Genomic DNA, 72,089 nt, shown 5'->3' with positions numbered 1-72,089 from the left:
TCCCCACTTTCTAGGCGTTGGTGTATCCCACTGTGCCTGAAAATGTAAGAGTCATGTGTACTCCCTGGAAATGTGGCTACCATGTCAGTGATGACATAATGGGCGTCACATACCACCTGAATGTTCAGTGAGTGGGTACACTTCCGGTTGCGGAACAGATGTTCCAGATTTTCAGGAGGGCATATTTGTATATGGGAAGTTGGCAATTCTGTAGAATTCCAACTTGGTGCTGTTGATTTCTGCCTTATTCCTGGGTAGGTATATGTATCTGGAAACGTGTGTGAGTATGGCATCTAAGAAACATCTAAAGAACCGTGAGAGTGCACTTTGAGATACCCCACCTCCACAGCAATGACCCCCTGATAGCTACCCGAGGGTAAGAGGTGCAGTGAGCATAGCACTTGCACATGTGTGGGGATGGCGCTGCTGCGCACAGTCTGTCGTTGAAGCTGCGGATTGAGTAGATTAATTAATTCTAATATTGCTGCACTGCTGAGTCTGTATTTATCATAAATCTCCTCCTCAGTTTGTTGGAATAGTGTCTGGCTGGTTCTGTATATCCTCTCCTGTCTCTGGCTCCTCCTCCTCCTCTGCTGTGCGGCGTGGACTCTCCTCCTTTTTGCTATCACATATATTTCAGCCATTTTGAGTAACCCAGATGCCTTCTGGGTCTCCTTTTATACTTTGGTTCTGGTTACCACCTGCTCTCAGTTAGTGGTAATTTGGGTGTGCAAAATGGGCTTTTTGGAAGTGGCTTTTTCATATGGTTTGCGACTCGCAAATTGCGTCTACCTGTTTGCGAGTCGCACAATGGGCTCGCAAAATTTGCAAGTCGGTAATGGCTCACGTCGCAATTTGCGATTCGGAAATGGGGTTTTTGCATCCCATTTCCGATTTTGCGGGTCGCAAATTGCGATTCGGGCCATTTGCGAGTCGCACATTTTTGCTACATCTGGCCCTATGTTACTCAATGTAGTGGTAATCTCAGTTGTGGTAATCTCAACAGTAGTAATCACATCAGTGATAATCTCAGCAGTGGTAATCTCAGAGGAAGTCATCACAGTAGTGGTAATCTTAGCAGTGGTAATCCCTGCAGTGATAATTTCAACAGTGATAATCTCAGCAGAGGTAATCCCTGCACTGGTAATCTCTGAGGTAGTAATCACAGTAATGGTAACCTCAGCAGTGGTAACCCCTGCAAGGGTAATCTCAGAGGTAGTAATCACAGTAGTGGTAATCTCAACAGTGATAAACACTGCTGTGGTACTCTTAAAGGTAGTAATCCCTTCAGTGGTAATCCCTGCAGTGGTAATCTCAGTGGTAGTAATCACAGTACTGGTAATCTCAGCAGTGGTAATCTCAGAGGTAGTACTCAAAGTAGTGGTAATTCAGCAGCCTGCAGTGGTAATCCCTGCAGTGGTAATCTCAGCGGTAGCAATCACAGTAGTGATAATCACAGTATTGGTAATCTCAGCGGTGGTAATCCCTGAAGTGGTAATCTCAGAAGTAGTAATCACAGTATTGGTAATATCAGCAGTGGTAGTCTCAGTGGTAGTAATCACATCAGTGGTAATCTTAGAGGTAGTAATCCCAGTAGTGGTAATCTCAGCAGTGGTAATCCCTGCAGTGATAATTTCAACTGTGGTAATCCCAGTAGAGATAATCCTGGCACTGGTAATCTCAGAGGTAGTAATCACTGTAGTGGTAATTTCAGCAGTGGTAACCCCTGCAGGGGTAATTTCAGAGGTAGTAAGCACAGTAGTTGTAATAGCAGTGGTAATCTCAGTTAGTAATCACAGTAGTGGTAATCCCTGCAGTGGAAATCCCTGCAGAGGAAATCTCAGCAGTAGTAAGCGTAGTAATGATAATCACAGTAGTGGTAATCTCAGCAGTGGTAATCTCCGCAGTGGTGACCGCAGAGGTAGTAATCACAGTAGTGGTAAAATCAGCAGTGGCAACCCTGCAGGGGTAATCTCAGAGGTAGCAATCCCAGTAGTGGTAATATTAGCAGTAATAATCTCAGAAAAAGTAATCTCAGTAGTGATAATTTTAGCAGTGGTAATCCCTGCAGTGATAATTTCAACTGTGGTAATCTCAGTAGAGATAATCCTGCCACTGGTAATCTCGGAGGTGGTAATCACAGTAGTGGTAACCCCTGAAGGGGTAATCTCAGTGGTAGCAAGCACAGTAGTGGTAATCTCAGCAGTGGTAATCACTGCAGTGATAATTTCAATGGTGGTAATCTCAACAGAGGTAATCCCTGCACTGGTATTCTCAGAGGTAGTAATCACAGTAGTGGTAACCTCAGCAGTGGTAACCCCTGCAGGGGTAATCTCAGAGGTACTAATCACAGTAGTGATAATCTCAACAGTGGTAATCCCTGCAGTGATAATTTCAACTGTGGTGATCTCAGTAGAGGTAATCCTGGCAGTGATAATTTCAATGGTGGTAATCTCAACAGAGGTAATCCCTGCACTGGTATTCTCAGAGGTAGTAATCACAGAACTGGTAACCTTAGCAGTGGTAACCCGTGCAGGGGTAATCTCAGAGGTACTAATCACAGTAGTGATAACCCCAACAGTGGTAATCCCTGCAGTGATAATTTCAACTGTGGTGATCTCAGTAGAGGTAATCCCGGCACTGGTAATCTCGAAGGTAGTAATCACAGTAGTGGTAATCTCAGCAGTGGTAACCCCTGCAGGGGTAATTCCAGAGGTAGTAAGCACAGTAGTTGTAATAGCAGTGGTGATTTCAGAGGTAGTAATCACAGTAGTGGTAACCTCAGCAGGGGTAATCTCAGAGGTAGTAATCCCAGTAGTGGTAATCTCAGCAGCGGTAATCCCTGCAGTGATAATTTCAACAGTGTTAATCCCAGCAGAGGTAATCCCTGCACTGGTATTCTCTGAGCTAGTAATCACAGTAGTGGTAACCTCAGCAGTGGTAACCCCTGCAGGGGTAATCTCAGAGGTAGTAAACACAGTAGTGTTAATCTCAACAGTGGTAATCTCTGCAGTGGTGATCTCAGAGGTAGTAATCACAGTAGTGGTAATCTCAGCAGTAGGAACCCCTGCAGGGGTAATTTCAGAGGTAATAAGCACAGTAGATGTAATAGCAGTGGTAATCTCAGTTAGCAATCACAGTAGTGGTAAACTCAGCAGTGGTAACCCTGCAGGGGTAATCTCAGGGGTAGTAATCACAGTAGTGGTAATATAAACAGTGATAATCTCAGAGGAAGTAATCCCAGTAGTGGTAATCTCAGCAGTGGTAATCCCTGCAGTGATAATTTCAACGGTGGTAATCTCAACAGAGGTAATCCCTGCACTAGTATTCTCAGAGGTACTAATCACAGTAGTGGTAACCTCAGCAGTGGTAACCTCTGCAGGGGTAATCTCAGAGGTACTAATCACAGTAGTGATAAACTCAGCAGTGGTAATCCCTGCAGTGAAAATTTCAACTGTGGTGATCTCAGTAGAGGTAATCCCGGCACTGGGAATCTCGAAGGTAGTAATCACAGTAATGGTAAAATCAGCAGTGGCAACCCTGCAGGGGTAATCTCAGAGGTAGCAATCGCAGTAGTGGTAATATTAGCAGTAATTATCTCAGAAAAAGTAATCCCAGTAGTGATAATTTTAGCAGTGGTAATCCCTGCAGTGATAATTTCAACTGTGGTAATCTCAGTAGAGCTAATCCCAGTAGAGGTAATCCCGGTAATCTCAGAGGTAGTAATCACAGTGATGGTAATCTCAGCAGTGGTAACCCCTGCAGCGGTAATCGCAGCGGTAGTAAACACAGTAGTGGTAATCTCCCCAGCGGTAATCCCTGCAGTGCTAATTTCAACGGTGGTAATCCCTGCAGTGATAATTTCAACTGTTGTGATCTCAGTAAAGGTAATCCCGGCACTGGTAATCTCGAAGGTAGTAATCACAGTAGTGGTAATCTCAACAGTGGTAATCTCTGCAGTGGTGATCTCAGAGGTAGTAATCACAGTAGTGGTAATATCAGCAGTAGGAACCCCTGCAGGGGTAATTTCAGAGGTAATAAGCACAGTAGTTGTAATAGCAGTGGTAATCTCAGTTAGTAATCACAGTAGTGGTAAACTCAGCAGTGGTAACCCTGCACTGGTATTCTCAGAGGTAGTAATCACAGTAGTGGTAACCTCAGCAGTGGTAACCTCTGCAGGGGTAATCTCAGAGGTACTAATCACAGTAGTGATAATCTCAGCAGTGGTAATCCCTGCAGTGAAAATTTCAACTGTGGTCATCTCAGTAGAGGTAATCCCGGCACTGTTAATCTCAAAGGTAGTAAGCGTAGTAGTGGTAACCTCAGCAGTGGTAATCCCTGCAGTGATAATTTCAACTGTGGTAATCTCAGTAGAGCTAATCCCAGTAGAGGTAATCCCGGTAATCTCAGAGGTAGTAATCACAGTAATAGTAATCTCAGCAGTGGTAAACCCTGCAGCGGTAACCGCAGAGGTAGTAAACACGGTAGTGGTAATCTCAGCAGCGGTAATCCCTGCAGTGATAATTTCAATGGTGGTAATCCCAGCAGAGGTAATCCCTGCACTGGTATTCTCGGAGGTGGTAATCGTGGGAGTGGTAACCTCAGCAGTGGTAACCCCTACAGGGATAATCGCAGAGGTAGTAAACACGGTAGTGGTAATCTCAGCAGTGGTAATCCCTGCAGTGATAATTTCAACGGTGTTAATCTCAACAGAGGTAATCCCTGCACTGGTATTCTCAGAGGTAGTAATCACAGTAATGGTAACCTCAGCAGTGGTAACCTCCGCAGGGGTAATCTCAGAGGTACTAATCACAGTAGTGATAATCTCAGCAGTGGTAATCCCTGCAGTGATAATTTCAACGGTGGTAATCTCAACAGAGGTAATCCCTGCACTGGTATTCTCGGAGGTAGTAAGCGTAGTAGTGGTAACCTCAGCAGTGGTAATCCCTGCAGTGATAATTTCAACTGTGGTAATCTCAGTAGAGCTAATCCCAGTAGAGGTAATCCCGGTAATCTCAGAGGTAGTAATCACAGTAATAGTAATCTCAGCAGTGGTAAACCCTGCAGCGGTAATCGCAGAGGTAGTAAACACGGTAGTGGTAATCTCAGCAGCGGTAATCCCTGCAGTGATAATTTCAATGGTGGTAATCCCAGCAGAGGTAATCCCTGCACTGGTATTCTCGGAGGTGGTAATCGTGGGAGTGGTAACCTCAGCAGTGGTAACCCCTACAGGGGTAATCGCAGAGGTAGTAAACACGGTAGTGGTAATCTCAGCAGTGGTAATCCCTGCAGTGATAATTTCAACGGTGTTAATCTCAACAGAGGTAATCCCTGCACTGGTATTCTCAGAGGTAGTAATCACAGTAATGGTAACCTCAGCAGTGGTAACCTCCGCAGGGGTAATCTCAGAGGTACTAATCACAGTAGTGATAATCTCAGCAGTGGTAATCCCTGCAGTGAAAATTTCAACTGTGGTCATCCCAGCAGAGGTAATCCCTGCACTGGTATTCTCGGAAGTAGTAATCGTAGTAGTGGTAACCTCAGCAGTGGTAACCCCTGCAGGGGTAATCGCAGAGGTAGTAAACATGGTAGTGGTAATCTCAGCAGCGGCAATCCCTGCAGTGATAATTTCAACAGTGGTAATCCCAGCAGAGGTAATCCCTTCACTGGTATTCTCGGAGGTAGTAATCGTAGTAGTGGTAAACTCAGCAGTGGTAACCCCTGCAGGGGTAATTGCAGAGGTAGTAAACACGGTAGTGGTAATCTCGGCAGCGGTAATCCATGCAGTGATAATTTCAACGGTGGTAATCCCAGCAGAGGTAATCCCTGCACTGGTATTCTCGGAGGTAGTAATCGTAGTAGTGGTAACCTCAGCAGTGGTAATCCCTGCAGTGATAATTTTAACGGTGGTAATCTCAACAGAGGTAATCCCTGCACTGGTATTCTCAGAGGTAGTAATCACAGTAGTGGTAACCTCAGCAGTGGTAACCTCTGCAGGGGTAATCTCAGAGGTACTAATCACAGTAGTGATAATCTCAGCAGTGGTAATCCCTGCAGTGCAAATTTCAACTGTGATCATCTCAGTAGAGGTAATCCCGGCACTGTTAATCTCAAAGGTAGTAATCACAGTAGTGGTAATCTCAGCAGTGGTAACCCCTGCAGGGCTAATCTCAGTGGTAGTAAATACAGTAGTGGTAATCTCAGCAGTGGTGATCTCAGAGGTAGTAATCACAGTAGTGGTAACCTCAGCAGTGGTAACCCCACAGGGGTAATCTCAGAGATAGTAATCCCAGTAGTAGTAATCTCAGCAGCGGTAATCCCTGCAGTGCTAATTTCAACGGTGGTAATCCCAGCAGAGGTAATCCCTGCACTGGTATTCTCGGAGGTAGTAATCACAGTAGTGGTATCCTCAGCAGTGGTAACCCCTGCAGGGGTAATCTCAGAGGTACTAATCACAGTAGTGATAATCTCAGCAGTGGTAATCCCTGCAGTGAAAATGTCAACTGTGGTCATCCCAGCAGAGGTAATCCCTGCACTGGTATTCTCGGAGGTAGTAATCGTAGTAGTGATAACCTCAGCAGTGGTAACCCCTGCAGGGGTAATCGCAGAGGTAGTAAACACGGTAGTGGTAATCTCAGCAGCGGTAATCCCTGCAGTGATAATTTCAATGATGGTAATCCCAGCTGAGGTAATCCCTGCACTGGTATTCTCGGAGGTAGTAAGCGTAGTAGTGGTAACCTCAGCAGCGGTAATCCCTGCAGTGATAATTTCAACGGTGGTAATCCCAGCAGAGGTAATCCCTGCACTGGTATTCTTGGAGGTAGTAATCGTAGTAGTGGTAACCTCAGCAGTGGTAACCCCTGCAGGGGTAATCGCAGAGGTAGTAAACACAGTGGTGGTAATCTCAGCAGCGGTAATCCCTGCAGTGATAATTTCAACGGTGGTAATCCCAGCAGAGGTAATCCCTGCACTGGTATTCTCAGAGGTAGTAAGCGTAGTAGTGGTAACCTCAGCAGTGGTAATCCCTGCAGTGATAATTTCAACTGTGGTAATCTCAACAGAGGTAATCCCTGCACTGGTATTCTCAGAGGTAGTAATCACAGTAGTGGTAACCTCAGCAGTGGTAACCTCTGCAGGGGTAATCTCAGAGGTACTAATCACAGTAGTGATAATCTCAGCAGTGGTAATCCCTGCAGTGAAAATTTCAACTGTGGTCATCCCAGCAGAGGTAATCCCTGCACTGGTATTCTCGGAGGTAGTAATCGTAGTAGTGGTAACCTCAGCAGTGGTAACCCCTGCAGGGGTAATCGCAGAGGTAGTAAACACGGTAGTGGTAATCTCAGCAGCGGCAATCCCTGCAGTGATAATTTCAACGGTGGTAATCCCAGCAGAGGTAATCCCTGCACTGGTATTCTTGGAGGTAGTAATCGTAGTAGTGGTAACCTCAGCAGTGGTAACCCCTGCAGGGGTAATCGCAGAGGTAGTAAACACGGTAGTGGGAATCTCAGCAGCGGTAATCCATGCAGTGATAATTTCAACGGTGGTAATCCCAGCAGAGGTAATCCATGCACTGGTATTCTCGGAGGTAGTAATCCCAGTAGTGGTAACCTCAGCAGTGGTAATCCCTGCAGTGATAATTTCAACGGTGGGAATCTCAACAGAGGTAATCCCTGCACTGGTATTCTCAGAGGTAGTAATCACAGTAGTGGTAACCTCAGCAGTGGTAACCTCTGCAGGGGTAATCTCAGAGGTACTAATCACAGTAGTGATAATGTCAGCAGTGGTAATCCCTGCAGTGAAAATTTCAACTGTGGTAATCTCAGTAGAGGTAATCCCGACACTGTTAATCTCAAAGGTAGTAATCACAGTAGTGGTAATCTCAGCAGTGGTAACCCCTGCAGGGCTAATCTCAGTGGTAGTAAGCACAGTAGTGGTAATCTCAGCAGTGGTGATCTCAGAGGTAGTAATCACAGTAGTGGTAATCTCAGCAGTGGTAACCCCTGCAGGGCTAATCTCAGTGGTAGTAAACACAGTAGTGGTAATCTCAGCAGTGGTGATCTCAGAGGTAGTAATCACAGTAGTGGTAACCTCAGCAGTGGTAACCCCACAGGGGTAATCTCAGAGATAGTAATCCCAGTAGTAGTAATCTCAGCAGCGGTAATCCCTGCAGTGCTAATTTCAACTGTGGTAATCCCAGCAGAGGTAATCCCTGCACTGGTATTCTCGGAGGTAATAATCACAGTAGTGGTATCCTCAGCAGTGGTAACCCCTGCAGGGGTAATCTCAGAGGTACTAATTACAGTAGTGATAATTTTAGCAGTGGTAATCCCTGCAGTGATAGTTTCAACTGTGGTAATCTCAGTAGAGGTAATCCCAGTAGAGGTAATCCTGGTAATCTCAGAGGTAGTAATCACAGTAGTGGTAATCTCAGCAGTGGTAACCCCTGCAGGGGTAATCTCAGAGGTAGTAAACACGGTAGTGGTAATCTCAGCAGTGGTGATCTCAGTGGTAGTAATCACAGTAGTGGTAACCTCAGCAGTGGTAACCCTGCAGGGGTAATCTCAGAGGTAGTAATCCTAGTAGTGGTAATCTAGGAGCGGTAATCTCTGCAGTGATAATTTCAATGGTGGTAATCCCAACAGAGGTAATCCCTGCACTGGTATTCTCTGATGTATTAATCACAGTAGTGGTAATCGCAGCAGTGATAACCCCTGCAGGGGTAATCTCAGAGGTAGTAAACACAGTAGTGGTAATATCAGCAGTGGTAATCTCTGAGTTAGTAATCACAGCAGTGGTAATCTCAGCCGTGGTAATCCATGCAGTGCTACTTTTAGAGGTAGCAATCACAGTAGTGGTAATTCAACAGTGGTAATCCTTGCAGAGGTAATTTCATATGTAGTAAACACAGTAGTGGCAATCTCAGCAGTGGTAATCCCTTCAGTGGTAATCTCAGCAGTAGTAATCACAGTAGTGGTAATGTCAGCAGTGGTAATCCCTGAAGTGGTAATCTCAGCGGAAGTAATCCCAGTAGTGGTAATCTCAGCAGTGGTAATCCCTGCAGTGATAATTTCAATGGTGGTAATCTCAGCAGAGGTAATCCCTGCACTGGTATTCTTAGAGGTAGTAATCACAGTAGTGGTAACCTCAGCATTGGTAACCTCTGCAGGGGTAATCTCAGAGGTACTAATCACAGTAGTGATAATCTCAGCAGTGGTAATCCCTGCAGTGAAAATTTCAACTGTGGTCATCTCAGTAGAGGTAATCCCGGCACTGTTAATCTCAAAGGTAGTAATCACAGTAGTGGTAATCTCAGCAGTGGTAACCCCTGCAGGGCTAATCTCAGTGGTAGTAAGCACAGTAGTGGTAATCTCAGCAGTGGTGATCTCAGAGGTAGTAATCACAGTAGTGGTAACCTCAGCAGTGGTAACCCCACAGGGGTAATCTCAGAGATAGTAATCCCAGTAGTAGTAATCTCAGCAGCGGTAATCCCTGCACTGCTAATTTCAACGGTGGTAATCCCAGCAGAGGTAATCCCTGCACTGGTATTCTCGGAGGTAGTAATCACAGTAGTGATAATCTCAGCAGTGGTAATCCCTGCAGTGAAAATTTCAACTGTGGTCATCTCAGTAGAGGTAATCCCGGCACTGTTAATCTCAAAGGTAGTAATCACAGTAGTGGTAATCTCAGCAGTGGTAACCCCTGCAGGGCTAATCTCAGTGGTAGTAAGCACAGTAGTGGTAATCACAGCAGTGGTGATCTCAGAGGTAGTAATCACAGTAGTGGTAACCTCAGCAGTGGTAACCCCACAGGGGTAATCTCAGAGATAGTAATCCCAGTAGTAGTAATCTCAGCAGCGGTAATCCCTGCACTGCTAATTTCAACGGTGGTAATCCCAGCAGAGGTAATCCCTGCACTGGTATTCTCGGAGGTAGTAATCACAGTATTGATAATCTCAGCAGTGGTAATCTCTGCAGTGGAAATTTCAACTGTGGTCATCTCAGTAGAGGTAATCCCGGCACTGTTAATCTCAAAGGTAGTAATCACAGTAGTGGTAATCTCAGCAGTGGTAACCCCTGCAGGGCTAATCTCAGTGGTAGTAAGCACAGTAGTGGTAATCTCAGCAGTGGTGATCTCAGAGGTAGTAATCACAGTAGTGGTATCCTCAGCAGTGGTAACCCCTGCAGGGGTAATCTCAGAGGTACTAATCACAGTAGTGATAATCTCAGCAGTGGTAATCCCTGCAGTGAAAATTTCAACTGTGGTCATCCCAGCAGAGGTAATCCCTGCACTGGTATTCTCGGAGGTAGTAATCGTAGTAGTGGTAACCTCAGCAGTGGTAACCCCTGCAGGGGTAATCGCAGAGGTAGTAAACACGGTAGTGGTAATCTAGCAGCGGTAATCTCTGCAGTGATAATTTCAATGGTGGTAATCCCAACAGAGGTAATCCCTGCACTGGTATTCTCTGATGTATTAATCACAGTAGTGGTAATCGCAGCAGTGATAACCCCTGCAGGGGTAATCTCAGAGGTAGTAAACACAGTAGTGGTAATATCAGCAGTGGTAATCTCTGAGTTAGTAATCACAGCAGTGGTAATCTCAGCCGTGGTAATCCATGCAGTGCTACTTTTAGAGGTAGCAATCACAGTAGTGGTAATTCAACAGTGGTAATCCCTGCAGAGGTAATTTCATATGTAGTAAACACAGTAGTGGCAATCTCAGCAGTGGTAATCCCTTCAGTGGTAATCTCAGCAGTAGTAATCACAGTAGTGGTAATGTCAGCAGTGGTAATCCCTGAAGGGGTAATCTCAGCGGAAGTAATCCCAGTAGTGGTAATCTCAGCAGTGGTAATCCCTGCAGGGATATTTTCAATGGTGGTAATCTCAGCAGAGGTAATTCCTGCACTGGTATTCTTAGGTAGTAATCACAGTAGTGGTAACCTCAGTAGTGGTAACCCCTGCAGGGGTAATCTCAGATGTGCTAATTACAGTAGTGATAATTTTAGCAGTGGTAATCCCTGCAGTGATAATTTCAATTGTGGTAATCTCCGTAGAGGTAATCCCGGCACTGGTAATCTCAGAGGTAGTAATCACAGAAGTGGTAATCTCAGCAGTGGTAACCCCTGCAGGGGTAATCTCAGAGGTAATAAACACAGTAGTGGTAATATCAGCAGTGGTAATCTCAGAGTTAGTAATCACAGTAGTGGTAATCTCAGCCGTGGTCATCCATGCAGTGCTACTCTTAGAGGTAGCAATCACAGTAGTGGTAATTCAGCAGTGGTAATCCCTGCAGAGGTAATCTCAGCAGTAGTAAACACAGTAGTGGTAATCTCAGCAATGGTAATCCCTGCAGAGGTAATCTCAGCGGTAGTAATCACTGTAGTGGTAACCTCAGCAGTGGTAACCCCGCAGGTGTAATCTCAGAGGTAGTTATCACAGTAGTAGTAATATCAGCAGTGGTAATATCAGAGGAAGTAATCCCAGTAGTGGTAATCTCAGCAGTTGTAATCCCTGCAGTGATAATTTCAACGGTGGTAATCTCAGCAGAGGTAATCCCTGCACTGGTATCCTTAGGTAGTAATCCGGGTAGTGGTAACCTCAGCAGTGGTAACCCCTGCAGGGGTAATCTCAGAGGTACTAATCACAGTAGTGATAATCTCAGCAGTGGTAATCCCTGCAGGGGTAATCTCAGAGGTAGTAATCACAGCAGTGGTAATTTCAGCAGTGGTAATCCCTGCAGTGGTACTCTGAGGTAGTAAACACAATAGTGGTAATTCAGCAGTGGTAATCCCTGCAATGGTAACTTCAGAGACAGTAATCATAGTAGTGGTAATCTCAGCAGTGGTAATTTCAAAAGTGGTAATCTCAGCAGAGGTAATCTTTGCACTGGTAATCTCAGAGTTAGTAATCAGAGTAGAGGTAACCTCAGGAGTGGTAATCTCTGCAGTGGTAATCTCAGAGGGGCTCATGTCAATGTATTAGTGTCAGGAAAACTATTGCCAGTGTTGTTAAATTCTTCCCTCAACAAAAACGATTCCCCTTTGCCTTGTACCCACGTTGGCTGCAGCGGCGTCCTCACTTCCGGTGGCTCTTGCGGAGGCTGTTCTTAGAACTTACTTCTTCAGGTTTAACTGCCACGCAAGATGGTGGCCGCAAATCTTTGTGAGGTGAGCGCTCTAGTGTTTCTACCTTAGTCTTGTGCTGAAGCTTCCCTCTAGCTGTTTCTCTCTGGGAGCTGTGCACTTCAACTGTCATCCTGAGGAGAATGAGCGATGTTCCTGAGGCACTTCATTTCATAGAGAATTCTTCCATTTTTCAGTAATTAATTCTTTCTCTTGTTTCAGTGTGCACACCAGCTATTTTTTCCCTTTTGAAGAAGTTACTTTTTTCCCTATTGAAGAAGCTGAACTTTTTTCCTTCTTCCAACAACTGGCTATCAACTTTCTGAGGAGAATTTGTTTTGGCTTAACAGAACTGCAAGCAACTGCAGTAAGGAATCCTTTTGTATGATTTCCAGACTTGCCAATATGTATATGTACATATATATTCAAGAACTCTTTGCTTTGCAGACTTGTCAGTCTTAGAGACAAACCTCAGTGCTGAGACTAATTCCTAGAGACTGTGATTGAGAGTACTGAACCTTGAGAAGGAGTTTTAGTTTCCTGTAAAAGACATTAGTAGTTTGTATATTTGTGAACTTTTGAATTGTTCTCCAGAGAAACTTGGAAACCTATGACTCCTGGAGAAAAGAAGATATTGAGTTAACTTTGTTTTCTGGCTAGTCTCTCAAAAGATCCAGGTTAGGAGACTGATAGAATTGGGTGAAGGTGAATGGCTGAACAGTTGAATGCGCAGTAGCAATGTATTTATCTATTCTCTTATCACCCGACTGCAGGTCCTTCCTTTAAAGAAATCCCAATAAGAAGAAAGGTGCAGGTTTTCAGAGACACACACTGAATATCCTATCTTTGAGTGGGAAACACAGGCTGGAACTGGATCTGGAGGCGGTCTCTCTTTTTCTATTCCCATTCCCCCTTTTCCCATAGCAGATGCAGGGTTTAGATAATCTGTAAATTCTGAGCACGCTTCTGATAGAGGGAGTTGGGTAAAAGGCATCTGCTCCTGTGGAAGTTTGATTTAATGGGTAATCTCCTGACAGACTGAAGTGCCTAAAAATACTTATTTCCACCCGAGCAGAATGGCTGCAGGTTTAGATTTTAATGCCTTGGCGGCACTTATGGACGAAATGCAAAAACAGTTAACTCTTACCCTAGAGGAAAACAAAAACTTGTGAGAGGTAATAAAAAGATCCCATGTTGAGACCCAATAGCTCATGGACAAATAAATAACTTCACGTCTGGGAATATCACAAGGACTAGTGGGGATACAGGTGAAATCTTCCCTGCCACTACTGCAGAAATATCCACACAAGTCATTTATTCCATTTCCCGTATTGTTCCCCTGGCCCCACCTGAGCGTTTTAGTGGAGATTCTTACAAGGCGCAGATATTTTTAACCCAGTGCTCCTTACACGTTCTTTGTCGTTCTGTTATTTTTACAGAGGATCAGTCAAAATCAGCATTCATTTTGTCTTATTTGAGTGGAATGCAGCTTCATGATCCATGCCTTTGGTGTCACGAAATGACCATATATTATATGATTTTGAAGCCTTCAAAACCTAATTCCTTCGAATCTTTTACCGCAGAACAATTTCCTAAGCCACAGATAATTAATTACTAGACTTAAAACAAGGTACAAGGGATCTGATCTCTTATCTGGCCCTATTCAACAAATTAGTTGTGGAGATTGGATGGCCCGAGAGCAAATGGGCTTCTGTTTTTTTCTTTACTGAGGTTTAAGAAAAGAACTAAAAGATGCGCTAGCCCGCATTCCAGATCGACTTACTGATGTGTCAAAATTAATTGATCTAGTTTTACAGACTGATCAGCGTCTGTTTGAAAGAAAATCAGACCGCAAGAGAGAATTTCGTCCTATCGTTTATAAGACCTCCGAGACACACTCTTCAGAAGAGCCAATGCAAATCGGCAGTGTTAGAGGTCCCCTGTCGAAAGAGGAAAAAGGACAAGCGAAGATCTAAGAATCTATGGGGGTCATTCTGACTTTGGCGGGTGGCGGAGGCCGCCCGCCAAAGTACCGCCGTCAGAATACCGCTGCGCGCTCAAAAGACCGCAGCGGTAATTCTGAGTTTCCCGCTGGGCGGGCGGGCGACCGCCAGAAGGCCGCCCACCCGCCCAGCGGGAAACCCCCTTCCACGAGGATGCCGGCTCCGAATGGAGCCGGCGGAGTGGAAAGGGTGCGACGGGTGCAGTTGCACCCATCGCGATTTTCAGTGTCTGCTACGCAGACACTGAAAATCTTGGTGGGGCCCTGTTAGGGGGCCCCTGCAGTGCCCATGCCATTGGCATGGGCACTGAAGGGGCCCCCAGGTCAAAACCGCCAGAACCAGGCTGGCGGTAAGGCAGCGCCGCCATGGAGGATTCCTCAGGCCAGGGGAAAACCGGCGTTTTCTGAACCGCCGCGGTCAGAATTGGCCTGGATGCACCGCCAGCCTGTTGGCGGTACATCTGCGGTCCCTGGCCCTAGCGGTCCATGACCGCCAGGGCCGGAATGACCCCCTATGTCTCTATTGTGGGTTGTCTGGGCATTTTGTAAGAAAATGACCAAAGAAGCCTAAACAAGATAATTCAGGAAAAGAGAAAACTCATTCTACCAAGAGAGTAGCCCTGGTTGACTTACAACACCAACCAGCCCCTGAATCCCAATTAGTGACAAACACTTTACAGTCTGCTTCCCCTCATCTTACCATCTCTTTTGACCTCATCTTCAGAGAAAAGAAGCTACAGGAGGTTTCAGTGATGCTTGACTCTGGAGCTACGGGAAATGTCTGCGACATCAAGTATGCCACAAAAATGAGAATACTTTTTGTAAAAAAGAGAATAGCAGAGCCTGTTCATGCGGTGGATGGAACAAACTTGTCTTCAGGTCAGATTAAACTTATCCTATAGTTTTGAAAGATCATCTAGGACACCAAGAAAATATATCTTTCAATCTCATAGATGCTCCTCAATTTCAGCTGATCTTGGGCTTACCGTGGCTTACTGTCAGAAGCATTGTTATGGTCCTCAAGAGATAAGTAGTGCACCATCTCCCGCTCAAATTTTATCTACTATATCCAATGTGGTTTGTGCTCTAGAAAACGTTGTAATTCCCCCAGAATATAAAGAATTGTCTGCAGTGTTTGAGCAAGTGGAGGCAGAGAAGCTACCTCCTCACAGATCTTATGATTGCACGATCGAACTTGAGCCAGGTGCAAATCTACAGTAGAATCCATGCCCTTACTGAAAAGGAGTACAAGTTCCTAAAAGAATATTTCGAAAAATATTTGGCAAACGGTTTTATTCGTCCCTCACAATCCCCAGTCTCTTCCCCTCTTTTTTCATCCCAAAGAAAAAGAATGACAAGTTCAGAACTTCTATTGATTATAGAGCGTTAAATCAAGTTACGGTGAGGAATCGAAATCCCCTGCCCTTGATTTCAGTACTGATAGATAAGGTAAAAGATGCAAAAATCTACACCAAACTAGATGTTCACGGAGTGTACCATTTAATTCGAGTTGCTAAGGGAAACGAATGGAAAATGGCCTTCCGCACCCGGTTTGGTCTATACGAGTACCAAGTGATGCTTTATGGGCTATGTAATGCGCCGGCCGCTTTCCAGCACTTTGTGAACGATGTTCTGAGAGCGTTTTTAGATGAATTTATAGTGGTCTACATTGATGATATTTTAATCTTCTCCCAGAATTTGCGAGACCATGTAGATCATGTGAGAGCAGTTCTAAAGAAAATGTTGGAAAATAACCTATATGTGAAGTTGGAAAAGTCTGCCTTTCATACGAAGGAAGTAGAATTCTTGGGATTCGTCTTATCAGAAAAGGGAGTTTCCATGGATCCTGCTAAAATTTTAATAATCCTGGATTGGCCTTCTCCTAAAACGGTGAGGCAGGTGCAAAGTTTATTTGCTTTGCCAATTTTTACCGCTGGTTTATAAAAGCATTTTCTAAAAAGGTGTTCCCAATTACAAAACTTTTGAGAAAAGGAGTACCCTTCCGTTGGTCAACTGATGCTGAAGAATCTTTTGAGTTCCTTATTAGAGCCTTTACGACAGCCCCGATCCTTCTCGATCCTAGCCCTGAGGAGCCATTTTTTGTGGAACCTGACGCCTTCGACCAAGCAATTGTTGGTGTATTGTCTCAGAGGCACAAGGAAACTGGTCAACTTCACCCAGTGGCATTTCGATTCAGGAAATTAACTCCTCCTGAAATAAATTAGCCAATTGCTGACAAAGAGCTATTGGCAATGAAGGATGCCTTTCAGGAATGGTGGCATAATTTATTAGGGGCTTGTCATGGAGTCACGGTGTTCACCGATCATAAAAATCTTCAGTTTTTAAAGTCTTCTAAGACATTAACTCCAAGGTAATGGAGATGGTCCTTGTACTTTGCAGATTTTATTTTTACCATTACCTATCAACCTGGTTCTGATAATGGTAAGGCAGTTGCGTTATCGATAATGAATAATATACTTGGAGTCGGAGAAGCTGAAAAGATTCTAATTATTCCAGCAGACAAGTTTGTTTGTACCTTACAATTTTCCAGAATAAAAAGGAAGGTTCAAGAATCAATGTCTGACCAAGAAATTTCAGATTGGGCAAACAAAAAGGAAGAAAGGTTCTCGAAAGTCCCCCTTTTGTTGAAAATGCTTTATATTTGCCAGCTTGTGAGTTGCAAAAACTAGCGCTACAAGAGTGTCATGATGATCCTTTAGCTGGCCATAAAGGAATTTTGAAGACAACCAAATTAATTAAGATGTATTTCTGGTGGCCTGCCATGATCAAATAAGACAATACGTTCAAACCTGTGATAAATGCATTTGAGGAAAGACAACACGACTAGCTCCTGAAGGTGAGCTTCAGCCTCTTCCCATTGTACCATATCCCTGGCACACCATTACTATGGAATTGATTTGATTGTAGATTTACCTTCAAGTCAAGGTTTTGGCACAATCCTAGTTTTTGTAGACACCTTTTCTCAAATGAGTCATTTCATCCCTCTGAAGAAGGTTCCTTGAGCCTCTCAGTTAGCACAGTTATTTTCACAGTACATAGTGAGAGCTCATGACATTCCAATGGTTGTAATCTCAGATCGAGGTCCCCAATTTGTTTCCCAATTCTGGAGGGCCTTTATGAAACAACTTGGAATAGACTCACGTTATTCTACTTGTTATCATCCAGAAACGGATGGACAGACAGAAAGAGTTAACCAGGAGATAGAGCAGTACCTACGCTTATATCTTCTTGACAAAGATAGTGATTGGCCAGATTTCCTTTGGACATCAGAATTTGCGTACAACAATGCTATTCATGCCTCCACGGGTTATTCTCCTTTCTATTTGAACTCTGGTATTCACACAAACATTATCTTAGGAAGGGCAGGAGGCTCGGTCCCAGTTGCGAATGAGTTCAGTAAGAAAATTCAAAAGACCTACCAATCCGCTAGAGAACATTTGACCAAGGTGGAGGTCTCTTACAAGAAGCATGCTGACAAAAGAGGAGAGGCAATCCTGGTTATTGTGAGGGTGAGAAAGTCTGGCTATTCACTCGACATTTACATTTAAGAGGGAACAAGAAATTCAAGCCCAGATATGAAGGACCCTTTAAAATAAAGAAAATTGTAAATCCAGTAACAGTCAAACTCGCCTTGCCTCCTCAGATTAAGGTTCATCCAGTATTCCATGTCTTGCTACTTAAAAGAAGCCCTCCCAATGTTACAAAAACCACCCTTCCAAATCCTATCCAAGTAGATTCACATTTAGAATATGAAGTAAATAGAATTTTAGACTCAAAGTTGAAAAAGGGAACATTATATCACCTCACTGATTGAAAAGGTTTTGGCCCAGAAGAAAGCTCCTGGGAAGCCTTCCAAAATGTGCATGCTCCAAGGTTGATAAAGCAATTTCACAACACTTTCCCCAACAAACCTTCTGTGGGAAGGAGTTCTTTGGAGGGAGGTACAGTCAGGAAAACTATTACCAGTGTTGTTAAGTTCTTCCCTCAGCAAAAACGATTCCCCTTTTCCTTGTACCCACGTTGGTTGCAGCGACGTCCTCAATCCCGGTGCTCTTGCGGTGGCTGTTCTTAGAACTAGCTTATTTAGGTTTACCTGCCACTCAAGATGGTGGCCGCAAATCTTTGTGAGGTCAGCGCTCTAGTGTTTCTACCTTAGTGTCGTGCTGAAGCTTCCTTCCACCTGTTTCTCTCTGGGAGCTGTGCACTTCAACTGTCATCCTGAGGAGAATGAGCAGTGTTCCTGAGGTGCTTTGTTTCATTGAGAATTCTTCCAGTTTTGAGTAATTAATTATTTTACTTGTTACGGTGTGCACACCAGCTACCTTTTCGCTTTTGTAGGAGCTACTTTTTCCCTTTTGAAGAAGCTGATTTTTTTTTTTTTCGTTCTTCCAACAACTGGCTAGCAGCTTTCTGAGGAGAATTTGTTTTGGCTTAACAGAACTTCAAGCAACTGCAATAAGGAATCCTTTTGAATGATTTCCAGCCTTGCCAATATATATATGTATATATATATATTCAAGAACTCTTTGCTTTGCAGACTTGTCAGTCTTAGACACAAACCTCAGTGCTCAGACTAATTCCTATAGACTGTGATTGAGAAAACTGAACCTTGAGAAGGAGTTTTCGTTTCCTGTAAAAGACATTAGTAGTTTGTATATTTGTGAACTTTCGAACTGTTCTCCAGAGAACCTTGGAAACCTCTGACTCCTGGAGAAAAGAAGATATTAAGTTAACATTGTTCTCTTGGAGAGAGGCTAGTCTCTCAAAAGATTCAGGTTAGGAGAACAACAGAATTGAGTGAATGTGACTGGCTGAACAGCTGAATGCGCAGTAGGAATGTACTTATCTAAGCTCTTATCACCCAACTGCAGGTCCTTCCTTTAAAGAAATCCCAATAAGAAGAAAGGTGCAGGTTTTCAGAGACACACACTTAATATCCTATCTTCAAGTGGAAAACACAGGCTGGAACTGGAGGCGGTCTCTCTTTTTCTATTCCCATTCCACTTTCCCCCTAGTGGATGCAGGGTTCAGATAATCAGTAAAGTCTGAGCATGCATCTGCTCGAGGGACTTGGGTAAAAGGCATATGCTCCTGTGGAAATTTGATTTAGTGGGTAGTCTCCTGACAAGTAGATTCTGTGTAGTGGTATATGTACTCGGTTGTAGTTTAGGTGGTGACATACAACCCTTCGTGCTGGGTCCTCGGTCTGATATGTTCATTGTGTTTGTGTGTGAATAACGCTCAGACATATTCTGTTTATAACGCGCTTCTCTGAAGAACATGTTTTAAACCACTTCCTCCTCAGCGAGAAAAAGGACCCCTGAACTGAGTACAGTACAGCCCCTTCTTGAGGGGCACCACCCTCATCCAAAGGTAAACATCTATATTTGTTTAGTTTTTACTCAGCAGACTAGGGCATTATAAAACAATGGGACTCGGATAGAATCTATTTCACAAGCATTTGCAATGCAGTGGGTCTCCTGTTTACTGGAGTTAAAGCTATTAGCGTTGTAAACTCCTGACTGGACTTTTCTTGCAGCATAAACTGAAAAGTAAAACAGTTTTACATAAGCGAGCCGAGGGCCACCATGAGCGCAAAGCAAACCCACAAAAGGGAACAGAAGTCTGCTCACAGTGAAACTTATCAGCCAAAGTGCAATTATCCATGTAACCACAAAAGTGCAATTACCCATGTAACAGGGTCGATGTCAAGCAAAGTGCTCGACTTCTGCCCAGCGAGATCGCGCTGTCTATGAAATAAAGAGAAAACAGTAGTCTAGAAACCATACTGAAAACATGGAGCCTCGTATGTTTTCAGTAGTTGGCTGGTGCGCTTGAGGCGGGCTAAACACCGGATGAGGCATGAAATCACGCTAATTTTGAAAGGCTTTGCGCTCGACCCTAATGAACTAGCGGTTTTGAACCACTGCGCCTACTTTTTTTTTTTTTTTTTAATAATGCTGTGTATTCAGGCGATCACACTTGTGATGGGGGCAGCCCGGGTGACCACTTCACAGGAACACTATACGCAGTCCTAGTCTTTTGTGTGATTCTGTAAGGCATTCTGGATGTTGTAGCCTTATTTGCTTTCATTGAAGTAATTAAAGAAACACACCTGACATCAGTGATGTGTAGGTGAAAGGTTCACGACTGCAGACAGGGTCTGTGATGGCGTGGGAGTGTGGTGTTCACCCTAGTGGCTGCATGTTTATTTTTGTGATATGGTGCACAGTTCCGGATTTACGTGACATAAAGTGGGCGAGTGCGCCATTTTAATGTAATTTGGCTCTGAGACTTCATGCACTGTGTACCTGCAGTGGAGGGGAGGAGTCCATTTCCCCTGCACACCCGAGAACCACCACTGCACTCTTTTGCACACTTGAGGCCGGAGAGAAAAGAGGCTCCTTTCCTTCAGCCCCATGTGCACATGTGAGTGAAAGTGTGGGCTCAGCCAGGTAACATAACTCAGTCAACTACTGAACCCATTGCAGTGATGTGTGTGTAACCCAGTCACTGCTCCAGTTTGCAGACAGGCCACTCAGCCTTAACATCTTCATGATTATACCTTCTAAAAAACATCATGTTGGGTAATAATACAGGTTATCAGCGCCTCAAGGACTACATTTTACACTGAGTGTACTAAGTATTCACAACAGCCCATAAGCATGGGCGTAGGAAATAGGGGGGATGCGGGGGATGTATCCCCCCCCCACATTTTGGAGGGTGAGGGAGACGGGGGACAAGGTTGGGGGGGACAAGAGGACAGAAGAATTTCCCCTCTCACTAATATTATTCACAGGGCCATTAGCGTGCAAAAGCGCTACTTATAATAGCCATGCACGGACCTGCCTCCAATCTGATGGAAACGGAATTAAGGTGAGACAGCAGGAGGCCCCCTACGCCGCCCTCTGCCCTCTTGTTTGTCCTTTTTTTTACAGCTGTGGGCATTGAAAAAAGAAAACAAAGAGAGCAAGGAGCAGAAAAAAGTTTTTGATGCTTGCTGTCTGCATCACCTGCCCCTTTGAAGAGGAGCCCTGCAGGACACCTTGAGGAGCTGCAGGACAATGAGGAAGATCTAAAGAGGAAACAGAGTCCCACTCAGCCTGACGCCTGCAGACTAGAAAGGTGACTCTGTGAAACACAATATTTGTATTTGCCTAAGATCACACCAGTTGGTGAAACAAGGAAGTCGACATTGAACCCAGATTTTACCTATTCACATTACAATATTTAGCTATTAGAAGGGTATATTTTCCTAACATTTATGATTAATGTTTTTTCATCTAGGTAATGAAAGGCTTGATTACAGCGTGGCTAACAAGGAGAATTTCATTTTGGGCCGTTATCTCTAGCGTTATTATTTATGTTGTTGTTATTGTTACATACTTAAGCATATTGAAGTATATTATATTTTCTCCATCTTTTCTTCACTCTATTCTGAAACAATCTACCCTATGCCACTGCACCCTACACCACTGCAATTTATGCTGTACTACTCCACTCTACTCTGCAGCACTCTACACTACACCACTGCAATGTATGCTATTCTACTCTAACCAATGTACATTACACCCCTGCACTCTACGCCAGTGCACTCAACCACTTTACTCAAAACCAATGCACTTTAATCCACTGCACTCTATGCCAATCTACTCTGCACAACAGCACTCTATGCCACAGTTTTCTATGCCACTGTGCTCTGCACAACAGCACTCATTGCCACTCTACAATACACCACTGTACTCTGCGACCCTCTAATCTGCAACATTGTACTCTCTGCCACTGAACTCCACGCCACTCTACTCTGCCCCAATTCACTCAATGCCTCTGTAGTCTGCCCCACTGCACTCTTTTTTGCACCCCTGCACTCTAATCTACGCTACACCACTCCACTCTAGGGCACTTCACTCTATTTTCAAACCAACTACTCTATGCCACTGCAATCTACGCAACTCCACTCTGTGCTATTCCACTCCAATCTACCTTGCACCACTCCAATCTGCTCTGCACCACTCTATGCTACTGCACTCTACATCACACTCTACGTCACTATGCACTACTCTGCAGGACTCTCCTCTTCATGACTATACTCTACTCTGCAGCAATCTACCTCTATGCCAATCTATTCTACTCTGCACCACTGTACTCTACGCCACTCTTCTCCACATCACTGTACGTCTCTGCACTCTACAACAATACATTCTATGCCTCTCCATTCTACACCACTGCCCTTTATGACACTCTACTCTGCAACACTGCACTCTGCCACTGAACTATACTCCTCTGTAATCTGCACCACGGCACTCTACTCTGAACCGCTCAACTTTATGCATCTCTACTGCACTTTACACCAATGCACTCTATGGCACTCCACATCACTACACTCCACCATTGCACTCTACACCAGTCTACCCTACCTTGCACCACATCATTCTATGACACAGCACTCTGCACCACTGCACTCTGCACCACTGCAATCTACGCTGTGCCACTCCACTCTGCACCCCTCTACTCTTCACCAGTCCACGATACTGCACTCTACTTTAAACCAGTGCACTCTTCACCAATGCACTTTACACCACTTTACTCAAAAGCAATGCACTCTACACCTCTTCACTCTATGCCAATCTACTTTGCACCACTGTACTCTATGCCACTTCACACTATACCACTCAACTCCACTCGGACACTTCACTCTGAAATTACATTCCATGATACTAGACTCTGAAACTCTATTCCATTAAACTTTAACACTTTCTACACTCTGTAACTCTCTACACAACTCCCTATATGCCACTCCATTCCACTTTACCCAACTCTATGCCACTCCACGCCAGCCTATGCCACTTCAATCTACGATATTCTACGCCACTCCAGAACCCTCTATGCCACTCCACTATACAACAATGTACTATGCTCAACAACACTCTACCCAACTCCATCTATGCCACTTCACGTTACTTTACTTCACTCTATGCCACTTCACTCTTATTTATGCCTTTCCACTCTGTCACTCTGCCACTTCACTCTAGGACACTACTACACACTGACACTACTCCACTCTACTACTACTTTATGGCACTGGCGCTTGATTAGAGATTCTGATCTCCATTGATGGCCTTCTCACTCATGTGAGAAGCAAGTCAAATTTATCTTGGCCTTTTTGGTTACAAGCACTCAGTAACACTTTTATCTCAAGCTTAACTAAGGCGGAGGATGATCAGAATACTTGTCTAGGGGATGGAAACGTAGTTGGCCAAAGTACCTTGACTTGAATTTGTGATACTGTATATAAGTTTGGAATAGGTACTATGAGCTAGTGACTTCTTGACTCACTATTTGAGACATTCATGTAAAAGCTGGTTTATGAAAGCTTGTAAATCATTATTGTGGATGCTAACCGCTGTGCTATACGATTACTTTTCACATTTTCAAATATATAAATGTTGCTGCTACTAAGCAAAATAGAGAGAAATTAGCACACACTATGTGGTATGGTGGCAAAAAGAAACCGGTGTGATTGATAACGCGGCAGGCCGTTTATGTGAGCTAGTCTCTCGACTTTCGTTCTCAGAAAACATCATTGTGTGCTCGGGATGTTTGGGAATGACAAGGACGAACTTCAGGTGTACTTCCAACAGGTGATGGTTTCCGTATCATTTACCTTTGTGATCATAGTGTTAGCGATAAAGAGTCACCTGCTGTCGGGATCACTGGCGAGTCTGGACCTTACAAAAATAACTTCTGCACTTTACATCGTAAAATACATTACAAATTAAAGTGTTTTCCTTACTCTTTTGCAGTCTGGCGTTGTTTTATTGTTCATGGTCTTAGAGAGCAAACAGAAACGCGGGATGCAATTAGGTAATATATTTATTTAGCCAGCTGCAACGGTGTCAGTCTTCCGAGAAGAGGAGATGCTAGTCTGCAGAGGCCCCAGCTTCAGTAGGTACTATGTGCTGAGAAAGGGGACGCACCGGCGTCTTCTGCGCACGATTACTGCTCAGCGAGATAGCGCTGCCTACCAAATAACGAGAGATCACTTCTAGAAAGGTGGGGAGCACTGGGCATGTTCTGCGCCCGACTGCTGCCTACCAAATAACGAGAGATCACTTCTAGAAAGGTGGGGAGCACTGGGCATGCTTTGCGCTCGACTGCTGCCTACCAAATAACGAGAGTTCACTTCTAGAAAGGGTGAGCACTGGGCGTGTGCTCCGCTCGACTACTGCCCAGCGAGATCATGCGGCCTACCAAATAACGAGAGTTCACTTCTAGAAAGTGAGAGCACTGGCGTGTTCTGCGCTTGATTACTGCCCAGTGAGATGTCACACACACACACGTGCCTTCCACTAATGAAATCAAGCTAATTTTGAAAGCCAAGCCGATGAACCAACCAAACGGACGGGCTCGACATGGGCGTGGTGAAAAGCCCAAATGGCATCCACAAGGATGAGCTGTCCCTGTGTTCCTGGCATTGATTTTGCCACCTCTCAGGGCAAGGGTCGCAAAGGCAGTGCAAGGACCAGTAAATTACATCCATGATTTTTATCTTGTGGGAGTGGCCTGCCGAACTTCTGTGGAACCAGTTTGAGTTTGCAACCTCCTTGGTATTTTCAGCGTTATTGGGCTCTCAATGATTTTCCCAAAGATTGTTTTCCAGACTTTGTTGTTTTCCTCAGGCAACACATATTTGTACGGCTTGCTTGTCTAGGGAGCATATTCGCATTATAGGCAACACATTTATCATCAATGTTAAAGCGAGGTTTTAGAAACAATCCCCAACATACTTAATATCTGTCATTTGAAGTTCGTCTGTGGTTTACTTAAATGTACATATTTGCCACACTGATGGCGGTTCAGAATGTTTGGACCGAGCTTAATATCATGCCTCGGGTGCGTTTTCTGAAATGATATGTTCTTATGGTGGCACGCAGTTGTGTGAAACATTTAAAAGCTCAGTTCACAATGCTATTTGTGCATCTGTTTTCCATGAGGGTGCACTTGAGACATAATTTGAGGGTATAACGGCATATTCAGCATTATACCATCAGGATTTTCTACACTTATATCGGCAAATGGAACTTGGGCTGTGAAAATGCATCAGTACTGTGGCTATTCTGCCTAACTAGGTTCAAGAGTCGAGGGGGCACCATTCATCAACAAAGGGACTGACGGGGGTCCGCAATGGGAGCGTGGTAAACAGTGGCGCCCGGCAGCTTTAGGAGGGAGGGGGCGGGCGGGAAGCACACACACACACACACTCATTCTTTCACACACAGACACGCACGCACATCCATTAACAACACTCATACCATTCAAACATGCACGCACGCACGCACCAAACATTCATTTTAAAACATCACACACACACACTCATTCTTTCACACATGCACGCACGCACATCCATTAACACTCATAACATTTAAACAGGCACGCATGCACCAAACATTCATTTAAAAAGATCACACACACTCATACTTTCACACACGCATGCACGCACATCCATTAACAACACTCATAACACTCAAACATGCATGCGCGCACCAAACATTCATTTTAAAAGATCACACACACTCATTCTTTCACACATGCACTCACGCACGCACATCCATTAACAACACTCAGAACACTCAAACATGCACACGCGCACCAAACATTCAATTTAAAACATCACACACACCCACACACAAACACTTACCTTCAGCCTCCAGGTCCCAGGAGGACTGGGACTGCTGCCTTCCCTCATTGTCTGACCTTAGGTGAGGGAAGGCAGCAGTCCCAGCCTCATCACAGAGTGGGATGGGGTCAGTGAGACTGCTGACCCCACCCCACTCTGTGACGAAGTGTCACTGATTGACACTCGCCCTGGGCACTTCAGGGCTTAAACCTGAAGCGCCCAGGTTGAAGTCAATGGGTGACACTTTCCTCGTCACCCAGGGAAGGGCCTCGAGGCACCTTTGCTGAGCCGAGGAGGTCACACCCATAGGAGCTGTGACCTCAGCCCAGCAAAGTTCAACTCAGGCAGCCAGGAGTGTGCGCAAATTGCGCATGTCTCACTCCTGGCTGTCAGAGCTGAAAATTAAGAGTGTCTGTCAGGTAGGCCTTGGTTCAGCCTGACAGACACTCTTCATGAGGGGCAAAAGGTGGGGGGGCGTGGCCCCTCCGCCCTAAAGGACGGGCCACCACTGGTGGTAAACACCTGGAAAGGCTTAACTTTGTGGAAAGTCACAAACATTCCAAGATGTTTTTCGCACTCATTTTGATAGTCGACATTTGGTCCCAAAAAAAGACAGAAGTTTGGGTGTTGTCTTTGAAACAACAGAATCATGATGTACATAGTGGGAGACATCACTCCATCCTAAAAATAAATTGGTTAGAAACAGCTGGAAAAAGTCCAAAACTGCCACATATACTAAGGAATGTGTACTGAAAACAGATTTGCTTTGATTTGCATGAAAGAGCTATGATGCAGGCAACGTTGACCTCGTCATAACGCAAATAGTACCTGTTGGACCTGGCTTTTTGACAGGGTCATCCCCAAACCTTTTGCCTTCCTCCTTCTCTTTTTCTGACTTCATTTTTGCTGGCTTTTAGACTCTGCACACTTTACCACTGCTAACCAGTACTAAAGTGCATATGCTCTCTCCCTTTTTAAACATGGTAACTTTGGATCATACCTGATTGGACTATTTAATTTACTTATAAGTCCCTAGTAATGTGCACTATATGTGCCTAGGGCCTGTAGATTAAAGGCTACTAGTGGACCTGCAGCACTGGTTGTGCCACCCACTTAAGTAGCCCCCTTAACCTTGTCTCTGGCTTGCCATTGCAAGGCCTGTGTGTGCAGTTTCACTGCCACTTCGACTTGGCGTTTAAAAGTACTTGCCAAGCCTAGAACTCCCCTTTTTCTACATATAAGTCACCCCAATGTGTGCCCTAGGTAACCCCTAGAGCAGGGTGCTGTGTAGGTAAAAGGCAGGACATGTACCTGTGTAGTTATATGTCCTGGTAGTGTAAAACTCCTAAATTCGTTTTTACACTACTGTGAGGCCTGCTCCCTTCATAGGCTAACATTGAGGCTGCCTTCATACATTGTTGAAGTGGCAGCTGCTGATCTGAAAGGAGCAGGAAGGTCATATTTAGTATGGCCAGAATAGTAATACAAAATCCTGCTGACTGGTGAAGTCGGATTTAATATTACTATTCTAGAAATGCCACTTTTAGAAAGTGAGCATTTCTTTGCACTTAAATCTTTCTGTGCCTTACAATCCACGTCTGGCTGGGCTTGGTTGACAGCTCCTTGTGCATTCACTCAGACACACCCCAAACACAGGGTACTCAGCCTCACTTGCATACATCTGCATTTTGAATGGGTCTTCCTGGGCTGGGAGGGTGGAGGGCCTGCTCTCACACAAAGGACTGCCACACCCCCTACTGGGACCCTGGCAGACAGGATTGAACTGAAAGGGGACCTGGTGTACTTCTTAGCCACTCTTTGAAGTCTCTCCCACTTCAAAGGCACATTTGGGTATAAAACAGGGCCTCTGCCCTACCTCATCAGACACTTGCTGGAGAAGAAACCTGAACCAAAAACTACATCCTGCCAAGAAGAACTGCCTGGCTGCTCAAAGGACTCACCTGTCTGCTTTCTACAAAGGACTGCTGCCTTACTGTTGGCCTGCTGCCTTGCTGAACTCTTGTCTGGCTGTGAAAGTGCTCTCCAAGGGCTTGGATAGAGCTTGCCTCCTGTTCCCTGAAGTCACAGGACCAAAAAGACTTCTCTTTTTCACTTGGACGCTCCGTGCGCCGAAATGTTCGACGCACAGCTTGTTCCGCGGCGAGAAAAACGCCGCACACCAACCCTGATCAACGCGACGCCTTCGGGACGACCGGAACTTCGACGCACGGCTTCGCAAGGACAACGCCGCCCGACCTCCAGAGGAGAAATCGACGCGACGCCTGCCGTGAGATCGAAACTTTGACGCGCAGCCCCGCAGAACGACGCGCAGCCGGAAAACAAGCAGGAAAATCCACGCACAGACCCGGGACATCTGGTAATCCCCGCGATCCACAGAAAGAGACTGTCCGCGCGCCGGAAAACAACGCACGACTTCCCCGCGTGGAAAATAACGACGCAAGTCCGCGTGTGCTGGGGAGAAATCGACGAACACACCATTTTTCCACGTATCTCTTCTTCTGTGGCCCTCTGAGGAGATTTTCCACTCCAAACCAGGTACTTTGTGCTTGAAAGAGACTTTGTTTGCTTTTTAAAGACTTAAGACACTTCATATCACTTTTCAGTGATATCTCTACAAATTCACATTGCAACTTTATTCGTTTTGACCTACAATTATCCTGATAAATATTATATATTTTTCTAAACACTGTGTGGTGTATTTTTGTGGTGCTATATGGTGGTATTGTATGATTTATTGCACAAATACTTTACACATTGCCTTCTAAGTTAAGCCTGACTGCTCGTGCCAAGCTACCAGAGGGTGGGCACAGGATAATCTTGGATTGTGTGTGACTTACCCTGACTAGAGTGAGGGCTTTTGCTTGGACAGGGGGTAACCTGACTGCCAACCAAAAACCTCATTTCTAACAGTACCTGAATCACAATGCGAGGAGCTTATGGCAACGGAGGGGCACTTATTAAAGCTAATTAATCTGTACTTGGTCCATGCACCTTAAAGGAAGTGATGCATGGCAAGGGACTGCCCAATGAAAAGGCAGCAAACAGTAGAGACAGTGATGACAACAAATGGTAAACTGTGGAAATCGTCCAAGCCCATTATTCAACACAATAGGTCTCACAAGCGAGAGCACATGCTGTAGCGCATGCCCTCGCTGGCTCGACCTAAAAAGGAACCTGCCCTCTTGCCACTCCTCGCTCCCTTTCACCCAGGTGAGGGCAAAATAAAGCTATCCATTTACCATCATTTAGCTAAGTGCACAAAGTGTTACATTTGGGGAGGTTACAATCAAAGTTACAATTTATTTAGGGATTTATACTGGGGTTCGGGCAAAGCAAATGGGTGGGCACTAGGACATGCTTTCACAAACGCCAGTGGCAACTGGCCTTGAGGTGACCTTTATTGTTAGGGAGGGCTTGAGGAAGGACAAAATAAAGTAACAGACTTTTTCAGAAATGGGGCTAAGAGGGTGCATCAGTTATTCCTTAACTTAGAAGGCAAAACTGGCATGGGGTACGTTGGGTCTTATGCAAAGAGACAATTAGCAGGTCCTGGTGACTTTGGAATTGAATCTCATAATAATCATCTTTGCTGTCTGTGTCACAGCCCGAATGCGAAACAGATCATAACAAGCTAAGAAGAAAAAGACACCTAGAGAGCAGTGTCAGGAAGAATCTCTTATCTCTCTAAATAAGGGGAAAAACACTGTAAGCCTTCTGGGGTAAAACTTGAATGGTTGGCACTAAAAATCCGAGGGACAGCTGAAAGAGGAATTTTATTAAATCTATTCTAAAAGGTAGTCAATTGCTAGGTGTTGGATCTCCACCAGTGCAATCTTCAATTGGCTGCAGTGAATGGTACGCTAGAGTGGGTTTAGCTCTCACATGTCAATCAAGCTAAATAGGAGATGCAGATCATATTCTTACAATAAATTGTTTCTTGCACAGTTGCCAGTGATGATTAGTTTAGTTAAGGGCAGAGAGCGTACAGAAAAATATGTATTCCCCACCTTAAACTCCAACTTACTCCTCTCAAAGGCCCTCCTTAACCCTCCTAAACCACTCACATTTAGTAGTATTTTCCAGCCACTCCCCCAAGTTTCTCTCAAAATGAATCCCAAAATGTATACTGTTTGTGCAGATATCTCTGCATCCGGTAAGGGAACTCCACAAAGGAGAGGTGGGGCTGGAGGTCTTTGCACATGAATAGCATTTGGAGTCCATTGATACTACTATTGTAGTAATGCTAAACAAACTACAAAGTGGATTGTGTGTGTAGGTCCCTTGCTGTGTTCTGAATTTTCATAATTCATAAATTTTGGGGGTAAATCTGATTTGAGCTATTAGGTTTACTTTGCTCTATGTCATGTTACAAAGGGTGAGTAGAGCAGACATAGATTGTTGTGGGCAGCTCAGGCTCAAAGCCCTGTGGTTGGAGTTTGAACTTAATCCCCTTGGTCAGCGGGAGCAAGTCTAATTCTTTTGAGGCTTAGTTGACACAATCTGAACAATTCAGTTTGATGAAAAGTCTAGCCAATTGATTTTGTAATCTATGAAATGTAAGGATGTCCTTCTTGTATCATCCTGTGTATATTATGTGGCAGTAATCACACATAGCTCACATTCTCAGACCGCAATGCTGGATTATACTTTTTATCCATAAATCATAAAGTTTGGGTGGAGAAATCATTGGAAAGAGTGTTATTGAGGGCAAAGACATAGGGCTTGATTTGTAATATGGCAAACGACCCATCCTTCGCAAGGAATATAGAGTAAATTATTCTGTCGCCCTGATGGATGTGCGGCCCACCAATCTATGAAATGTCTACTGGCCAGGCAGACTTTTTGAGCATTGACCGGCACCATTTTCACAGCAAATAGGACAAAGCCGTATGTCAGAGTTAAATTTTTTATTTTCCAAAAGAAGATTCAAAAGCAGGATACTCTTTTATAAAAATAATAAAACAAAATGCCCTACTGCCATGGCAGTTTCCGCCCAAGGGAGCACAACTCTGCTCCCACGAATTATAGCTGCTTAAAATAACTATAACTATAACTTCTGGATTTCTATGGTTTTGTTTGAGTAAATTCAAAACCTAACTATAACATCCCTGTAACCTTTGTTTTTTTAAGTGAATATATATACCTAGATAGATAGCGCCATTAAAGCAACATAATCATGTCCACTGACGTGCTATGCAAACCTGAAGCAGTGGCCACTAAATTGTTTGACAATGTACTGAGCACCAGCAGTATAGATCAACCAGGCTTGTCCAGTGCTGGTATTAGAAGTGATGACATTAAAGTGAAATCAACACAATCAATCAATCAATCAAAAAAAAATTATAGAGCGGTCTACACACCCGTGAGGGTCCCAAGGCGCTGGGGGGGGGGTCAAGCTGGGCCAGGGAGGGTCACTGTTCGAACAACTATGTCTTGAGGTTCTTTCTAAAGAGCAGGAGGTCTTTGGTTTAGTGAAGGTTGGTGGAGAGGGAGTTCCAGTTTTTGGGGAAGAGGCAGGAGAAGGACCTGTCTCCTGTGGTGGTGCGGTGGATGCGGGGGACTGTGGCTAGGGCGAGGTCGGCTGCTCGGAGGTTGCGTGTGGGAGTGTGGAAGTTCACTCTTTTGTTGAGGTAGGTTGGGCCGGTGTTGTGGAGGGATTTGTGTGCGTGGATGAGGATCTTGAATGTGATTCTCTTGTCTATGGGGAGCCAGTGAAGGGATTTGAGGTGTGGTGAGATTCGTTTATGGCGGGGGAGGCCAAGGACGAGGCGTGCGGCTGTGTTCTGGATTCTCTGGAGATTGCGTTTGAGTTTGAGTGTGGTGCCGGCATAGAGGCAAGGATTCAATACTCTTTTCACAAAGAAAGCACTAGAAGATAGACCACCTATCTTATTATAACAACATTTATCAATAAGGATAAAGAGTGGTCCTTAGAGAGCACTGGCACCTAATCAAGTGGGATCCTATATTAGGTCCAACCTGTCCAAATTCCCCACTGATCACCTTTCTTAGAGCATTTTCTATGAGGAATGCTCTTGTTAGCAGTAGTACTGAAATGCAAGTTACTTACATCAAGTTAAAGTGTTCACAAAATGTCATAAATGTAAAGACCGCACCAGTGGAGTCAACATGATGGATTACAACATACCATTTTCAGGCAAACCAATATCCATAACAGGTTCTTGCAATTGTAGATCACGTTATGCTGTTTATGTATTGCAGCATGAATGTGGTTTATGTTACATAGGGAACACAATATTACAAGTTCACAAAAAGATCCTACAGCATACGCATGCAGTGAGTAATAAAGATTGGTCTTATCTTGTAGCCAGACATGTGCATGAATGTCATAACAATGATGTAAAAAGTATGCAGTATTTTGTCATCAATGCAGTCCCTGTATAGATTAGAGGTGGTGATAAAGAGTGTCTTTTGAGGCAAACAGAGCTGATTTATAATCAAACTGAACTCAACATTTCCTAATGCCCTCTACATAGAAGATTAACTGTTCACCTCTTTATAAGTATGACAGGTTTAAAGAAATCCTAGTCATATAAGATGATAATCATTGATAAGAGTTAGTGAAGTCACTCTCTCTAATGGTTTCATTCCGCCTACCTTACTTGGTGCATTTATTCCATCTTCTGTTTATGTGTTCTCTCTACTGTACTCTTTTGTAATTTCTGAATCTTTTGTTTTTTCTGATTTACCTATGTATTTTCCAATTTTTGCATACATGCTTCCCCCGTACAGTTTTATTTTAAGTTAGATGGGTGCAACCTTGGAATTGAACGATTGTAGATATATACCTATAACTGACAAAGAAGTTTATTGTTTGTGTATTGGTATGCCTCATTATGAATTATGTTTTTTTTTTAACTACTGAATTAACTTTAAAGCAGCCAGAATATAGTACATAGTGCAATGCATGCATTTGTATTAGGAGTTTATATGTGCCTAAGGGTGAATCTTATCAGCATGCCATCCTCATTGATGAAGTATCATTTGGAGAATGATGTATTAAATGATGGAATCTGTCCACTTCTTCCTCTTGACACATAATACGATATACATGTTGTTAGAAATGGGGTCTTTGGTTGACAGTCAGGTTACCCCCTGTTCAAGCAAGGACCCTCACTCTAGTCAGGGTAAAAGAGAATCACCCTCAGCTAACCCCTGCTTACCCCCTTGGTAGCTTGGCAGAGCAGTAGGCTTAACTTCAGAGTGCTAGGTGTAAAGTATTTGTACCAACACACACAGTAACTTAATGTAAACACTACAAAATGACACAACACTGGTTTAGAAAAATAAGAAATATTTATCTAAACAAAACAAGACAAAAAACGACAAAAATCCGACATACACAAGTCAAGTTATGAATTTTTAAAGATTAAACTCAAAAATAACGTTTAGAAACAAAAATGCTTCGATGAGATGTTAACACAGCGTTGTGATGGAGTCGTTCCCAACAAGCCGACACCAGCGGTGCCGGACATGGAGTCGTGTAGACCCCCAAGTACAGTACCTTTGGTGAAGAGTGAAAACAAGCCGATGCGCGAAGTCGGGGATCGCGGCGTCTGTGCAAAACGTTGAATCCGCGCACTTCGAGCGGCATTGATCACGACGTGGTGCGGCGACTTCCACGGAGTCGCGGACTTCAGCGGGGCTGCAGCGGCGACGGGCCAGCGAAGAGCGTCGCGTTCCAGCGAAGGTTACGGCGTCGGGTGCAGGCGGCGTCACCAGATTCAGCAGCAGCGTCGGTCCGGAGTCGTCCGAAGTCGATTTCCTTGGATTTCCACCAGCTTTCCTTTCAAGGGCCCATGGACTGGATATGGCACCACTTGTCAGAGCAGGGGTCTCTCCAGAGACTCCAGGTGCTGGCAGAGAGAAGTCTTTGCTGTCCCTGAGACTTCAAACAACAGGAGGCAAGCTCTAACTCAAGCCCTTGGAGATTTCTTCACAAGATGGAAAGCACACAAAGTCCAGTCTTTGCCCTCTTACTCTGGCAGAAGCAGCACTGTAGGAAAGCTCCACAAAGCACAGTCACAGGCAGGGCAGCACTTCTTCCTCAGCTATCAGCTCTTCTCCAGGCAGAGGTTCCTCTTGGTTCCAGAAGTGTTTCTAAAGTCTGTAGATTTGGGTGCCCTTCTTATACCCATTTTAGTCTTTGAAGTCACCTTTCTTCAAAGGGGACTCACACCTACTTGTGAAATCCTGCCTTGCCCAGGCAAGGCCTCAGACACACACCAGGGGGTTGGAGTCTGCATTGTCAGAGGCAGGCACAGTCCTTTCAGTTGAGAGTGACCACTCCACCCCTCCCTCCTAGCAGAGATGGCTAATCAGGAAATGAAGGTTACACCCCAGCTCCCTTTGTGTCACTGTCTAGTGTGAGGTGAAAAACAACCCAACTGTCATACTGACCCAGACAGGGAATCCACAAACAAGGCAGAGTCACAGAATGGTTTAAGCAAGAAAATGCTCACTTTACTAAAAGATGTATTTTTAAATTGTGAGTTCAGGGACCCCAAACTCCACATGTCCATCTACTCTCTAGGGGAATCTACACTTTAATCATATTTAAAGGTAGCCCCCATATTATCCTATGAGAGAGACAGGCCTTGCAACAGTGAAAAACGAAGTTGGCCGTATTTCATTGTCAGGACAAATAAACCACATTACTATATGTCCTACCTTATCCATACACTGCACCCTGCCCTTGGGGCTACCTAGGGCCTACCTTAGGGGTGCCTTACATGTAAGAAAAGGTAAGGTTTAGGCCTGGCAAGTGGGTACACTTGCCAAGTCGAATTTACAGTGTAAAAATACACACTCAGACACTGCAGTGACAGGTCTGAGACATGATTACAGGGTTACTTGTGTGGGTGGCACAACCAGTGCTGCAGGCCCACTAGTAACATTTGATTTACAGGCCCTGGGCTCCTCTAATGCACTTTACTAGGGACTTAACAGTAAAACAAATATGCCAATCATGGAAAACCAATTACATACACATTTTAAACAGGAGCACTTGCACTTTAGCATTGGTTAGCAGTGGTAAAGTGTCCAGAGTAATAAAAACAGCAAAATCAGAGTCCAGCACATATCAATAACCTGGGGAACAGAGGCAAAAAGTTAAGGGAGACCACGCCATGGATGAAAAGTCTAACACATGTCATCAAATTTTAAACTCTCATATTCTGGTTCACTTAAACATGTAATTATGTGTGGCTGGAAGTTTAGTGACAAATCAATTGACACTGTGGGATTAATAGCATATAATTCAATTGCGCTTTTACTTATGGTCCAAGTGAAATTAATTGTAAAATCTAAAAAATGTATAATGCCTGAATGATCTATGCCAGTCTTTTTTCTATGGTGATTGTCACGTGGGGGGTATTTAAACACATGAAACATGGTGCAGCACGTATATGAACAAGGCCACTTGTGTGATTGAGACATGTATTGGTGGAGAGTTGCAAAACACAAAAAAGCAATTTGTGAACTGGAGTTGGTCTGTGTTTCGTTTTCATGACTAGTGGTGGTCGCCTCTAGGTTGTTATAGTTAGGACCTAGTTTCTATCAAAAAAAGTTTTTTCACTTGCTTATATCTTTGTCTCCGGTTGACGGATCTTCACAACATATTTCCCAAAAATTTGCCGCTCACGTGAGCTGCTGTCTGGAAGCAAAAGGGGGAGTCACAAGACACTTTTCCCCCATTCATTTTTCTATTGGGATTGGAGCAGCGATAGGGCCTGAACCACTGGATGGAATTACACCAAATTTGACAGAAAGGTACGTCTTGATCCAGAAAGCGACCACCATCCCCAAGGGCCAGCTCCTACTGTATCCCATGGTGCCCAGGACGTAGCTCTTTGCTTTTGCTTGGTGGGGGCCAACAGCCCTCACCAAGCAAAAGCAATCAAAGTCTGGTTTCTGACAACAGAGGCTGTCAAACAGCTCCCGCTGTCAGAAAGCAGAGTTTTCATCTGTCTTCCATGAACACAAATATGCTATTAAAAGCAGCTGCCTTATTGTGGGAGTCATGCCGGCTCCCGCAAGACGTGGGGAGCTGGCTAGGACCGCAGGGGCCTTGAGTATCCCCAGCAGTTGTCCATCTCTCTCTGTCTCTCTCTCTCTCGTCCCATTATGGGATGAAAGAGAGAGAGATAGTCATTGCACTGGTCTCTCCATGCAATGACTTCAAAGAGTAAGACTAGCAAAATGCTTGGTACAAATGCTATAGTCACGTTTGAATGCAGAGCGGAGCAGAGTCACTACTGGCCTAATGGTCACGATCTTGTGCTGTCACTCAGGAGGCTAAAAGTTTAAATCCTAGTATCACTTGGCAGTGTGTTTGTTTATTTACTGGTGTTTTGACTGTTAAACCTTCCTAGTGATGGAACATTTACGTTTTTTTCTAATCACGTGCGTGGGTTGACTTTTATAGGGGTGTCCGGAAGCATCAGGTTAAGGAGTCACCTATGACCTGAAGGTTAAGGTCACAGACCCTGGCACTGAAAGTTGAGGATTCTAGTCCAGGTGTGTCTCTGGTCATTAACCTCCTTTAATTTGTTTTCAACTTCAAAAGTTTAAGGTTCATAATGAAAGGTGACCTCACTCTTTTTAATTAACAAATATTTTAGTTTGTCCAGAAATATCTCATTCTGAGTATATCATTCACCAAAGCCTAAAAAAATACCCTCTCTCTCACTCTATTTTTCTCTCTCTCTCAATTTCTCTTTTTCAATCTCTTTGACCCACTCAGACCCTTATGCACCCACTCACAGACCCACTCTGCTACTCACACACCCAATCACAGACCCACGCAGACCCTCGTACGCCCACTAACAGCGGTACTGAGAACCTCAGGCACCCACTCGCAGCCCCACTCAGACACACACACCCACTCACACACCCATTCAGACTCTCACACACCCACTCACAGACCCATTGAAACCCTCACGCACCCACACATAAACTGACACACCAACTAAGACACCAATGCACCCACTCTCACACTCAGACAGACACTGTCACACCCACTCTCACCCCCATATACACCCTCTGACACCTATTCTAACACCCAATAAGACAGGCTGCGACCAACTCCTGCCACGCACGGCCAAAGGGGCATGAGCAGTGTGGGGTTGAGTGGTTAGGGGTGTTGGCTGCAGGGTCTGGCCACAGGCCGTACACGGAGGTAGTTGGATTAACATATAGTAATGCAAATTACTTTCCGTTAAAAAAACATAGAAATTCACTGAAAAATCCAAAGGTTACAGGGAAGTTATAGTTAGGAAATAGAATTTAAAAAACATTAATTCCCTTAAAAAAACAGAGGTTACAGGGACATTCAATCAATCAATCAAAGAGACTTATACAGCGCGCTACTCACCCGTGAGGGTCTCGAGGCGCTGGGGGGAGGGAAGAGAGGGGCCGGGAGATCACTGTTCAAAAAGCCAGGTTTTAAGGCCCTTCCTGAAGAGTAGGAGGTCCTGGGTCTTGCGGAGGTGGGTGGGGAGGGAGTTCCAGGCTTTGGGGGCCAGATAGGAGAAAGATCTGCCTCCAGTGGTGGTGTGTTTGATGCGAGGGACTGTGGCGAGAGAGAGGTCGGTGGAGCGGAGGTGGCGTGTGGGAGTGTGGAAGGTCACTCTTTCATTAAGGTAGGTTGGGCCGGTGTTGTGGAGAGATTTGTGTGCGTGGATGAGGATCTTAAAGGTGATCCTTTTGTCTATGGGGAGCCAGTGGAGGGATTTGAGGTGCAGTGAGATGTGTTCATGGCGGGGGAGGTTGAGGATGAGTTGTGCTGCTGCGTTCTGGATTCGCTGTAGTTTGCGCTTGAGTTTGAGTGTGGTGCTGGCGTAGAGGGCGTTGCCGTAGTCTAGCCTGCTGCTGATGAGTGCGTGGGTGACTGTCTTTCTGGTCTCTGTGGGGATCCATTTGAATGTTTTTTTCAGTGTGCGGAGTGTGTTAAAACATGAGGAGGTGATGGCGTTGATTTGTTGGGCCATTGAGAGGGAGGGATTATAGTTAGGCTCACATTTCAAACATGCCAAACCACAGAAATTCACCTGTTATAGTTATAGTTATCTAAAGTAGCTATAACTTGTTCCCTACAGTAACTATAACTTACACCCCTGCCATGCACTGCTAATTACCCCACAAATTACACCCTTCATGACATCTTTGATAAAATCATTGATTCTGTCACTGTAACATCCGTAGTAAAATTATTCGATCAGATAACTGTGCAAGTTGGGGGCCACGGCATGCTTGGAAAGCATTGTTGTTGCCTGCACAATCCTCCCTATGGCCCTTGTCATGGTCTCCAACCTTATGCCTCAGCTTCTTTCACTGCACCTTTGCAGGCTCCTGTCCTCAGACAACTCAGTGCACAGTTGGGTAATTGCACCTGTAGGGCATCCATTTTAGAGTCCATGCTAGTGTGGTTGGCTGCCAACTGGTATGTCATGGTGTTAGCAGACTGTGTTATTTTCCTGTTGCTCAACCATACCTGTTTATGTTGCAGGTGCTGAACCTGCAGCATTGCCTCCTCCAGCATGCCAAACACCACCTGGTCATTGGATGCCACCAAGGACTGAGATGCCTGTCTGGCCTCCTGGCACTTACATGCCCGTTGAGTGCGGCGCTGTTAGAACTCCTGCACCTCATCTACAGCTGGCTCTGGGGAGCTGGACGTTGCACTGGCCTGGCCATGAGGCGTGCAGGCATTAATGTTGGCGTAGTAGTTTTCTAGCACTTAGCTGGTGTTGTTGGAGGGTCAGATGTGTCCAGGGAGCCAAATCCAGCCACTGCCTCAGGCTCAAGGGTTTTCCCAATCACAGACTCCCCTGTTGGGCCTGGGGGATATTTGAAAGACCACCTCCAGTTCCTGGGAGTCGCGTGGGTGTGCTGCCATCTTTGTTTGGCCCGTGAGCACAGGTCATACCAGCACATCTTGATCTCATCTATGGACTGGTCAGCCACTCCGAGTTGCATTGATGGCCCTCCATATCTTCTTCTTTTCAGACTCTGGCACAGTCATGGAGGCACAACCGAACAACTGGTCATGATTATTGCAGCACTCATTCTTGAGGATCTCAAGCTCCCTGTCAGAGAACTTCATTTTCCTGCATCTCTCCCCTGCTGCCTTCTCAGACTGACGACTGGCCATTGCAAGGCTAGTTTGGTGCTTGGCTGGTCGGTCTGTGTATGCTGCAGGACTCTCAACTCCGCTCTGGACTGTTGCTGCTCTATAGGCATCTCCTGGGCCACCACCTCCTGTCCTTGGGGTCCTTCCCTTGAGTCAGGAAGTGTAAAAGGCAGTTTTTGACTGTGTGGTCGCAAATTGGACCACATTGAGAATTTGCAACTGGTTACTATCTTGCAAATAGCGATTTCCCTTGATAGCGAGTTGCAATTGCAGGGGCAGTCTTGTCTGTACATTCTAAATAGCAACTCGCAAACTGCAAGTTGCAAAATAATGCAATTTGCAAGTCGTTATTTTGAAAGGTGGTACATCTGGCCCAAGTTCTGTTGATGAGACACTCGCCATGCCTTCACCTAACGTTGCTGTCACTGTAAATCCAACAAAAGATTCTGGGCTTAACTTTCTTTGGTTCTTCACTTTTTGGCACCCATGCAGATGATACTAGGAAGGGGCAAAAACATTGAAGTATGCTGGATGAAAAAACTGCATTTCACCAAATTGCAGTTCAAGGAATATGGGAAGAGTAAATCATTAGGCCATGTTCCCTAAGACAGCAGCAACTGCAGTGCCAGTAAGAACAGAAAAATCAGAGGGTAATAGGTTCTCAATGACCCAGTATAAGCCTCCACCCTAAAAACAATAACTCCTTCACTCTACAATCGTGAGGCGCCACCTTGCTAGGGCCAGACATTTCCAGTCATCCTCCTTTGTGGCAAAGGATAAGCAAAGAAATTGAGTGTGAAAAAATGTCAACAATAGATACAAAATTATATTCCATTCTTCTGTTCCCTCTATTCTATTAATGGAGTCAAGGCCAGTAGTTTTGACCCTGCGGTTCCACGAGATGCAGTCATTGTCAGAGAAAAAGTCAAGTTAAGAACAAGGGCATCTACTCGGAATAGTTTCTTGTGAAGAAAAGGAGTATAAACCTGAACAACCAACCAATTCTAGGCTCTGGTGGACCCCTGTTAAGTCAGTGCTGGAAGTTGAGGACTCCGCCTTAAGCAGCTTCAATGATTTGAACAACAAAAAATACACAAATGGTGACATATTTTATTTACTTCATAACTATACAAAAATCACAATTTTAACTTTTATAGGACGGTTGGAGCTTTTCTAAATGTAATTAAGGCAACCCATCTTCAATAAAATATTCTGTTTGAAACAAATGCACTGTCCCATGAATCAATCTGAGGACACCAACTTTATTTTTAGTGTCCAGTTCTTTCACATTTACAGAACATTCACAGATTTTCAAGTTTACCTTTTGTTTCTCCATTTATACACACTGTATAATCTTTCAATGTTATTTACTTTTCTAAGCAGCCGGAGACCCCCCCAAGAAGGCTCTCATACGCTCAGGGTTCCCATGACCACAGGTTAAGAACCTCTAGTCCAGATATCACAAGCCATTCCTAAGAAACGAAGTGAGTGCAGGTTTGGAGGACAGCTCTTTTGTGAATAAATCTCACTTTGCAGTAAGCCTGCCTGTTACCACACAGGACTACGATTTGTGGTGGGCTTTCTTTAGCAGGTGCAATTTATATTTTCCACTTTCTTTTTTTGAACTATTTTTCTTTCTGCTAACCACACCTTTTGCGTTAATTTCTGTAGTGTCTCATTGCTTTATGTTATTTAATTAACTCTAACTTTACCTACATCAGCACAGTATTCATCCTGGTGCTGTTTAGACTTTTTTTTATCTCTGGTTATGGGACATTTTGAATCAAAGTGCTTAGGCATTCCTACCATACTATCCAATATATTACCCTTTGAAGTGGTTGTTACTTTTGGAAGGTGAGCCATTAGTTGTGTGGCCTGCGCCAAGTAATGAGTCTGCACTAGTACACCACTGGGAACCAAACACCCCATTTTAGCACTTGACTGTCATAGGGTAGCATTGCAGAGCAGTCCAAGGCTTACTCAAGGGAGGTGGTGTGGGCTAGTAATCACCATTCACCAGTGCACATGAATAACACTCAATAAATGATTGTCCAGTCTGTGCCTTTTCTTTAAAAAAGGAAACATACACTATGCAAAACTATGCAACTGTTTACAAATATACATAAGCTGATGGAATTACTTTTGAGTGACATTGCAGAATCATTCTTGTTTCTCCCAAAGGGAGATGCAGACCAACAACCCACATGGCAAAACATTCACTTGTATGTCAATGTAATATCTGACTGTAACTCGGAGTGAGATCACCTAATACTGGCAATAAAGTACAGCTACTTTGATCACTAGTGGCCATCAGGCTCATTACCCCAAAAAACCATTAACAAGAATCATGTATACTCATGTTGGAATGATTTGTGCTGCTAAGATTACTCTCAGCATGAAATTTGCAGTCTGACCACACTCCTATCATCATATTCAACATAGAAGCATGGCACATAAAATGATGTACAGTTAACATAGTCCCTAAGTGATTGGTTATTCACAGTTGTGTAATACCACCTTTCGCCCCTAGAGGGTGCCTTCCCACATGACATTTCACATGGCACATCATTGACCACAACCCTGTGGCCATACACTTAATCACATTCAGCATAAAATGCTGCACTTAAACCATCGTCGCTAAAGGACTTCATTTCTGTGAATTCACCTGTAATTACAGTCCTTCACCCATATAGGGTGTTCACTTATATGGCAATCCATATTAATCACATTCCGACCGCAAGGACTGCAGCCATAATCTTCACTCTTAGAGAATGCATCTTCTCCACCATGAACCAAAAGTTCCAGCTGGGAAAGAGCTTGGAAACACTTAGAACCCTTGAGGGCTTGTCCTTCCAGTGTTCCCTGAAACTGAGAGTGGGGACATTTGAAATCCTCTTGGGGGAGGCTGCACTCCTCTTGCATCTCTCCTCATACTTTGTGGACATTTTTGTGGTGACTCCTCTCTTCTGGGACCACTCCAATGCCAGAAAGGGCAACTTTGGTGGGTAAACATGGGCCAGGCCCCAAAGGGCATTATGGGGAGCTCCTCCAGGAGTGCTGGGCATATGTGAGCAGCAGCTCTCTTGCCGATTTCCACCATTTGTTCTTTTCTGTGCACCCTCATACCACAGTTTGATTTCCTTTTGGGGTGTCTGGTCCCACCTGGATACCCCACGTGCTGGTCTCCATTGAAGAACAACTGGGGGAGCTCACCCCAGCTACTCCCACGGCTCCCGCATGGGCAACATCGTTGCATGCAGCTGCAGAAGACAGCTATTCATCCTGGTGGGGTGCGTCTGCATTCCGGTCCATACAGGGAAGTGGGACAGCACTCCTTCCTCATTCCTCCCACCATCTGGGCCCAGGAATGGGATAGTGGTCCCCTCTCACTTTCAGGGGGGGGCTACAGAACTCCCCCAGTCTTGGCTTTTCATTAGGTCCCAGGACGGAGCCCTGGTATCCCAGGCAGCTTCACAGGGAGTGTGACGGCACTCCCTGACTTTTCTTTACAGTCGGGGCCCTGGGATAGGGTCCTGGGGCCCCGCGCACTGCCTCACGGGGGTGCGACGGCACTAATCATCTTTGTTTCTTTCGCCAGTGCCAGGGATGGGGTCCTGGGCCCCTCCTCCACTTCGGGGGATAGCGCAATGGTGCTTCCCCCTGTCGGTTTCCTGCTTTAGGCGGCAGCCCCCGGGCCCTGGCCCACCCCGGGGGCACAAATCCAAGCAGGGGGCGAAAGGTCAAAGATCAACAACCTTCTGACGGACATCCCTCGGGCCCCCCTTGAGCCAATTTGACAATTATTGTCTCTTTTCACTCCTGGCGGTGAGCCCTTGCAACCTTTCCCCCAACTGGCCCTCCTGGGGAGTAAAGGGCTAGCTTTCCTGTCCTTCCTCCAATGTGAAGTCAGCGGATTCGTCCTTCCAATTGATGACGCCCACATCGTGTCCCAGTGTTCTACAAGAGAGCTCTCTCCCCTGTAAAAAAGCATTTTAAGTGGAGGTGGAAGTATTCAGCAGAGCTGCGCCTCTGGCCTATCCTGATATGCACATCACCTCTCCCCCCCTGCCCCAACCTTCCTGCAAAGTCTTCTGGGATAGATAAAAATGGTGGTGCACAGGAGCCACTTGGCACATGTGCTCTGGGGATCTCAGCTCCCCTCCTTTCTGACATCCCTGCTAGGGCCTCCCCCCACAGCGGATTTTCAAAGGAGCCCCCCTCTGACCTGGCTGCAGAGTTCCGGGCTCCCTCCCTTGTTCAGTGGTCTGGTGCAGGTCCTGTTCCTGGCACATGATGACAGCTGGCTGAATGATGCAGGGCCCAGTTCCTGCAGCTGGAGAGAACATTAAATAATCCAGCTCAGAAGGGTCCCAGAAGGTCTTGGCCCTGATCCTGAGCTGAGTCAGAGAAAGATGACTTCCCTGGATGACCCATAAGCAGTACAGATATGATTTTGTAACCTACAGCAGTGTTCTTTTCATACAGGTTGCAGTGTACATTGGTGTGACTCTGGAGTCTGTGGACCCTAGGAAACTAGAGTTGGCCCCTAGGGCAGACTTTCCCATTGAAATATAATGGAGTGTCACTACAGTCAAGACAGTGAAGGACACTGACTATCCCTTACATGTGTACAACAACATCATAAGGTCTATTCTAGGTCACCAACCACTCTGCATAGTCTCTTCCGCACTACCTGGCCTTCAGGCTACTTGGCACAGTTCTTGGGGTGTGCACAACAGGATTCTTTCCCGCGCAGCACACGTGATCATGTGTAACCAATCCTGGGCCTCCTAGCCTTGCTGTATTGCAGCGCCTTGTCTTAAAAAGGTGGCACCAGCGGTAAACACGTGCAGTCCATTCTACTATGTGTTTACTGTGGATGAGTCCCAGGCTATGAGGCTCACACACGGTAAAAGATAGAAAACCAAAAGCAAGAAACATGGGCTGACCAGATAGTCAGAACCACCTTGTCACAGTCACGTTCTTAGTGTTCTTGCTCCATTTGTTTTATATCTTCATCAGATTGTGCGCATTACTTGAACTCATCCACTCTGGCTGAGTGACCTTTCAGCCCTCTCCAACCTTATATTTGCTATTATCCATTTATTATTCTTGCACTTGATCTGAAACTGACTTTTTTGCATAGGTGTTAGACCCACTCAGGAGAATGGGATCTTATTCTTTAGACCATGTCATGAGCACTTTTTGACTGCTTATGGTCCTATGTCTACCTGGCTGTATCTCACAGAAAGAATACATGACTAATTGTCACCTTGATCAAGCTCCAAAGTCATTAGCCCTTCTGACTGAATGCTTATCAGGGTTCAGTCATGGATGTCACAGAATTTCCTCAAGTTAAATGCATGCAAAGTCAAAATCTTGGTGGTAGACAATGATACAATACATTGGCAAAAATGCATCTGGTCATCAAATGTTGTCAAAATCAGGACAGTACATGCTCTACGGGCGACGTAAATGCAAAAACCCAGTCCTTATGCAAAGTCATATTTCATGCATTGTGTTTCTTTGCAGTATGTTAACCTTTTACATTGTAGAGCTTTTACCTTGAAAAGTCATTAATGCTGTTTGAAATTAATTTTTCATTTGCAAGGCTTGTTTGCGAGACTACAGGGTGTGGTCCTTTATTCTAAGACTTTCTAGAAGCCTTCCTTGCAGCATGGTTGGGTGTGGCTCGTGGGCAGGGCTTGGTTCAATATAAGGGAGCAAGCCCAGCTCCACGTGCTCACTATTCAGAGGTCCCAGTGCAGAGCAGCAGCATTTTCCAGAGCTAATGTCCTGGAGGCCTATCCAGGCATTTGCAGGCCGGCCCTCGTTTATTTGGTGATCTTCAAGCAGGGCGGTAAGGCGGAGGTCGGGTTAGGCCCCCGACTCGGTTTTTCCAGAGACACTCGAGTTTTGGACCTAAACTTAAAATCGCGTGTGTGATTGTTTTCATGGCATTTGGTTCTTGATAAGCGCGCGATCATTTCATGGCATTTGTATTGTGAATTGCGAATCAGCAACAGTGTGTGCGATTCATTCCAGGCATTTACTTCTTGGCTTTCAGATCGGCAGTGTGCACAATGATTTCATGGCATTTGTATCGTGAATTCCGAATGGGCAACAGTGTGCGTGATTCATTCCAGGCATTTACTTCTTGGTATTCAGATCGGCAGTGTGCGCGATCATTTCATGGCATTTGTATTGTGAATTCCGAATCAGCAACAGTGTGCGCGATTCAGTCCTGTCACTTACTTTTTGGCATTCAGGTCGGTAGTGCGCGTGATCCTTTCATGGCATTTGGTTCTTGATAATAGAATTGGCAACAGTGTGCGTGAGTCTTTCCCGGCATTAAACTCTTGAATCACAGATCAGCAGTGTGCGCGATCGTTTCATTGCAAGTGAATCTTGATGGTCGAATCGGCAACAAGGTGCGCTATTCTTTCCTGGTGTTTAACTTTTGAAATACAGATCGGCAGAGTGCGCGGTCATTTCTAGACATTGAAATCTAGATGTACAGTTTGATTAAGGTGCATAATATTCCCTGAGCATTTGAGTCTTGAAACTCTTTAACAGATAGTGACGTAGCAGTGTTATTCATGGTTCTAGTACAGTTCATTCATGCAGAAAAAAAAACATGTGCTTTTTGATTCTTGCTACAATGCAGAGATTATTCTAAGTACTATTTGGAGAGAGTTTATTGTTCAAAATATAAAATGTTAATTCTGGAATGTTCATCAGAAAATCTTGCATAACCTTTCTTGATTTCCAGGTACCTAGATTCTTGAGACCTAGTTATAGTGAGGCCCTAGGCCATTTTTGTTTTCAGCATAAGTGTTTATTTGAAACAAAACTTATTGAAAGTCATTGTGATTAATCTTGAAATTGTATTGTTTAACTCTTGCTTCCACAGGTCTCCTTCCCCGCTGTTCCCAACCCAAAACCCATTCCCCTACTTGGCCATTCTTTAACTCTGTGCTATATAACTATTGGAGTTTGGAGCTGCCAATAGGTGGACATGTTTGGAACATGCGCAAGCCCTGAGGATCTGGTCTCCTTGACAGAATAGCGAGCCCACGAATTTTTAATCCTCCTGGTTTGCGCTAGGTTCTCAATATGTCCACATTGGATGAGTTAGTTAAAGTTATCACGCAGCTCCAATCGGATGTGGTAGCATCCAAAGACATAGCAACCAGTTTAGCTGAGAGAGTTTGTCAGTTACAAGACCGAGTAGAAAAGAAGGAACAAGGTCCTCTGGGTGCGGGTTGGTTTGGTACTCCTCCTCAAAGTTCAGGAGTGGTGTTCCCTTCCTATTTGCGACTCACATCGCTATGCTAAATTGCTTTGTGACCGCAAATGCAGTTGCAAAGCAATTCGCAGTTACCACCAGTGTCACACTGGTGGTAACCCATTAGCAAAAGAGAAGGGGTCCACATGGGACCCCTTCCCCTTTGTGAATGTTGCCAATAAGGGTTTTTCAGAGCAGGCAGTGGACCACTGCCTACTCTGAAAAACTGAAACCAAAAGGTTTCGTTATTTTTTTTATTTTCGCAACTCGTTTTCCTTTAAGGAAAACGGGCTGCAAAAAAAAAAAAAACTGCTTTATTTCAAAAGCAGTCACAGACATGGAGGTCTTCTGACTTCAGCAGGCCACCATCCCTGTGAGTGCAGGGACTCGCTATGGGGTCGCAAAATGCGACCCACCTCATTGATATTAAAGAGGTGGGTCTTTGCGACCCCATAGCGACTCGCAGTCGGTGTCTGAGACACCGTACTGCATCCGATTTCGCGAATAGGAAATTGCGAGTCGCACCGACTCGCAATTTCCGATTCGCAAAATCGGAAAATGCTACATCTGGCCCCTAGTTTCCTACTTGGCTAGTTTTAATCGGCTGATAGCGGAGATGTCCTGGCCTGAGGAAAAGCAAGCAGCCCTGTTTTACCAAGGACTCAGAGAAGAGCTAAAAGACATTCTTGCCCAGATTGATCCTCAACCTACAGATTGTCAAGATCTGATAAACCTTGTTTTGAGAATAGACCACCGTCTTGCAGAACGACAAGGAACAAGCATAAAGACTGAGAAATATTCCTGGCGTGTTCACGAACGTAGAGAATCAAGAACTCCAAAAGAGAGTAATCATGAACCAATGATAATTGGGACTATCAGGCGGCCTTTGACAAAAGTCAAAAAGACCTACTTAGAAAGAACGGACAATGTCTTTACTGTGGGCGCAAGGGCCACTTCGCCAAAGAGTGTCCAATAAAACCGAAGAGCAAACAAGGTCCAATCAAGAAAATTGCAGCAAATGCACAAACCGAGCAGGAAAACTAGGTCACCCAAGATGTAAAGAAGGATTGCTCTTGGGTGCCACCATGGACACTTCACATTCAAGGCATCTTAAGTTAGACCTCGAAGTACAAGTAAAGAAGAATAAATATCTTAAGAAAGCCTTAGTGGATTCTGGGGCTACTGGTAACTTTGTGGATGCACAATTGGTTCGAACATGGGGTATCCCATGCACCAAGAAGAAAACCCCAGAAATTATACAAGCCGTGGATGGAAAACGTTTAACTGGAGGCCCAGTAACTCTGCAGACTGTCCCCTTGTCGGTGACCTGTAATGGGAGAGATCATAATATCAAACATGAAGAGAAAATCATCTTTGACGTCATCCATGCTCCTCAGTATGGAATCATTCTTGGACTGCCATGCTTAAATTATCATACCCCTGAAATCAATGGGTCAAAACGGAAAATCGTATTCTCCTCCATCTTGTGTAATGAAAAATGTCTCCAGACATCAAGAGTCACAAAACCTTGCAAAGCTCACGTAGCAACAGCTGCTGAAAAAGATGTAACGCTGCCCTGGCAGTACTCATCCTATCTAGATGTTTTCAATGAAAGAGAAGCAGAAACCTTGCCACCTCACAGACCATATGACTGCCAAATTGATCTAACTCCTGGTGCTATACTCCCTAGCTGTCGTGTGTACACCTTGTCAGAACAAGAAAATCAACACCTAAGAAAATACTTAGATCAATTTCTAGCTAATGGCTTTATTCGTCCTTCCACGTCTCCTGCAGCGTCTCCTCTTTTTTTTGTTCCCAAGGCTAATGGGGATCTTCGAACTTGCATAGACCATAGAGATTTGAACAAAATCACAGTCAAGAACACGTACCCATTACCTCTGATCCCTGTCTTGTTGGATCAAGTTAAAAAAGCAAACATCTACACTAAGTTAGATTTAAGAGGTGCTTACCATTTAGTCAGAATGAGTGAAGGCGATGAGTGGAAAACTGCCTTTAAAACCCGATATGGTCTGTTTGAATACACAGTCGTTCCCTTTGGACTTTGTAACGCTCCAGCAGCATTTCAATTCTTTCTGAATGAAGTCCTTTGAGAGTATCTAGATCTATTTGCAATAGTCTACATCGACGATATCTTAATCTATTCAGACAATGAAGTCGAACATGTACAACATGTCAAGAAGTTTCTCACAGCTCTTTAAAAGCATAATCTGTATTGCAAATTAACCAAATGTGAATTCCATGTTACCACCGCGAGTTCCTAGGAGTCATCCTTACACCTCAAGGTATGGTCATGGCAGAAAGAAAAGTACAGGCAGTAGCTGATTGTCCCACTCCAAATACTGTTCGAGATGTTCAGTGCTTCCTAGGTTTTGCAAACTTCAATCACAGGTTCATAGATCATTTCTTTCAGACAGTGGTGCCAATCACCAAGTTGTTGAGAAAGAAAGAACCATTTATATGGTCCTCTGAAGCTGACAGAGCCTTTTCAACCTTAAAGGAAGCTTTCTCCACTGCCCCAGTCTTGACTCACCCGGACGTTGAGCATCCATTCATAGTGGAAGCAGATGCTTCAGATGTGGCCATTGGTGCAGTGTTATCACAACGCAGCAAAGATACTGGTCTACTACAACCTGCAGCCTACATGTCTCAAAAGCTGAACGAAGCAGAAAATTTATGTTATTGCTGAGAAAGAGCTTCTGGCAATCCGTGATGCCTTCAAAGAATGAAGACACCATTTGTTAGGCGCCAAATACACTATCACAGTATATACAGATCACCGCAATCTCCAGTTCATGAGTTCAGCTAGACTTTTGACTCCTCGGCAACACCAATGGATGCTGTTTTTTGTTGAGTTTGATTTTGTGGTAACCTTCCGCCCCGGAAAGGATAATCGTAAAGCGGATGCTTTGTCCCGTCAAGATTCTACTATGTTATCCGCGATTCAGTCTCCTAGGTCTATCATTGCTCCAGACAAGGTTCTTTGCATCATAAAAACGGAAGACTTTTTTGAAGAAATCCGTATTTCCTTCACCATTGAGAAATGGCAAAAATGGGCTCAAGCAGATCCCAAAAGGTCAACCAAACAAGGACTACCTTTCCATGATGCCCGTTCATTTGTTCAAACTACCAAGTTGTGCCAGTTGGTATTTCATTGGTTGCATGTTATACCTACGGCAGGTCATCCAGGTATTCCTAAAACTCTTGAATTATTTCAACACTACTTTTGGTGGCCTACTTTGATAAAAGACGTCAAACATGGTAGCTAACTGTGAAGTTTGTGCTCGCATCAAGTCAAGTCATTCAAAGCCAAAAGGTTTGTTACATCCTCTCCCAACTCCACTCCGACCTTGAGAGCACATCTCATTAGACTTTATTACTGGTCTACCCATTGTTCAACATCACTCAGTAATCCTTGTGGTGGTAGACAGTCTCAGGAAAATGCACATTTCATTGCTTGCAAGAAATTGCCCGCCTCCAGTGAACTAACAACAATCCTTTTAAATTGAGTGGTCCGATATCACGGATTACCAAAAGAGATTCTCTCCGATTGAGGATCACAATTTGCCTCTAACTTCTGGAAAACATGGTGCAAAACACTTCAAATCACTTCTACACTGTCTACCTGTCATCATCCTCAAACGGATGGCCAAACGAGCGATTATATCAGACATTGAAACAATACCTACGTGCTTATGCTGAGGAAGCACTTCATTCTTGGACATTGATGCTTTGGTTAGCTGAACTAGTCTATAATAACTCGTATCATACTTCCATTGGTGTCACCCCCTTTTTTGGTCTGTTTGGCTATCATCCTGCTACCCTGCCAATCACGATTCCAAAAGAAAGTACACTTACACCAGCCGTGTCAGAGATGATTCAACAACTCCATCAAACCCAGAAACAAATTCAGCAACACCTAGATAAAGCTAAACAAACGTATAAAAAGCACTATGACAAGAAACATTGTGAAGGACCCCAATATAAGCCAGGTGATAGAGTGTGGCTTTCCACATGTCATATTGACTTCAAGAAAAAGCATATGTTTAATCCCAAATTCATAGGTCCTTACACAGTTCTTCAGCAAATCAGTCCAGTGACCTATAAACTGCAGTTACCAAGGTCACTATGTATTCATCCAGTATTTCATACTTCACTCCTGAAAAGAGCTGTCCAAAAAGTCTGTTCCCAACCAGCTCCAGTTCTAGTACAGGGAGAATTGGAATACGAAGTTAAACAGGTGCTGAATTCAAAATTTAGAGGTCGTAATCTCTGGTATCTAATATCTTGGAAAGGTTACGGTCCTGAGAGCAATTCATGGGTGCCCGCATCTGACATTCATGCTCCACGACTAGTGAGGCGCTTTCATCGCCTACATCCAGACAAACTAGGCCCTAGAGCGCGTTTGGGAGGGGGGAGTCCTGTCAACATCAGGACAGTGAATGCTCTACGGGCGACGTAAATGCAAAAACCCAGTCCTTATGCAAAGTCATATTTCATGCATTGTGTTTCTATGCAGTATGTTAAACTTTTGCATTGCAGAGCTTTTACCTTGAAAAGTCATTAATGCTGTTTGAAATTAATTGTTCATTTTCAAGGCTTGTTTGCAAGACTACAGGGTGTAGTCCTTTATTCTAAGACTTTCTAGAAGCCTTTCTTGCAGCATGGTTGGGTGTGGCTCGTGGGCGGGGCTTGGCTCAATATAAGGGAGCAAGCCCAGCTCCACGTGCTCACTATTCAGAGGTCCCAGTGCAGAGCAGCAGCATTTTCCGGAACTACTGTTCTGGAGGCCTATCCAGGCATTTCCAGGCCGGCCCTCGTTTATTTGGTGATCTTTAAGCAGGGCTGTAAGGCAGAGGTCGGGTTAGGCCCCGACTCCGTTTTTCCAGTGACACTCGAGTTTTGGGCCTAAACTTAAAATCGCGTGTGTGATTGTTTCCATGGCATTTGGTTCTTGATAAGCGCATGATCATTTCATGGCATTTGTATCGTGAATTCTGAATAGACAACAGTGTGCGTGATTCATTCCAGGCATTTACTTCTTGGCATTCAGATCGGCAGTGTGTGTGATCATTTCATGGCATTTGTATTGTGAATTCCGAATCGCCAACAGTGTGCGCGATTCATTCCAAGCATTTACTTCTTGGGATTCAGGTCGGCAGTGCACGCAATAATTTCATGGCATTTGTATCGTGAATTCCGAATCAGCAACAGTGTGCGCGATTCATTCCAGGCATTTACTTCTTGGTATTCAGATCGGCAGTGTGCGCGATCATTTCATGGCATTTGTATCGTGAATTCCGAATCAGCAACAGTGTGCGCGATTCAGTCCTGTCATTTACTTCTTGGCATTCAGGTCGGCAGTGCGTGCGTTCCTTTCATGGCATTTGGTTCTTGATAATAGAATCGGCAACAGTGTGCGTGATTCTTTCCTGGCATTAAACTCTTGAATCACAGGTCGGCAGTGTGCGCGATTGTTTCATTGCAAGTGAATTTTGATGTTCGAATCGGCAACAAGGTGCGCAATTCTTTCCTGGTGTTTAACTTTTGAAATAGAGATCGGCAGAGTGCACGATCATTTCTAGACATTGAAATCTAGATGTGCAGTTTGATCAAGGTGCATAATATTCCCTGAGCCTTGGAGTCTTGAAACTCTTAATCAGAGAGTGACGTAGCAGTGTTATTCATGGTTCTAGTAGAGTTCATTCATGCAGAGAAAAGAACATGTGCTCTTTGATTCTTGCTAAAATGCAGAGATTATTCTAAGAAGTATTTGGAGAGAGTTTATTGTTCAAAATATAATATGTTAATTCTGGAATGTTCATAAGAAAATCTTGCATAACCGTTCTCGATTTCCAGGTACCTAGATTCTTGAGGCCTAGTTATATTGAAGCCTTAGTCCATTCATGTTTTCAGCATAAGTGTTTGTTTGAAACAAAACTTATTGAAAGTCATTGTGATTAATCTTGCAATTGTGTTGTTTAACTCTTGCTTCCACAGGTCTCCTTCCCTGCTGTTCCCAACCCAAAACCCATTCCCTCACTTGGCCATTCCTTAACTCTGCGCTATATTGCTAGTGGAGTTTGGAGCTGCCAAGAGGTGGACATGTTGGGAACATGCGCAAGCCCCGAGGATCTGGTCTCTATAGGTGATTCCTTAAGTGTGAGCTCACCCTAAAAGGACAAGGTAATGCATTTTAATCTGCCTTCTTGATAATAAGACTCCTAGAAAAAGCTGCCCCCACACTCTTGTCACAAGAACTTCATGCTCAGGTAGCCTTAGCATGTCATGTCAAAAGTTGATTAGTGTAACTTCCTTTTCCGTGGCTTACCTGAAGCCACCTTAGCCAAGTTACAGAAGACAAAGATTCTTGCTGCCTGAAGAGTAGTTCATTTTAAAAATGTGCTCATGTGTCTAAAGCCTGAAGCTGCCTCCATGGGTTTCTTGTCACACACATAAATCACTCTTAAGACAATTTTCCTAGTGAACAAGATTTGCTATGCAACTGAGAAATCCCATTTGCAAGAAGGCTTTAGTCACTACAACACCTCTAGGAACATGTGGTCAAATTCTCTATTCATGGTGTCTACCCCAGACACAAAATGCTGTTTGTTAAGATGTTGTTCTTTTTGCCTGCGTGGGCCTCAATTGTCAAATAATCTTTTAACATGCCTCAAAATAGTTCAGAACCTTCTCAACTTCAGGAAAGCTCCAAAAACGATTTACTTTGTTTGGATCGCTTGTTTTTTTTTAGCAGTTTTTATTCTTGTATCAGGTAGAACCTTCTTATTTAATTTGCAATTCATCTGATTGCCCCTCAGTATCACAATGCCAGTGTGGTTAGGTGTTCATTTTATACAACTTAATCAAATCAAATAAACTACTTATTTTGTTTTCCTCCGGGGAAAGTGAGAAGAGACCTCCTTGGGATTCCATGGGCACTGTATGTTGAAACTAGTTTATACTCTTAAATCACACAGACCTTTAATCCATAACTGGATAGCCATGTTTTAGTATTTCAAGGTTCTCCATCACAGGAATCTTCAATGAACTTATGAACATTGAATATATTTACGGGGCCCTAGGGAACTTCTTATTAACTATGTAGTTAGTTCTACCTAAATTTATGCTCCTCTGAATTTTGGCACTTTTCAAGATTTATGAATTGTAGTCTCAGTAAGGACCAAATTGGACCTCTAGATAACCAAACAAAAGTACACTCACACTAAATATTCATTACCTAGGAGCATGTTCAGATAGAAACCTGGCTAAAGTATTTCCTTTACAGGAGGGGTTGTTATTAAATCCTCAAAAATTCAATACACTGACTTATAAAAATTGATCTGAAGCTCAACAACTGTCCTGTCTTCAGTACCTGTGGCACTTTGCACCCCCAAAACCCACAGTGCCAGACATCACATGAGACCACTCCAAGCATCCTTAGCTAGCTTAGAGGCTGAATCCTGTCATGGTGGCTCTGTGCACCGCTGAATTGTAACCCCAGGCAGCTGACTAGCTCTCATGTGTCCTCTGTTCGCCTACCATATGCCCCAGAGATGGATGCGGTCAGCTTGAACCCCCGCAATCAGCCCCAGTAAGATAGCAAGAATAGGTGTGGGAAGCTGGCTCCCCAGTTGGGCCCCTAATTGAGAGGCAGAAGAGCACTTTCGTCAACCAGACTGCTGAGTATTGGCTGTTGGGTTGTGGTTGCCTCACTCCTGACATTGAGGCTCTCTGCCACAATGGACCAGGTGGTCACAATGAAGAGAACCATAATCACTGTCTGTCTGGAGGAAACAATTCTGATCTCCCAGGGAGCTGAGAGTTGGTAGAGTAGTATTGCAAGTAAGGCATGGCTGGGGCTATGAGACAGTCCAAATGCGCTGGATATATCTGAGTGCTAGAGCCAATGCTTCCAGTGTGTGCCAGAAGACTCAGCAAGGTTGTAATATCTTGCAACCATTCACACACATAATGAGCCAGCTTGGGGAGGAGCACTGGAGGATATTCTGTCCCTCACTGCAATAGGGAGTACACTGTTGACAGTCTATTCATAAAATGCTAATCCTCAATTTAATCTGCTTATTTGCTGCTTTTGGGATCTTTCTTTGACTGTTCATAGCCACATGTTGCGTTCTTCCAAAAGATCTTGCACTATGCTCATGCGCCCACTACCCTTTGAATGGTGACTGCAGCAACAGCCCTCTCCCTCATTCTCCTTTCCCTCCAGTAATAATTTTTTAGCATGTAAACGGTGAGAGAGAAAGAAAGAAAGTCCAAGGTGGTGGGTAGCAGTAGCTAAGACCCTAAGTTAATTGGAAAATGTATCCTGTCAAAGCTGTGGGGGACTTTAAAAATCCATCCCTGGTAACATGAAATAATCAAACTGTTGGGAAACAAGATTGCTAAGTGTGGATTATTACGAAGGTCCACACCACTGCTAACTCCCCCCTTAACATGCTTGGGGAGGGAGGTAGAAAACATAAAGGACAAGAGGTCTGAATGTGCCAACATGTGGATTTTCTCTTTAATAAGGGTATTTTGGACAACATATCAAGTCATAAATATCGAGTGACACTGATAGTAAGTTTTTAATATTGTGTCACAGGAATATTGTGATGCAGGAATATCCTTGACAAAAAATATTGATTTTTTTAAGGTAAGTAAGATCGTTTTCAAGATTATTGTTGTTATCGTTTACAATAATATAGTTGTAAAAAATTTCATTTTTAACTGCTTCAGTGTGGGCGTCGGCCATTGGCTGATGCACGCAATACCTCTCTGGTGCCGGTCACAACCAGTGGGTGACACCAGGGAGGGGGTTCAAAAAAATCCTCTGATGTGTTGCATCGGAGGAGTTTTTTTTTATTAAAAAACCCAGGGAGACACAGAAGATCTTCTGTGTCTCCCCCCGAACCCCAATCGCCCCTTTGTGACGTCAGCACGTCGCGAGGCGCGCTGACGTCACTATCTGTTCTCCCCACTGGAGCAGGAAGCTGCCTTGTGGCCACTTCAGGAACATCTCGTTTGAAAGGGGAGATTCTCCCCTTTCAAACAAGGCCTTCCTGAACGGGTTTCCTGGCCCTCAATCGCAGCTGCGCGGCGATCGAGGGCCAGGAAACCCCCAGTAGACACCAGGGACTTCACTTGGGTGAGGGTCGGCCCTGTCAGAAAACGGGACACCCCAGGTTTGTAAGGGCAATAATTTTTTTAACAGCTGTAAGGTTTCCCTGGGGGCCACTATTGCCCCCAAGGAAACCATACAGCTGTTAAAAACATATATATATATATATATATATATATATATATATATATATAGACATATCTATGTAGATATTGTAGGAGGCTGGCCTGGCTTATAGTGGGTACCTGATGGTACTTACACCTTGTGCCAGGTCCATTTATCCCTTATTAGTAGATTAGTAGTGTTCTAGCAGCTTAGGATGATAGAGGTAGCTATAGCAGAGCAGCTTAGGCTGAACTAGGAGACATGCAAAGCTCCTGCCATACCACCTATATAATATAGGTACTATATCATAAGAAAGATAATACTCAGAGTTACTAAAAATAAAGGTACTTTATTTTAGTGCCAATGTGCCAAAACTATCTCACAGGATATACTCCCTTAGGAGGTAAGTAAAATACACAAAATATACACACAAACCAAAATCAGGTAAGTAAAACAGTCAGAAAGTAATGCAAACACTGTAGGATACAATAGGATGCAATAGGCCTAGGGGCAACACAAACCATATACTAAGAAAGTGGAATGCGAACCACGAATGGACCCCTAGGCTAGTGTAGTGTGTAGAGGGTCACTGGGAGTTTAAGAAAACACTCAAGACCCTAGAAAGTAGGAGTAAATTACTACTATTTCCCCAGAAACACACTGAACTCGTGACAGAGGATTTTGCAAAGACCACAACAGACTACAAAGCACTGAAGACGGATTCCTGGACCTGAGGACCTGCAAAGGAAGGAGACCAAGCCCAAGAGTCGCGAAAGTGTCCGGGGGGGCAGGAGCCCACTAAACCCCAGATGAAGGTGCAAAATGGCTGCCTCTGGATGGAAGAAGCTGAAGATTCTGCAACAACGAAAGGCGCTAGGAACTTCTCCTTCACGCAGAAGCTGTCCCACGGAGTGCTGGAGGATGCAGAGTTATTTCTTTGGCAAAAGACCGCAAACAAGCCTTGCTAGCTGCAAGAGTCACGGTTGAAGAAAAAGGGTGCTGCCTGGGCCCAGGAAAGACCAAGATGTCGCCACTTGGGAGAGGAGACAGAGGGGGCCCTCAGGAACCTAGAGAGCCCACGCACAAGAAGGTAGCACCCACAGAAGTCCTTGAACACAGGTTCGAGAAGACTGAACATGGCAGTCGTCTCAACACTGCCAAAGAGGGTCCCATGATGCCGGAGATCAGCTCAGGGAGCTGAGCATTGTAGGGCAGAGTGCTGGGAACCTGGGCTTGGCTGTGCATGAAGGATTCCTTGGAAATGTGCACAGAAGCCCTAGCATCTGCAGTTCAAATTGTGCACAGGATTACTGTCTGGAGAGGGGAGGGAAGGACTTAACTCCTCCAAATTTAGACAGTTGGACCACTGGACAGTCTGGGTCACTTGGGTCTACCACCTGTGTTCCAGGGTCCATGCTCGTCAGGATGAGAGGGGTCCCAGAGTACTGGTGACGCTGAAGTTTGGTGCCTGCTGGAGCAGGGGGAAGATTCCGTTGACCCACGGGAGATTTCTTCGGGACTTCCAGTGCAGGATGAAGGCAGGCAGCCCCCAAAGCATGCACCACCAGGAAACAGTCGGGAAAGCCAGCAGGATTAGGCGCTACAATGTCGCTGGTAGTCTTCTTGCTACTTTGTTGCAGTTTTGCAGGCGTCCTGGAGCAGTCAGCGGTCGATCCTTGGCAGAAGTCAAAGAGGGAGATGCAGAGGAACTCTGATGAATTCTTGCAAATCGTTATCTGAGGAAAAGCCCACTAGAGAGACCCTAAATAGCCCTCAGAGGAGGATTGGCCACCTAGTCAGGTAAGCACCTATCAGGAGGGGTGTCTGACATCACCTGCTGGCACTGGCCACTCAGAGGCCTCCATTGTGCCCTCACACCTCTGCATTCAAGATGGCAGAGGTCTGGGACACACGGGAGGAGCTCTGGGCACCACCCCTGGGGTGGTGATGGACAGGGGAGTGGTCACTCCCCTTTCCTTTGTCCAGTTTTGTGCCAGAGCAGGGACTTGGGGTTCCTAAACTGGTGTAGGCAGGTTTATGCAAGGAGGGCACCATCTGTGCCCTTCAAAGCATTTCCAGAGGTTGGGAGAGGCTACCCCTCCCCAGCCTTTAACACCTATTTCCAAGGGAAGAGGGTGTGACACCCTCTCTCAGAGGAAATTCTTTGTTCTGCCTTCCTGGGACTGGGCTGCCCATATCCCAGGAGGGCAGAACACTGTCTGTGGGTTGGCAGCAGCTGTAGCTGCAGAGAAAACCCCAGAGAGCTGGTTTGGCAGTACCCGGGGTCCATAGTGGAGCCCCGGGGGTGCATGGAATTGGCTCCCCAATACAAGATTTGAATGGGGGGCAATTCCATGATCTTAGACATGTTACATGGCCATGTTTGGAGTAACCATTGTGAAGCTACACATAGGTATTGACCTATATGTAGTGCACGCGTGTAATGATGTCCCCGCACTCACAAAGTCCGGGGAAATGGCCGTGAACTATGTGGGGGCACCTTTGCTAGTACAAGGGTGCCCTCACACTTAGTAACTTTACACCTAACCTTCAGCATGTGAAGGTTAGACATAGAGGTGACTTAGAAGTTGGTTAAGTGCAGTGAAAATGGCTGTGAAATAACGTGTGCAATGGCAGTCCTGTGTGAAGGTTTGTTTCAGCTCCCTATGGGTGGCAAAAGAATTGCTGCAGCCCATAGGGATCTCCTGGAACCCCAATACCCTGGGTACCTAGGTACCATATACTGGGGAATTATAAGGGTGTTCCAGTGTGCCAATTAAAATTGGTAAAAGTGGTCACTAGCCTATAGTGGCCAATTTGAAGGCAGAGAGAGCATAAGCACTGAGGTTCTGGTTAGCAGAGCCTCAGTGACACAGTTAGTCACTACACAGGTATACACATTCAGGCAACTAACTATGAGCACTGGGGTCCTGGCTAGCAGGATCCCAGTGAGACAGGCAAAAACAAACTGACATACATGTAAAAATGGGGGTAACATGCCAGGCAAGATGGTACTTTCCTACAGATATATCTATCTATATATAGATATATCTATCTATACTAAAAGATATATCTACATACTGGTGCCATGGGCGATCTGATTTAAGTACAATTTTACTGCATTTGACTATTTTATAAGAATTTTTTGGAGATTAACTATACCATTAATCTATTTTTTTTATCTTTATTTCTTACATCAGCACCCAAGGGCAAGAAGATTACACCACAGAGGGGGTTCCGTCAGGAGCAGGGGAGGCACGGACTACCAGCGCCAATACTGAGGGCTCTGCTCATTCCAGTAAGTCCTATTACTCAATATTATTATGTCCCTAACTTTTACATTTGTCCACCATTATACTACTTTAATTTTGCCTTGTTTACTTCTTTTATTCTGTCTCCTTTGTTCCAACTCCCCAATCCAATTATTGTTTAATTCCTGTTATCCCTTCGTTATCTTTTTTCTATCTTTCATGGACCATTTTTATTCCACCCCTTCATTGTGCTTCCATGATTCTGAGTCTTTATCATCATAGACTATAGCTCTGCCCCTCCATTACTCAGAGTTTTTGGTTGGTTTGACTACTTGGCTTTTCTAACATTGTGAACCAACAAAATGCCCAGAGTGACACTTTTGATAGAAGATACTGCAGTGCTAACTGAACTGTAATGATGTATTGCAGTTGCATTTTCTTATTTAAAAAATTAAGGGGAGGAGTACCTGGAATCAAAAAACTGTATAATGTTTTTTTTCTAGCCACACCAACAACCAGTGGATCTGGTTCGAGTTCCGCTGCAGGAGCAGATGGAGCAGGGGGAGAAGCGGCAACAGGGACGGGGAGTGGTAAGTCACATTGCTTACTTATTGACAATTACTATTACTCACTATCTACAAGGGCGTTGTTTCAACCGAAACAGTGATGTTTCGGTTGTTTATGGCCTCTTCTATCTGCAACTCAGCTAAAGCACACGTAGGCCCCCATTATGACCCTGGCGGTCGGTAATAATGTGGCGGTAATACCGCCAACAGGCTGGCGGTAACTACCGCCAAATTATGACCATGGCGGTGATATCCCTGAAACACAGCCAATGTACCACACAGACCACCAGGGCGGAAACAACAGTCACCACGGAGGTAGCCACCTACAGCCAGGTGGAAGACAAAGTACCGCCCACCATATTAATACCCTTCAATCAGCCACTTTTTCTGGGGTGGTACCAACGCCATCAGAAGGCTGGCAGAAACAGAGCACAAAAGTCAAAGGACTCACCATTGGAGACACAGGGAAGAACCACACTGCCATGGAACTGCAAGTTTTCCCGATGATCTTCCACGTCATGCTCCACCTGGAACACCAATGCCGGCGAAGACGACAAGGGTGAGTACAGATGCCTAGCACACAAGGGAGGGTGGCAGGAAAAAGAGAGTGACACACACACGCACAACACACACCAGACACACACACAACATACACACAACCAGCTGCACAAGAAAAACAATTTGTCACCGATAATCACCAGAATAATGCAAGGACAACAGGAATTGATGAAAGTGATTGTGATAAGATCAACATCAAAATGAATAAGTCGATACGGCAATGCTACAGATATCTACAAATGTACAAAAAAGGGGACACTGCCCAGTCCATAGTTCACAAGGCCCACATGGTCACAGGGCAAAGTCCAAGGCCCCACTCGAATCCTGCCCCGATACAGAGAGAACCCTGAAGGGGCATCAGTTGGCAAATAGGCTGGCACCTCAGGGGGAGGGGGGCACCTCAGCCAGATGTGGAAACAAGCCCACTCGTTCTGGAGGGGGAAACGTGCCCATTGTCTGTCCTGGGGAGTGCAAGGCCACAGTCTCTGGAGTGGGTGTCTTTCCCACTGGTTCTGGAGGGAGCAACATGCCCTGTGCTTAGTCCTGGGGAGTGCAAGGTCACAGCCTCTGGAGTGGGTGACTTGCCCACTGGTTCTGGAAGGGGCAACATGCCCTGTGCTTAGTCCTGGGGAGTGCAAGGCCACAGTCTCTCGAGTGGGTGAATACCCTACTGGTTCAGGTGGGGACAGGCCACACAGCTGCCTATGGAGGCTGGACTATATGCCGTCCACCGGCGGTGATGGCTGCACTGTGGGGGTGGTTGTGGGAGGCTCCTGCTCATCCCCTGCACCCTTCAAAGGCTGCACTGTGGTAGTGGTTGTGGGAGGCTCCTTGTCAGCCCCTGCACCCTCCGATGACTGCACTGTGGTGGTGGTTGTGGAAGACTCCTGCTCAGCCCCTGCACTCTCTGATGGCTGCACAATCATGGCTGGCAGTGGGGGCTCCGTGACAGCTGCTGGCGCAGGCTCCTTCCCCTTCCTTGTGGCTGGTGCAGGCTCCTTCCCCTTCCTTGTGTTCTTTGTGGCTGGTGCAGGCTCCTTCCACTTCTTTGTGGCTGGTGCAGGCTTCTTCCCCTTCAGTATTTGTGGCCTGGAATCCTTTCCACCACGTGTAGGTGCTGCTACCACTTGGCCTGTGGACTGTTTGGCTGTGGTGCTTGGCTGGGTCCTTCCTACCCTGCCCATACATGCAGGACTGGGGGAGGGGTAGGGAAGAGGCCATTCTGGGAAAGGAAAAGCTTTTTAGGGACACTGGGGTGGGAAGAAGGAGGAGTAATGGGAGTGGAGGATGAGGGAGTGGTTGTTGGAGTTGTTTGTCTGTTGGATTTGGGTGCAGGTGCATGGGCTGTATGCTGTTGTGAGGTGGATGGCTGTTGGATGTCTGAGTGCTTGTGGACTTTAGGAGGGGGGACAGACACAGTGGGAGAGGACACAAGGGACGTGTGCATGGATGTTGTGGAGGTGTCTGCCAGTGAGGTGTATGTTCTGCTTGGTGTGGTGATGAAGCTGGTAGTGGATGATGATGTAGTGCATGCAGGTGTGAGTGTGGACGTAACTGTGTGGGAGGTGGAGGAAGAGGAGGAGGGGGAGACAGTGGAAATAGTGGATGTTGTGTCTGCAACTGGATGGTGTTTGTGTGAGTGCATGTGGGATGAAGTGTGGTGCTTGTGTTTGCCTGTGACACTCTTGGGTGTTGTCTTGTGTGCATGCTCGTCTGGCTGTGTGCTTGGGTTGGTTTGGGGTTGAGGAGAATGGGACTGGGAAGTGGAAGTTGGAGGGGGGACGGTTGAAACAGGGACAATGGCTGCCATCAGAGAGGAGGCCAGAGCCTGAATCGATCTCTATTGGGCCGCCAATCCACCGTGAATACCCTCCAGGAATGCATTAGATTGCTGCATCTAGGCTGCCAGCCCCTGGATGGCATTCACAATGGTTGATTGCCCTACAGAGATGGATCTCAGGAGGTCAATAGCCTCCTCACTCAGGGCAGCAGGGCTCACTGGGGCAGGGGCTGAGGTGCCTGGGGCGAAAGAGATGCCCACCCTCCTGGGTGAGTGGGCATGGGCAACTCACTGAGGGGCTACTGGGAGGGTGGTGCTGGTACAGGGGGTGGCAGCTGCACCTGCAGCTGGGGTGGTCACAGAGGTGTCCCCCACTACCAGGGAGCTCCTTTCAGAGGAGGTATCAGAGTCTGTATTTGTCAGCGAGGCCGGATCCTCTGGGTTTGTGCCTGTTCCCAATATGTCCACCTCTTGGCAGCTCCAAACTCTACTAGCTATCATAGCACAGAGTTAAAGAATGGCCAAGCGGGGATGGGGTTCAGGAGACCTGTGGAAGCAAGAGTTAAGAACACAATAGCAAGATCATTCACATTAATAATCATGAACTTTGTTTTGATTCTTTATGCTCTAATAACATGAGAGATCAAGAACTTTTCAATAATGTGACCTTTTAATAATCATATACTCTGAACATTGAATTCTCTCAAAGTAATCCTTAGAATAGCAATTACATCACAACAAGAGTCAATGAGTACATTCGTTCCCAAAGCATTAACTGCTATAGGATTCATGAATGATACTGTAGAATAGGCAAACTGACTAAACTTGTTTTGTCCAAAAAGATCACACTCTGTTTGATCTAAGTTTCAAGATTCAATTGGCCAGAAATTATTGTGCACCATATTGCCAGACTGCGCATCATGACTCGAGTACCTAGAATGATCGCACGCTCTGCCGATCTGAACTGCAAGGGTTAACTGCCAAGAATAAATCGCGCACACTTGTGGTTGATTCAACCATCAGGATTCAAATGCCTCGAAATAATCGCGCACTCTGCCGATCGGAACTACAAGAGTTAATTGCCAAGAATGAATCGCGCACACTGTTGCCGATTCAACCATCAAGATTCAAATGCCTCAAAATGATCGCGCACTCTGCCGATCTGAACTGCAAGGGTTAATGGCCAAGAATGAATCATGCACACTGCTGCTGATTCAACCATCAAGATTCAAATGCCTCTAAATGATCGCGCACTCTGCCGATCTAAACTGCAAGGGTTAAGTGCTAAGAATAAATTGCGCACACTGTAAATCACAAAGCCAAAACTCAAATGTTTCTAGAAACGGAATCGGGGGGCATACCCCGACCTCCGCCTTACCGCCCTGCTTGAAGATCAGCAAGCTAATGAGGACAGAGCCAGGAAATGTCCAAGTAGGCCTCTGGAACAGGAGCCCAGGAAAATGCTGCTGCTCTGCACCAGGACCTCTGAATAGTGAGCACGTGGAGCTGGGCTGGGTTCCTTTAATAGACCCAAGCCCCGCCCACATGCCACACACAGCCAGGCTGCAGGAAAGGCTTGAAAATGAACAATACATTACAAATAGCATTAATGTCATTTCAAGATAAATACCTGCAATGCAAAAAGTTAATATGCAATATCAACACATAATGCATGAATTATTACATGGCATAAGGTTTGTCATTTTGCGTTATGTTGCCCGTAGAGCGTGCACTGTCCTGGTGTTGACAGTATTGTCCCCTCCAGTCTCCGCCGTGGTGCTCCCCCCATCCCACTGGTGCCCTCAGTGTTGTTGGACTCTACCCTCAGGGTCCTGTGGGATGCAGCTCCCTCTGTTGCCGGTGCCTCTGCTCCTCCGCCAGATAATGCTAATGCACATAAGGACAGGATGACAAAACAAGAAAGTGGGAGTGAGAGAGAAAGGATTCACTGGGTCAATGACTGCACAAACACCACCATTGGCGTACACAGCACCCTCACACACAGGGAACAGGTCTACACACTATTCAGTGCACTACCAGTGATATGGCTAGTCACCAAGGCATGAGGAGGAGCACACACCACCAACTGCAGCACACCTGGGACCCACAAAGCCCTGCCTAGAAGTGAATACTAACAAGCTAGGAGACCTGCATTTGCCATGCAACCCTTACCCTTCAGAGGACCTATGCTGCTATGTCTTGCCTGGCCTTAGGGGCACCCACTATCACACAGCCACTACCTGGATACCACCCCACCAGCCATAAGTTGTAATGATGGCCACTGTATTCAGCCCCTTGTGGCTGCTGTGATGACCTCAGGGGCCCATCCAGCTCAGGATAGGCCACCGTCAGTATGCAGGCCATCAGGGGGGTCAGGGTCCGACAGGCACCCCTTCCTCGTTTGAAGGGCATCCCCAGCTGGGCCTCCGCGGTCTGCCGTGCCCAGCGTCTCAGGTCCTTCCACTGCTTGCGACAGTGGGTGCTCCGCCTGCCATAGACCCCCAAGGTCCTCACCTCCTTGGCGATGGCACGGCATATACACTTCTTTTGATGGGCGCTGACCTACAGAGGCAATACAGACAGGAGAACACCATTAGACAAACAGTCGAGCTAGTAAGACAAATGGCCCACCATACCTGTTTCCATCACCATTGGCACACACATAGCCACAATGCCTTCACACACAACTCCATGCGTTCATGCCACATGCATCATGCCCACAGTGTACTCAGCTTTTGATCTGGAGGCCCATACAGCAGTCCGTACTGGGGTGGGAGCCCATCCACCAATTGCTCCAACTCCTCCGAAGTGAAGGCTGGGTCCCTTTGCCCAGTCACACGGGCCATGGTAGGTTCCAGACACAGGTCACAGCAGCACTTGCAGTGTAAGTCCTCTCCTATGGAAGGTCAGGAAACAAGTGATGAATATGATAGAAAATGGCAGTCACGTCCGCGGCGGTGCATACCGTCACCGCCGGCGTAGATCACCATTGGCCACTGTACCCCATAGGGCCCAATTATAACCAATGAGGAGTTGCACAGTGGTTTGTGACCGCCTACCGCCACGGCGCACCACGTCAGCGGCATTACCTCACTTCCACCTGTCCCTCCACACAGGACAGGCGGACGCCATTTCAGGGGGAGGGGGAACAGGCCTATGGATTAATGCTGCGTCACAGGAGAAATAGGCACATACTTGACAAATTACACTGTCCCATAACATGTTTGCACATTGCAGACTGCTGTTGTGGCTCCATTGTTCAGTTTGTGACAGCCTCCTCACTCTTTTGTCCCTTAGATACCTACCGCTGCTGATGAATAGGAGATGGCTAAATACCCCCATGTACAGACCCCTGGTGGACTTGGGTACACTGGAGGACAGGCACATAATACTCACCTATAGACTGGACAGGGCCACAATCACAGAGCTGTATGCGCAATTGGAGCCTGACCTGATATCTGCTATCCTTCAGCCCACTGGGATCCCCCCTCTTGTGCAAGTGCTATCACTTCTCCATTTCCTGGCAACTGGTTCTTTCCAAGTGACAGTGGGCATGGCTGCAGGAATGTCACAGCCAATGTTCTCAGTAGTGCTGACAAGAGTGTTGTCTGCCCTGATAAAACACATGTGCAGCTACATTGCATTCCCCCAGGTTGAGTATTTGACCACTGTGAAGGCTGGATTTTACGCAATGGGACATATCCCCAATATAATTGGTGCTATTGACGGAACACATATTGCATTTGTCCCCCCCCCCCCTGCCAGAATGAACAGTCTTTCACGAATCGTAAGAGTTTCCACTCCATAAATGTGCACATGGTGTGCTTGGCAGACCAGTACATCTCCTACGTCAATGCTAAGTATCCTGGGTCGGTGCATGATGCCTTTGTCCTGAGGAATAGCAGCATCCCAAATGTGATGGCGCAACTACAGAGGCTAATAGGTGAGCCCTGTTTCCCACCCAGTAGATGTTGGTGTATGGGTATGGTGTGGGCCATCTGGGATGGTGTGTGGCTAAATGTTGTCCCTCAAAATTTGCAGGTGACTCTGGTTACCCCAACCTATCATGACTGCTGACCCCTGTGAGGAATGCCAGGAGAAGGGCAGAAGAACATTATAATGAGGCCCATGGGCGAACCAGAAGGATATTTGAAAGAATCTTTGGTCTCCTGAAGGCCAGGTTCAGATGCCTGCATCTGACAGGTGGATCCCTGTGCTACTCACCCAAGAAGGTCTGCCAGATAGTAGTGGCATGCTGCATGTTGCACAACCTGGCCCTCAGGCACCATGTACCTTTTCTGCAGGAGGAGGAGCCTGGAGATGCCCCTGTGGCAGCAGTGGACCCTGTGGACAGTGAGGATGAGGAGGCAGAGGATGAGGATGTGGCAGCAGAACATCTGTGACCCATCAGTACTTCCAATGACACACAGGTGAGACAGTGCAACTTTACATTTCAATGACTTTGGCTGTATTCTGTGTGGCATTGGCATGCTGGTATTTCCCACTTTTTGCCCACTTACTGTTACCTCTGGATATTCAATTTGCAGATGTTGGTGATTTTACAAATGCTCCTGGTGTGATCACAACAGCCAGCTACAGGTCATTAATTCTATGCTTATTCTATGTACAGTTCATTTGCAATGGTTGTAGCTGTTTCAATCAATACATATTTGAAATACATGACATACTCTAAGTTGATCATTATCAAAGGGTGTTTATTGTAGTGCTAATATATAGAGGGGAAGTGCAATGGGATGTGGTGATGATGGAGGAAAGTCCAGGGTATTGTTCCAGTCTGTTCGTAGCACAGGTGCATTGTCCAAGGAGACATAGGAAGGGGAGCAATGGCAGTCCAAGGTGGATGAGGTGACTGAGTGGGTCACAAGGGGGATTATCAGGAGAGTCTAATTTCCTTGCGGTGGTCTAGGCAAGTGTCTCTGGCTTCTATCTGGATCAGAGGGAACATTTGCAGGGTGGTTCACCTTCTGCAGGGGGAGATGGGCTGGTGGCCTGTTGGTCCTGTGGCGGGGCCTCCTGGCCACTAGCGGCAGCGGAGGTGGATGGCTGTTCAGATGACTGGCTAGTATCAGGGGCCCGCTGGTGTGACACTGCCTCCCTCATAATGTTGCCCATGTCTGCCAGCACCCCTGCTATGGAGATCAGGGTGTGGTTGATGGCCTGCAAGTCCTCACTGATCCCCTGATACTGTCCCTCCTGCAGCCGCCTGTTCTCCTGCACGTTGTCTAGGATCTGGCCCATCGTGTCCTGGGAATGTTGATAGGCTCCCAAGATCTGGGAGAGCGCCTACTGGAGAGTCGGTTCTCTGTTTCTATCCTCCCCCTGGCGCACAGTACTCCTCCCAGTGTCCCTGGACCGTGTGCCCACTGCCACTGACTCCAGGTCCCTGATTGTCTTGTTTGTGAGGTGTAGCCTGGGGTCCTGTAAAGGTGGGCACACCGCTGATTGACGTTTCCTGGGGACAGAGGTTTGGGGACTCTGAGTGGGTGCTGTGATGTTGGTTCCTGATGGGGGAGGCTCTGTGGTGGTCTGTGACTGTGCTTGAGGGACGGTGGTCCAGTGGTCCCTGATGGGTCAGGGAGAGCATCCAGATCCTGAAGACCAGAGTTACTGTCATCACTGTGGGCCTCTTCTGTTGGGGGGACTGGATAGTGATGACACCTCCTCTCCAGTGACATTGACAGGTGTACCTGTGGGGATGTAAATGATGTATTATGCTTAATGTGTATGACATATTGTACATCCCTGGCTTCCCCTCTATGGTTGGTGTTGCCCAGCCAGCTTGTACTTGTGTATGTTGGTGTATGGTGGGATTGCTAGTTTCCCTATGCTGTGCATGCTTTAGTGATGAGTGTCGAAGCAGGGCTGTGAGGGGTGTCCATGCATTGGTACAGCACGCAGGGCTTGGCAATGGGATTAGTGCGATGTGATGGTAGAGTGTTTGGGATGGAGTGGAGTGATGGGAGTAAGGGTGAGGGTATGTGATGGCATGCAGGTATGTGGGGTGATAATTGTTGAAAGTTTACTTACCAGAGTACAGTCCACCTCCGACTCCGGCCAGGCCCGCAGGGTGCAGTATTGCCAAGACTTGCTGTTTTGCTTTCACTAATGACCGAGCTGACAAAAAGCTGTGGAATGCACTTCTCAGTTCAAAGAAGACATTTATTATTATTTTACAACAAGGTTCCTAAAAAGGAGGTTAACAGGTTGAAAGCACACATTAAAAAATAATCACAGCACTGAAAGGAAAATATACAAAATGATTCTCAACTGCATTGTACACAGCGAATATATGTATTTATAATTATGGTATGCAATGCAAATAATGAAGTAAAAATTAATCACCATAGGGCCTGCCAAGCTCTTTATCTTTATCATGCCAGCAAGAAGATGACGCCGTTTAACTGCGAGAAACAGATCTTCACCGTCACGGGACAGGTGTCAGGCATTTGACGTCTAATCCTGACTGAGGTCTCGGAATTCATAGCTACTGAGCAGGGCCATCTTTTGTATATCTTAAAGAAAAGGAGAAGGGTCTTTCCGGAAAAACCCCTCCCAGATAAAAGAATTATTCAAAAATGCTGGCTAGTTTAGGTAAGCTTTGAAAGAAACACGTTGAGAATTGGCCAAAATCCCAAGACGTCCCTTCCAAAGTCAAACCATTCCGTGCTTTTACTATAAACATCAGTCTGGTACATTCATATTGTGCTGACTGTCCGAATCCTCCATCCAACACAGTTTACAATGTGGAATAATACAAGCAAGTTTAACATAGCAGTGGCTAATGCCACGATAACGTCAATAGGCAGCTAAACTGAATACAAAATGTAGTCTGCAACTGGTGAACACTGAACAGCTAATCCAGGTGCAAAGTGGTACAACACAAAGTCAGTGGTCAAAAACACATATTTCACTACACTTGCTCCTCCTGTGCTGTGAGTTGTGGAGGACGAGGTGGGGGTCCACTGCCAGTCCTCTGTATAGCGAGCTGGAGTCTTGCTGCTATGGAACGTACCTTCCCCTATAGGACGTTCCACCTCTTTCTGATGTCATCCCTTGTTCTTGGGTGCTGTCTACAGTGTTGACCCTGTCTACGATTCTCCGCCATAGCTCCATCTTCCTGGCTATTGATATTTCCTCCACCAGTGCTCCAAATAGCTGTGGCTCTTCCTGAAAATTTCCTCCACCATGACCCTTAGCTCCTCCTTAGTGAAACGGGGGTGCTTTTGTGGTGCCATGGGTGTTGTGTGATGTATGTTGGTGAGGCTGTGTTGGGTAATGTGAATGTGGTGTGTGATGTGGAGTGCGTGAGGGGGGTATGGGTGTGAGTGGTGTGTGGCTCTAGTTGCCGCAGTGGTCTTGGTGTCAGTCTGGTGACTATGATTTGTATTCGCAAGGGGTTGTGGGTAATGTGGGTGTGTGTTTTATAATGGTGTGGGTTTGTGGTTGTGGCATGTGTATGGGTGTCAGGTATGTGTTGTTTGAATTGGCCAAGGTGGTGTTGTTTGTCTGTGGGTGTCCATTCTGAGCGCGGCGGTATGTACTGCCAATGGTTTACCGTCATTGAAGGTCCGCCGTGGTGATTCTTGGTCATAATGTGATGGGCGTTCTGTTGGCTCAACGGTGTGGGTTTTGGGACTGCCACTTTATCACTGACTTTTGGCCTGGCAGATTAGTGTATATGGCTGTATTCTGTCGGATTGGTGTGTGTGTGTGTCATAATATGGTGAACAGATATTCGCCACCGTGGCGGTAAGTTGGTGGTCGTCAGTGTGGCGGTAAGCAGGATTTACCACCAATGTCACAATGAGGTCCATAATGTACAATAAAAATGATGGCTTGGTGGAAACAGAAAAAAACAGAAGGTTCACAGAAAGGATGGGTGAAATGAGTGAAAGAAAGGATACGTGGGTGGATGAAAGGATGCTTGGGTGAGTACTGGGTAAATGGATGGATGGGTGAAAGGATGATTGAAAGAAAGGGTGAATAATGTATAATGAATCGATGCATAATGGAGTATGCAATTTGGTGAACGACTGGATGAAAGAAAGTAAAGCTTAAATCATGGTGACTGTGTGAATATAGCAGAAGGAATGCAAGGAGGATTGAATAATTGCATGGATGAATGAACAAGGAAGCTCTTCTGTGGAGGAGAATGCTGCTCACCTGCTTCATTTACTTTGTGTCTCATGGTTATCAAAGCTATGGTTGAAAGTGGGGGTATTTTAAGTTGGGTTCTAATCCCTTGACTCATTGTATTTGTTAAATGTGGCAGATATGTATCCCACCCATTATCATCATTCATCAACCCCTCCCTGCCCATGGCATTTTGCCACCCATATCTGAAGAAGTGCAGTATGGTTCAATTTGTGCCTGCAGGGTTGGCTGTGCAATGTGCGTCTACTTCCGTTAATGTGGCATTTACAATGTTTTCAATGCATTGCAAACCAAACACCCAAGGTGTGTTGTTTTCCCTTTGCCCACTCAGTCACCTTAATACTTTGCTTCTTTATTCTCTCCTAGGTTGTCCTGTCGCAGCCTACCAAACAAATTAAATATCCATTCTTGGCATAAGCCCCATTTTTATGGCTATGTAAAGTGTTTCCAGAATATATTTATGTTGCACCGCCGCGCAAGCCAAACATTCGGCTCGGGCAGGGCCGCGGTTCGTGCTGGCTGGGCGTGCCTTTTGTTCTGTACTTTTTGGCATGAGGCCCCAAAGTGGGCATGGGGCCTCGGCGAGTTTTGGGAGCGGCGCGCCCTCAATAATACTATGGCACCTTCCCCCCTACCCCTCACTTACCTGGTGAGCCTATCCTTTTTTCTTCTTTTCTCTTCTTTTTCTTCTTTTCCTCGTGCTTTTATGTGTTCATTCAGCAGCCATGTTCTTTCTTTTTCCCAGCATGCTTTCTTTTTCGCTGCATGCCTTGGGACCCTTTTTCAAAATGGCGTCTTTTCTCAATATGTTCCTATATTTCTTTCCCAATTCAATATGGTGACTTTCTTCTTTCTGTGGGTCATTTCCTGTTCTTAGGTATATAAGGTGAGTCATTCTATTTCTCCTTGCGCTGCAACACTTCCTTTGGTGGTGATCTTCGCTGCTCCAGTTATTTACCTTGCCTGTACCAGCTTCTTCCAGTATTGTTTTTTCCTGTTGGAAGACTCATCTTTTTGCTTCTTTTTGTTCCAGGGAGTTCCTGCTTTATAAGTTTTCCCTTTTGGAGGTTTTTCCTCTGGGACTCCTCCCAGAGGGTATGGTCTGCTTTTTTGGGGTTCCTTCGTTGGTAGCACTGCGGCTACAAGAAAGGGCCGCCCTTACCTTGTTCCAGTGGGCCAAAGACATAAACGATGAGTAGCTCGTGACAGATTGCAGTGCCAAACAAACCAGACTTCGTGAATGGAAAATACTGCAACGGCTGCTGCAGAACCCAATCAGTTGCTACTCTTCACCATTCAACAGCAAGCCCAGGAACTGCAACAATTCCGAAATGAAAATGCGGCTTTACGACAAGCCCTGGCATCGCAAACCACAGATGTCCCCACTGTCTTTGCTACAACACCTCGTTTCTCAGGAGATCTACATAAGCTACGAGAATTTCTCGATGCTCTTACTGTCTATTTTGCCTTTGGACCAGCACAATTTGTGCAATATAAAACAAAAGTGGGGTATCTCATCAGTGCCTTGTCTGGTCCTGCCTTGGCCTGGGCGACTCCGTTATTAGCCTCCAATGATCCTGTGCTGTCTAACTATTCAGCTTTTGTCACTGCATTTAAACAAATGTTTGAATGCCCGGGATTGGAGGAGTCTGCAGAGGAAGCTTTATGTGACATTCAGCAAGGAACCCAAGACGTTCCCCAATATATAACGCACTTTAGACAATTGGCAGCTGAGACGACCTGGGTAGAACGTACTCTGGTGACTCTTTTTCGTAGAGGTCTACGAGGCGAAATAAAAGATGAACTAGTACATTCCGCTAGAGTGGAAGATTTACGAGGCTTAATAGATTTTGCACTCTCCGTAGAGTATCATCTACAAGAATGTCGTCTAGAAAAGAGAAAGAATCATGGACCTTCTCATGCAGGAAACCCACGTACAATTGTACATTGTTCTGAAGAGCCTCGACCTGAATTAAGGGAAGCAACCGAAGGGAAACCAATGCAAATAGACACCGCCCGTGGTCCTCTCTCTACTAGTGAGCGTGAAAATAGACAGAGAAAAGGATTATGGCCCTCATTATGAACATGGCGGTCCGTTCCGCTCCACCGGAGGTGGCGGTAGAACCCGCCAACAGGGGAGCGGGCCGGACTGCCAAATAATGAAGCAAACGGAACACACGCATCCCGCGCACCACCCACTGCCAGGAAAGGAGTCCCGCTGACGACGGCAGT

Source organism: Pleurodeles waltl, chromosome 6, assembly GCF_031143425.1.
Source record: "Pleurodeles waltl isolate 20211129_DDA chromosome 6, aPleWal1.hap1.20221129, whole genome shotgun sequence".
Lineage (NCBI taxonomy): Eukaryota > Metazoa > Chordata > Amphibia > Caudata > Salamandridae > Pleurodeles > Pleurodeles waltl.
This window is presented reverse-complemented; position numbering follows the sequence as displayed.